Source organism: Paroedura picta, chromosome 13 (genome assembly GCF_049243985.1).
Source record: "Paroedura picta isolate Pp20150507F chromosome 13, Ppicta_v3.0, whole genome shotgun sequence".
NCBI classification, from domain to species: Eukaryota; Metazoa; Chordata; class Lepidosauria; order Squamata; family Gekkonidae; genus Paroedura; species Paroedura picta.
Genome location: NC_135381.1, coordinates 12,167,904 through 12,239,992, shown reverse-complemented (window position 1 = coordinate 12,239,992; position 72,089 = coordinate 12,167,904).

Below are 72,089 nucleotides of genomic sequence, written 5' to 3'. Positions count from 1 at the left end.
CTAACACGCACAGGCAAGTGTGCGCAGAGGTGAATGTGTAAACACACAGAGGGGGACTCCTTTGGGTAATAGTCAAAAGACTAACCCCATGCCCTTTGTTATTACAGGAGGGGGGGCTGACAGAAGGAGAGCTTTTATATTATCTCTATTCCAGGGGTTTGTTGGGGTGGGGGGGACAGCAGAGGAACATGGCCCCCTATGGGCATTCCAGGACCTTTTCCTGATTTTCCAGCTTGATTTTTTTTTAAAGGGGCTCTATTAGCACCCTTTTGCTTGTGGAGCTAACTGTATGGGCTATTTCTACCAGGGATGCTTTATAAAATCCTTCTAATCCCAATTTCTTCCTGAAATTTGGGGGGGGAATGGTCTGTGGGGCTGGGGGAAAGCATCGGATTGCAGCCAACCGGAGTAAAATCAGATCAGCTGTGTCAAGTGGGAGATCATATAATACACATGTATTAATAGGAGTCATTGATGGCAACGCACCTGCAGGTGAATCTCAAAACATATCTTTGTCACCCACACAAACATGTACCTTGGATGACTGACGGACTAGCCCTGGAATCCAGTGGAGTGCTTCCATGCCTCCTGGAAAGCTCACATTTGATAATATGCATAATCTAAAATGATACATGTGCATTGCGGATACCACTGTGCATTCCTAGGCAGAGTTTCTCTGCCCTGCCCAGAGATTTCAAGCAAACCAAGGTGTCTTCATGGAACTGTGTTTCAACACACACTTTGAAGAATCTGCAGAGCTTCCTCCTTGTTGATGGAAATGGGGATCTCTGGTTCAGAGCTGGCTGCCCCAACCCCATTGCTACTGATGACCTTTTGGGGCGTGGTTCAGACATCACATGAAACCATGCTTCATGAGACCATCTAGATCAGGGGTAGTCAAACTGCGGCCCTCCAGATGTCCATGGACTACAATTCCCAGGAGCCCCTGCCAGCATTCTCTGGCAGGGGCTCCTGGGAATTGTAGTCCATGGACATCTGGAGGGCCACAGTTTGACTACCCCTGATCTAGATTCTCTATGAAGTATGGTCAGGATGTATCAAACCAGGATCTGAGACCGAGGGTTAAAGTGGTTTACAAGTCACAGCGAGCCTTAAGGGGGGTTCCTGGTGACATAAATACAGGGCTTAATCCCAGTTTGTTCTTTGCAGTAACTGCAAGGGAGGCCTGGCCCCAAGCCCGGTCTGTACAGGGCATTGAAGGAGCCGAAACCTTAAATACGGCAAGGCAAATAAGTATCTGAATTGTATGCATTTGTTAGTATGTTTATCCCGCTCTTCTCCCCAATGAGAGTGCAGAGAATCTTAAAACATTTTTGTAAGATGTTTTCCCCTCCCCTCAAAACAACCCTGTGAGGTAGGTTCGATTAAGAGACACTGACTGGTCCAAAATCTCCCGTGAGCTTCCCATGGCAGAATGGGAGGGATTTGAACCTGGTTTCTCCCAGATCCTAGTCCAGTGACCTAACCCAGCCTTTTTCAACCTTTTGACCGCAGAGGAGCCCCTGAAATAATTGTTCAGGCTTCGAGGAGCCCTGGAAGTGATGTCAGCTGGCCACACCTCCTGGCCACGCCCCTTAGAAGTGACATGCCACTGGAATGAACATCATTGCCTGTGTTAACTGGCAGGCTTGAGGAGAACTGAGGGAGGGGGAGACAGGAGGTGGATTAAGGTGGGACTAGGCATGCAGACTTGCTCGCACTCCAGCAGGCAAGGTAGCAGCCAGTTCCCTAGCTTGTGGCTGAACCCATTAAGGCAGGAGGGGAAATGCTGGGGACCCCCTCTGGAGCTCCTGTGGAACTTTGGGGGTCCTCTGCCCCCTATTTGGGGATCCCCGATCTAACCGCCACACCACACAGGCTCCCGCAGGCTGAGTGATGGCCTGCAAGATGAATTCTGGCTTCACCAACAGATCCGCGTTACAATAAACCGTGACTTTTGCCTTATGCCCAAACTGAGACCATACGGCCTGGCTCTAGAGCGGTTGTCCGTCCCTCCTTTGGCGCAATCAATCTCTTTGCTGTCAGGAATTTTAAAAGGTATTTGTAGTGTCCCACAGCCCCTGCGTTAAAGAGAGGGAGTGGGGGGGGGAAGGAGAGAAAAAAAAGGAATTAATGTGTCAGGTATTGCATCTACCTTTTCGCTTATTACAGTGCTAAAGCAGTATTAACATTTATGGGAGATGAGGTCTGCTTTGCCAGCGCCCGAGGCCAAGGGTCTAAGCCATCGCCGGAGTTAATAGCAAGGGCTGGTTAGCAAAAGCCTATTATCTCATAAAGTTGGAAACTCATTTGGGCAGGAGCCACCGGCTCTCTTGCCAATCAAGATGCATCTGTGTTCTCTAAACGTATTTACCACCTCATTCCATCCTCTCTCCCTCCTTCCAGCACACACACACAAACGCAGAGAGAGAGAGAGACAGAGAAAGAGACACAGAGACACAGAGAGGAGGGACTTATGCCCAGGTCTGGGGATTCCACATACAGGGATGGTGGCTAGTTCTAGCCTCCCCCATCTTTTAAAGAATTTATGAGATTATATATAACACGCTAAGATAAATGATTTCTGACTTCCTGACTCCAATAGGTATGATCCTTGCAAACCACTTGAGAAAGGGGGCAACTGATACACCCATGAGCTCGTTGGCTGATTGGTAAATGGGGGTAAGTGCAGAAGTATTCTGGGAACTGCAACGTAAGTGAATGTCCGGCAGTCCTCACTCAGCCTCTGAATCTGCTCTATCATGTTAAGCTGAAGGCGCGGAGCAAATGAGAAGTTTTAGGGGCATCTCTCTGCCTAGCCTGATGCCCTCGCTAAGCCTCTGCACCGGCCAATAGTTGGCTTTTCATTTAGCACTCTGGAAAACGTATCTAACCGTTCCAGATGGAAAAGAAAACTATACATTATTTAACACAATGTAATCTCCTCTCCCATATACCTGTCAGCTCTTTGAGATTTAATACAGACATCCTTTTCAATCACGTTGGGTGTCATGGTGAGCAGGAGCCTTCTCACCTGTGGCTCCGAACTTGTGGAACCAGTTGCACGATGAGGTTTGCTGGGTTATTGCCCTCTATCAACAGGCGGTCAGGACTTATTTGCTTAAAGAAAGCCTTTTGCAGCTGATATGTGTTTCCTTTTTCTTGAACACGTGGAGAGGTCTTATACTCAGCCACACTCTTGGTCCTTCTCCCTCAGGATTATTGACTGAGCAGCAGCTCTTCAAGGTCTCAGGCACAGTGAGAACCTCCACGCCTTGACTACCTTGCCTAGGTTCCTTGACCTGGAGGCTGTTCAGAGATTCAGCCCAGCACATAACGTCTGTACGCTCTGACACGGAGTTACAGGCCCCACTAAATAAGACCAGCTGCAAGATAACTCAACTCAGATTTTTTTTTTATGCCTCATTCATTACATGATCAGGAACCTAGGTGGGTTAAAGCAGACCATGCTTGGTGCCCTAAGGTGCCACCAGGTTGCAGCTGACCTGGGGAGCGTTCCGAGTAGACCTGCTTAGACCTGTTCTTCGAAATGTCTTGCCACATTTTTTTAAAAGGCTGTTTGGGGGGAAATTCCTGGGTGAAGTGAATCAGGGTTTGGGATAGGATGGGAAATCACACCCACTGTCCCTACACTGGCTACAGTTTCCCTCCAAACACTAAGCAGGTCCGTGGCACCACCAGCTTCACATACAGTTCAGACATAGCGATACCTGCCTGTTAAAGCATACCTGTGATCCCTTCTTTCCATGTAGCTGCAAGCAAACTTTCCCCTGGGGCTTTTTTTCTTGTTCTTTTAGGGGATCCTGAAGGGCTTTGGGCTTGGGGTAGGCCCCACTCTTCCCCTCTCCCAACAAGGACAAAACTGGTAAAGACAGGAGAGGAATCCACCTGGGCCTTGGAGCAGCTGGTGCCAGGACCCCGAGGCCAACAGACATTTGATCCAGCCAGGCTAGGGTTGGCGAAGCTCCGAGTTTTCTTGGGCTCAGGTTGTTTGTGTGTTTAGCATTTATTTTTCTATTACATTTCTACTCGGCTTTTCAGCCTCTTCCCATGGATTCCCAAAGAGGCTTAAAACGTGTACAAATGCCATTTACAACATAACTTTAAAAGGCGGGAGGTTGGGGGACAAGTGCCTGAGGCTTTTCTACAGGTGAGGGGCTTCTTTTGTGTGTATTTAAACAGAGTTCTTTTATTTTGCAAATGCAGCTATGGGGATTGCCTTATGGAGGAGGAAAGCTCTCTGTGTGTGTGCCGGGGGGGGGGGGGGGGGGGGGGAGGGGGAGATTAACCCTTCCCCTACCCTTTTCTGAATGAAAAGAGCCATCTGGAACTACTCTTAACTCGCACTTTGGAAATTTTGGGGGGGCAAAAGCATCTCATAGTGGCCTTTTCTAGCTAGCAAGAAAATAACATTGGGGTGTGTGTTAGGTATGTGGCCATATCAAGGATCCTATGGAGGGCCGAGCTTGAAGGCCAAGGTAGGATTGAAGCAAGCATGGTCTCAACCAGTGCGCTACAAGGATCCCCGCTGTGGGATCCAGTCGGTGTAGACCAATTATGAAGGATCCAGCCAATGGCGGATGGGCACTGGTGATTCTCTTTGTCTGCTGTGTATATACATTGGGTTTTTGTTGGGGGGCGGGTTTCAGTGCGGTCTTGGTATTTCTAAGTATTCCAGCCCCAATAAAGAGTTTCAAGGATTCCAGTATCTGTGAGACATTGATCCACCAGACCCACAATGGATTTAATCGGGGAGTGGTAAAGTTTCCCTCTTCCCCAATCTCAGCCTAACAGCCTAACAATTATCCTGGATAAAGCAACTACCGCAGCTGTATTTGCAGAAGAAAGGAATGCCCTTTAAAATATGAGGTGCATGTAGGGGAAGGCTTTCTCCATCAAGGTTTCGTGAAGCCCTGGGGTTTCTTGACAGCCCTCAAAAGCTTTTCTGAATGGGAGTTAATTAATTTTCAATATATTTTTAAAAAGTGTTCAACATTTATTGGGTGATAGGGCAATATATGGTCATGTCGACCTGCCCCTCCTACCCAAAATGGCCAATGATGGTCCTGGGAGAGGGGAGAGCTGCATTCAGAACTTCAAAGACCCAGGTGTAGTCTGCACGGGGCTTTTTACCCACTCCCGTTCAAATGAATCCCTACAGTCTACACTGAATTTGATTTCCACTTTGATTTTGGGCGCTTTAATTTTTCTCTCTCTGCAACATGCATGATTGATTCGTGGTGACCCTAACTTCCCCCCCGATATCCTGGAGTGGATATAATCCTCGATATTTGAAATACTGTCATAAGTAAATGTGTAGGCTCCTTTTTGCGAATTAACATGCCTGGGAGCAAAGGAGTCTTCCCTGATTGGCCAGGGCATCAGTTCAAGGGCTTTCTGGTTCCTGGTTGCAAGACTTCCCTTAAAGTGACTGTGCTCCAGAAACCATAACTTCTCTCAGCAGAGATTTGCCTTTTGGATTTATTCCTCCCTCCTCTGCTGTCTCCAATCCTCTCCCCCCCCCCTTGAAAGAAAGAAAGAAGGAAAGAACCTCCTGCTGCGTTTGCCTTCCCTCACCATTCTGAGCTTCCCCAATCATGTGCAGAATACTTTCTGTCTCTGTGGGAGGGAGGGATAGAGGAAGACCTGAATCCAAATCTATCTGAATTCAGCAGGATCCACACTGGAAAAAACAAAATAAGTGCAGAATCATCCCTGGTTATATGGCCTCAGAATGCCCAGCTCTATGCAAAAGAGTTCCGAGATGTTTAAGACTAGAACAGTGGCTCAATGGTAGAGCAGCCGCTTAGCATGCAGAAGGTCCCAGGTTCAATCCTCAGCATCTCCAGCTAAAAGGCTCAGGTGACACATGTTGGGAAGACCCTGGAGAGGCTGTCAGCCAGAGGAGACCATATTGTCCTGAATGGTCGGGCTCAATATAAGGTCGCTTCTTGTGTTTTCTTCCACTGGTCACAGCTATCCGAGATTCCCCCATAGGAAGAAGGCTGAAAGTTAGCGGGGGGGGGGGAGGGGAAAGAGAGATAATTGCTTCTTATGATACTCTAATGACAGGGCTATTTGCAGCAGATTAAACTCCAGTCCATAATGAGGCCTAATAACTTTGCCGTTGTCAGGAAGCAGAGAGCAAAGAGCCCTGTGCCACACGGCAGCTGGAAAGCCAAACTGATCCCGGCCACCCTGGACTCACCCGGTTTGTTTCACTGTGTCCAGCGAACCATGTCAGGGTTGGACCCGTTGGGTGAGAAAAATTCATTGTGTCCCTTTCAGCTACAGAGCTCTACAGCTTGATCTGCTGCTTATATAATTCACATGGGAAGATCTGCCACCTCTCCCTGTACCTTGGCACTTACAAGGACACTAAATCCTAACCTGACTGGACGCTGTTTCCCACAAACACCATTCACTTAGCAGCCATGGAATGCTAATGTATATTTCAACTGATGAAAGGGAAGGGTCTGCATTCATCTTGTACTGCAAAGGCCATGGGAAATTAAAAATATACTTGACTGTGGGAAAAACCCATGCAGGAGTTTGGAGCAGGAGAAGAAGGCCGAATATACGACACATGGGTACTTATCAGGCGACAATCAGAGAATCAGTGTGGTGTAGTGGTTAGAGCAGGGGTGGCCAAACTGGGGCTCTCCAGATGCTCATGGACTACAATTACCATGAGTCCATGCCAGTGTGGTAATTTTAGTCCACGGGCATTTGGAGAGCCACAGTTTGGCCAACCAGGGTTAGAGTGTGCGTAGGACAACAAAGAGCCTCTTGTGGTGCAGGGAGGTAAGGCAGCAGAAATGCAGTCTGAAAGCTCTGCCCATGAGGCTGGGAGTTCAATCCCAGCAGCCGGCTCAAGGTTGACTCAGCCTTCCATCCTTCCGAGGTTGGTAAAATGAGTACCCAGCTTGCTGGGGGGTAAACGGTAATGACTGGGGAAGGGACTGGCAAACCACCCCGTATTGAGTTTGTCTTGAAAACGCTAGAGGGCGTCACCCCAAGGGTCAGACATGACTCGGTGCTTGCACAGGGGATACCTTTACCTTTTTACCTTTACCTTTACCTTTACTTTTACCTTTACCTTTACCTTTACCTTTACCTTTACCTTTACCTTTTAGGACAACAAATGCATTTCTGCTGTCCCCTCCTCTGACAGGGATGAGCCACAGTTCTGGTGCATGACACCAATGGAAGTGTACAGCAGAGGTGAGAGAAGGGGAGTTGGTTTTTCTACCGTACTTTTTATTACCCGAAGGAGACTCAAAGCGACTTACAATTTCCTGCCCTTCCTCTCCTCACAACAGACACCCTATGAGGTAGGTGAGGCTGAGAGAGCTCTGAGAGAACTCTAACTAGCCCAAGGTCACCCAGCAGGCCTCAAAGCAGCTTACAATCACCTTCCCTTCCTCTTCTCATAACAGACACCCTGTGAGGTGGGTAGGGCTGAAAGAGCTCTGAGGGAACTGCTCAGTGAGAACAGCTTCTAACAGGACTGTGGCTACCCCAAGATCGCCCAGCTGGCTGCAGGTGGAGGAGGAGTGCGGGAATCGAACCCGCTTCTCCAGATTAGATGCCACTGAGCATCCCACTACACCAAGCTGGCTCTCAGCATCTAATGGTATCAGGAGAAGGGTTCAATTTGAACTGGACCGCCAGAGATGGAGTGCTTTGAACACAGGCCTGCCATTTTAGGGGGCAGCACTGTGGTCCTTGTGATGGCCAGTGATCCCCTAAAACGAACGGAAAATCCGGTAAAGGTTATCTACGGAAGCCACACATTCCTATGTGAGGCTGGGAGGGGGAGGGGGATGGAGTGAGAGAGAGAGAGAGACAGAGAGAGAGAGAGAGAGAGAGAGAGACAGAGAGAGAGAGAGAGAGAGAGAGAGAGAGAGAGAGAGAGAGAGAGAAATAGGGGGGGGATTAAAAAGAAGGTGGGAGCTTGGTAATTACTGAGTAAGAGGCAGCTCCAAGCGCTAATGGGAGAGTCTGACCTGGGTTAGCCAGTTGTGCCGAGCTGCGAAATTCACCAAGCCGAGAGGAGAGGGCAGAGGGCTCCCTGCCTGGGTTACACTGAAATGTTGGTTTCACAAACAAGACTAAAATTGGATGCAAACATCTAATTAACCTTCTCCCTTATTTTCATATCGAAAGCCGGGAGACACCCGTCAGCGGCACCGGCAAGGGTCTACCACACTTGCACATGGCAGCCGCTGAGCTAGAGATGGTTATGAATCGCTGTTTCCGTCCTCCTTTCAGTTGCCGGCCTTTGGCTCTGTTCATCCCCTGACAGTGCTGGGGACAGCAGGGTCTTCTTTAAGGGCCTCTGGAAGCCCCATTTCTCCTCCCCGCTGCATTTGAACAGGATCAACCGGGAAAGGGGGGTTTTAACATGAGAAGGCAAAAGTCAGGACGATGGGGAAAAAACAGGAAAGGAAGGGAAAAGCTCCCCTGCTTCGTAAAGGGTAATGAAGTTTCGCAAGATTTAATGCCCTCAGCTTTAAAGAGAAAGAGAGAGAGACAGAGAGAGAATTATATAATACCACTTAACATTTACGTAGTGTCTTCAAAGTGCCTCGCGTACATTATCGGATCGTAATCTTAACAACAGCCCTGTAAGGTCAACTAGCATCATTACCCCCTATACTGCAAAGGGGGGGGCTGAGAGAGAGAGAAGCATGGTGTTTCCTGGTGGGTTTGTTGTCGGGGTGGGATTTGAACCCGGGCCTGTCATTCTTTTAGCCCCTGTGTCATACTTGGGCTGCTTCTTTTGTTTTGTTTTTTGGGGGGATGGAGAGATCTGTTCGTAGCTAGAGGACACGGCAGCTGAATGGAACCTCTGTGGTCAGAGGCAGTGTACCCTTGAGAAACCGAGTCCTGGTGGCAAACAGGGAACTCTGATTGTCAACATTCGCTGGTTCATTCACCACCCCACCCCCATTTATATGCCGCTCATAACATAATAATCTTCTAACATTCCATAGCAGGATAAAACCTAATTTAGTTCATTCAAATTAGCAATGAAAAAGCAACAGTTTTAAAAGGGCCGTCTCCTCTTTAGAGAGAGGAGCACTTAAAGTGTGCTCTTTACTGATCGATAGGTGGGTGTTTTGGGTTTCACAGGTTGGGGAGGGAATAAGGGGATTATATAGTGTGTGATTTGCCAAGGCTGGTCCAGCAATTAGAATTCTTTCCCCCTTCAGAACTTTTCAAAACTCTTTGAGACGTGGACCACCAGGGGCAGGAGGGGCTGTCCGATACGTCCGTGCAATTGCGTGGGGGTGCTTGTTTTCGGCTGTTTTCTCAAAAGGGGCTTCTCCAAGCTTAATTTCCAATTCAGGAAAGGTAACTCGGCCTCCACTTCTCTCTCCTTGTGAGCACGAGGAGGCCTGCCATCCCTGAAAACTCCACATGTTTGCACTTCCTCAGGATCTGGAACGGCACCCTTGGATCAGATTTGGGCTGGAATTGTTCCCCTCCTTCACCTTCCTGGCCAAATTTCCCCATCCTGCTACGGTGTCCTCACTTCTGTACAAGTTTCAGGGCCAGTGGGTCTTGCAGGGAGCTTCCCTCGTCCGTTCCCCAGCCTTGTCTCCCTGCTTATCCCCCCCCCCCATTTTCCCTCTCTCTCACCCCAGTTCCCTGTGGGGCATTCAGCCAGCCTGAACGATCCCCAGGCAGTGATGATGAAGATGGATGAGTGATTGATTCTCTCCCCTCTGCCCGCCCCACGCTCCGTACCCTTCTGGCAGAAAATTAAAAGCCTATTTGTTAAAGGGTGAAAGCCCTCAGGTGCAGCCCCCGGCTGGACAATTTGTCTCCATGAAAAGGATGCTATTATGAGAGAGGCTGGAAGCAGGCAGAGGGCTTGGGGGGGGCAATGGGGATTTTGCCAGGAAAGAAGGGGAGAGCTGGGGAAGGCTGCCGGGAGAGACAATGGGGGTAGCGAAAGGTGGCCTGCAATTGGAAAGGCCTTCCTGTCCTGGGCTGTATGTGTGTGTGTGAGTGGGGGGGGGGCAGGGTGCCAATTCTTTCTTGATGAGGCTTGCTATGAAGCAGAAGCGTGGCTAGGCTCTGGTCTCTTTCTGCGGCTGGCTTCCCAGGGACAAATTAGCCATTCGTAGGGATGGGCAGTAGACTCACACCCCCTGCATGTCCAGCACAGCCCAGGCAGGGACTGTGGAACGCCAAAAACGATGCAATGGCACAGGCTGGTCTGAGTCGACGCCAGAAGACAAAACATGACTCCAGCATAATCGTGTAGAATTCTAGGCAGGTTTTCTTCAAAGCTGCACCTGTTAATAATCTGTTGACATGGGGATGCCAGCCTACAGGAGACACTTGGGGATACCCCAGAATTACAGCTCATCTCCAGATTATGGAGGTCAGTTCTCCTGGAGAAAATGGGTGCTCTGGAGCTTCTATGGCAGCCCCTTTCAAGTTTTTTTACTGTTAAGAAACCTCTGAAACATTTTTAATCAAGACCCCCCCCCCCCCGTCAATGGTGTCCCGCTTTACCAATGTTAAAATCTGATCACCTTAATCTAGTCCAGCAGCCTGTTCCTATAGGAACCAAAAAGGTGATATTTGGAAGCTCACAGGCAGGGCATGATGGAAGGAATACCCCATTAAATAGTATTCAGAATTCTACTGCCTGCGAGTATGAAGGTTTCATTTAGTGATTGTGGCTAATAGCCATTGATTGGCTTCTCCATGAATCTGTGCAATTTAAAGAGGTTGGATCTAATGAGGAACACATCTGGTGGTGTGGAGTTCCGGAAGTTAATGCACACATGGACTTTCTTCTTGTCCATCTGGAATGTACCATCCATCAAGTAGGTGGGGTGATCTCAGATGCCAGTGCTTTCAGGGCAAGGCAAAATGGCATCTACCATTTCTACTTCTTGCACCCCAAACAAGGCAAGATAATATTAAAAGCACCACTGGCAGCAGAAAAATCTCATTTAAAATAACCAACTCAAGCATCCTCCCCCGTGAGGATTGCCTGGCACCTCTTTTAGGCAGCAGGCCCAAACATTATTTTTTAAAATACTTTTTTTAATGAAGGGGATTTAATCTTCTAAAATTGCTTTTCACACTCTGGTTCTAGCCTGTTTTGCAAGGATCATGAGAAGCTGCTAAATGCTTTGTGCTGTTTGACATCGCATAGGGGTTTATTATGGCTGAGTTTTTATGGTTCCCTAATTTGAGTCATTTTCATGCTGTTTTTATGATTTTTATCCCGTTTTGCTTTGTGAACTGCCTCAGGCAGGCCTCTGGAGAGGCAGAACTACGAATTTGCCAAACAAAATAATCAAATAAATGCTCAGTGATTTGTTTTGAAAACCTTTAATGGGAAACATTTTAACCTGATGGCGACAGAAGTGAGAGGGGCCTGAAATATATCTTGGGACAGTGATTTACATAAGGCAGGGGTAGTCAACCTGTGGTCCTCCAGATGTCAATGGACTACAATTCCCATGAGCCCTTGCCAGCGTTTGCTGGCAGGGGCTCATGGGAATTGTAGTCCATGGACATCTGGAGGACCACTGGTTGACTACCCCTGACATAAGGTACAAGAGTGCTCTGGTCCCCAGCCTCACTTTCTTCAAAGCACATGCTGCCCTGGAAATATAGCTTTACCATGGCCATTTGTTCATGTGACTTTGAGACATGGTTGCAAAGATATCCGCACTTTCTTGTTGGGCTGTGCAAGATCTGCAGGGTGCACGATTGAGCATAATATGGCGGCCTGCAAGCATAGTTATTTTCAAATTATCTCCTCCAGTGTCCTGAATGGATCAAGAGGAGATGTTCTGCTTTTTGAGTGCAGTTCCTCCCTGTTTGCGTCCAGAGCATCAGCTGTTGAACAAAAGGATGGCTGCAGACAACAGCTAGCTAGATAGTTAGGTCTCTCCTCTCCCCTTTCTATACATGCTTTCAACGTTCCGCAGGGCCTGCAAAACGGAGCTCTTCCGCCAGGTTTATGGTGGAGGCTGAGTGGCAAGGACGATCATAGTCCCCCTATAGGAGCGGTGGCTTGCAAGTCTCATCTGTCCCCTCTTCACCCTTCCCGCCCTCCAGGTATTGCTGGGGGTGTTAGGCATGGGATGATGTTTCCGCCATTTCTTTATTCTATACTGTTTGATATTGTTGTATTTTATGGGTTTTATGTCAGGGGTTTTAATGGGATTTTTAAAGATTTTATCTGACATTTGTAACCCACCATGAGCATTCGGGGAGTGGCGGGAAACAAACAAACAAACAAACAAACAAACAAACAAACAACAAACAAAGTTCTGAATTTAAAAACCCCTATTTTATTCTTTAATCAGTCTGGTGCTTCACACTCTCTGCATAGTCAAACTTTGCCAACATTTCTTTGGTTCAAACAGAGGAGAACTGTAAGATGTTTTTGCCTTCCTGTTCAGGGGCCTTTCCAGATGGAGGGTTTTGTGACAGACAGATGTACCGAATCAGTGGGATTCTCCACACCTGATACCCACAATGCACATGGGAGCTGCGCTGATCTTGTACAGACTGCTGCTAGTCCAAAACAGACAGGCAAGATCAGTACAGGTGGTCCAGCAGCTTACGAAAATGGGCTGATAACAGATGCCAATTCATTCCATAAATAAATGGATTGCACATCTAAATGGAGACTCCATGGATAGAGGCAACATATCTTTGGGTACAAAGACAGGCACAGATAACATGCCTTGCTTTTGATCTCCTGGAGGCACCTTATGGACTGTTGAAGGAAAGAGAATGCTGGAATTGGAATTGGGTCAGGTGAGGTAACGAGTAAACTCTTGAGGGATGCAGGTGTTTGGTGGTGCTCTAGCCTGCAACAAAACTAGCTAAGGTCAGGCTGGAGCAATTTGCATTGCATACCTTCTTTGCACAATCACAGGATATGTGGTAGAACAGTTACTCTTGAGTCCGCCTTAGAAATCAACAAGAGTTTCAGGGCATAAGCTTTTGGGAGTCAAAGCTTCCTTAATCAGACACGAGTAGGGATGGAGATCCCTGAGTCTTTTGTTACGGTCAGAAGGTGGGAGGGGTGATGCACTTGAAAAGAATGCAAAGGTACAGTGCAAAGTTCCTACAGCTCCAGGTGGGTCTTTGATATTTCCTGGAATCACAACTTTGTGGCCTCTCACATCCATGCTACAGCAACAATGTGGGAGACACAGTGGGAAATTACCAACACAACAGAAAAACCTGTGTCTGAAACAGGACAATTTTAAATGTTGATGTAACCTTTAATCGTAACCTTTAATTGTATTGCAGTACAGCCCTGATAAAAGAACATAATACTGTTAGAAAATGAATATATTTTTTTAATTCATTTACTTACAACTAATGAGAACTCAATGTACTTTCTGGTACTTATTCATTTGTACTAAGTCTTCTTTGTTGTGACCACAACTGATGAAAGTTGTCTAGCAGAAACGATGGCTTTGTGCGTCACTACAAGCAAAATAAAATTAAGAAAGACACAGCAAGCAAGTTTGTTTATTGCATTTGAAATTGTCTTGTTTCAGACAGAGTTTTTCTCTATTGTGTTGGTAACCTCATATCCACGTTCAGACCACAGGGATTAGTTCGCCTGGAGGAAAGAGAAGTTTTGGAGAATTGACCCTAAGGCATCACATAGCTGCTGCAATCTTTCCCCTTCCCTAGGCCCCATCCCTGAGTCTCCAGGAATTTTAGCAGTCTCGTCATGTCCCCTGATGGGAGAAGACTGGATGGGGACTGGAGAGACCTTGTGGCGCAGGGTGGTAAGGCAGCCGACATGCTGTCTGAAGCTCTGCCCATGAGGCCGGGAGTTCGAGCCCAGCAGTTGCTCAAGGTCGACTCAGCCTTCCATCCTTCCAAGGTTGGTAAAATGAGTACCCAGCTTGCTGGGGGTAAAACGGTAATAACTGGGGAAGGGAATGGCAAATCACCCTGTATTGAGTCTGCCAAGAAAACGCTAGAGGGCGTCACCCCAAGGGTCAGACATGACTCGGTGCTTGCACAGGGGATACCTTTACCTTTACCTACATGTCAATGGTGCAATGTCACTTGCAAAAAATACGCAGAAGTGATGTCACATTGCCACATGACATCAACATAACACTCTAGGATTTGGAGAAACTCTGTAGTTTTACCTGTCCTTCACTCTTCCCGGTTGCCAACCTCTCTGCCAGTCCAGGAATCTGGCAACCAAGAAACTCACTACCCACAAACCTTGGCCTGATCTGGCTACTTCTTAAAGCAACAGACAGCCATTACACAACTCATCCAACCTCAGTTCTGGCCACTGTGAAACTGAGCCTCATCACAGTGCAAACTTCTCCCAGGAAGAGGTTGCAAGGGAGAGAGAAGGAAGAAAAGTGTAAGATATTGGGGGGGGGGGGAATGATAGGTTGGCAGGAGGGTGGGAAGGAATGGAGGAAGTGGGAAAAGGGGTGGGGCTATAAGGCTGTCAGGAATGGGAAAGAGGAAATAGTACGGGAAGAGGATATAGGGGGATATGAAATGCCCCTACAAGTCCTTGTAGATCCCCACCCATTCATATAATATATTGTACTGATTGACTAATAGATAGAAAATATGTATATGTTATGGGAAAGGGGAAATTGATTTAAAAAATCACAGGTGCAGTTTGCACAAGGGAAAGGTGGAATTGAAACAGCCGTTCTCAGGGCGAAATGAGAAGATTAAGAAATACAAAATCAGTTCTAGTTTAGACAAACAGAATGTATGCAGAGAAATTCTTTTATTTCTTTGAAGGTTCAGAGTTCCTCTTCCAAACAGAGCCTGGAGGCAAATTGCCCTCCAACACTGATACCTTTCCAAGGTATTTTTGCCATTGGACATAGAGGTTACATTTAAACACCCCAGCTAATATCTGTTAATAGGTCATGATTCAGTCAAACCTCTTTAAAAAATCAGGTAGCTGGCCATTAGCATATCATGCGGTAGTAAATCCCACAAGTAGGGTGTAGTCTGCACGGGGCTTTTTACCTATTCCCAGCTTGAATAAATCCCTCCCATCCACACTGAATTTGATTTCCATTTTGATTTCAGCCCCTTTAAATTTTCCCTCTGCAACATGCATGATTGATCCAGAGTGAGCCTACCTTTCCTCTGCAATATCCAGAAGTGGATATAAGCCTCAATATTTGAAAAATTGCCATCAGTAAGTGTGCAGATTTCTGCTTTTTGCGAATTAACTTCCATCTCTGTGCCTCGTAGCAGTCTTCCCTGATTGGCCAGGGCATCAGTTAAAAGATTTGGTTCCCATTTGCAAGGCTTGTCTTAAAGTGACTCCAGAAGTCTTAATTTCTCCCACCAGAGATTTGCCCCTTGTATTTATTCCCCCCTCCTCTGCCATACCCAATCATCTCCCTGATCCCCCGTTCAAGAAAAGAGACTCCTGCTACTCTTGGCTCCCCTCCCCACTCTGAGCTTCCCCAATCAAGTGCAGACCACTTTCTGTCTCAATTGGGGGGAGATAGAGGAAGACCCGAGTTCAAATTGATCTGAATTCAGCAGGATCCACAGCGGAAAAATCAAAGTGTAGAATCAGCCTAGGTGTCATCTGAAGGGATTCTTTATTTGTCATTCCTGAACCTAACATCAGTTGGATTCCTTGGATGAGCTCTAACATTCAGAGTGAGATTCAGTAACCAACAGCTGAGCAGCACCTATTGTCTGGCAGGGGTTCATCCACATCTGAATGAAATTTCAGCACAACCTACTCAGCTTCCCTCTAGGTTTTTCATTATTATTATTATTTATTATTATTATCCTTTCTCCCCAAGCACTATATCTCAAAGTCATTTTGTGAGATGGATTGCCAATTGATTCAGGGGCAGGAAAGAAGGAATTAATGTCTTATGCAATGCAAAATTATGGAATGGTGCACTTCTGTATATCCATTATATCTCAGCCAGATTGCTTTTCTGGTTGTAACCTCCTTGGAACAGGGGCCTGCCTCCTTGCTGTTGCTCTGAAAATATCATACAATTGGATGGGGCCATATAGATGAATTGATGAATACATTTCCTTACACAAATTCATTTTGGGGGGAAAACCTTTACCCGTTTCATTTTAACCCTTTGTGGCTGTGATTAGAGGCACAGGCAAAGTGCTAATAAAAAGGTTGTCAACACCGCAGCGATGACCAGCAGGACGGAGGTGGAAAATCAGATTGGCATGGGGAGAAGACAAAATTATTTCAAGGTGCTTTTGAATATTGTAGACGATTATGAGGTAAAAAGAATTAATCCACCCTCTCCCATCCCTATTTTCTCTTTGCCAGTTCTCCCTCCCATTTCTCCCACCGTTCCTTCCATTATGGGTGAAGATTAATTGCTTGCTTTCCGGGACTTTGGAGGATCTCTCCTCGTCTGATAAGGTGTGAGGGAGACTGACAGAGCCTGCCAAGGATTTCTACCGCTCTGCTCTCTCTGCCTGGGCAGAAACAAATGGATTACAAATGGCACCCATGGTCAGCTTTTGTATGAGGCGTGAAGTAGCACCCACCATTCGCCACCTAAGGCCTGCTGCTGGTTGTCACGGCAACCAAGCCACAACTAAAGTTCTCGGCAGGAGGATGACTATAGCGTCTACTGGATTTGGGATGTGACTCTTCATACCGCTGTTGCTGTCCTAGCATGAATTTAGCATCTGTACTAGACCAGACACTGTACAGATCAATTGCAATTCATTGCTTTAACGTAGCCCAAACTGAAATTCCATTGCAATGCAGCCTCCAATAAATCCTTATGGTTTCTTTCCAAAGGCACCTGGCAATTGTATGCAATTTGGCTGTGTATAAATATAATTTGTGCCTATTCCCCGGACCGCTTGCCACAACCAGCCATCCCTGCAAAACAAGATACCCCCCAGCTTTATGTTTTAAATATATTTATCTATTCCGTAGGAGCTGCACCTATTTTTTCACGATGTGTGCCGCTTGGTGGCCAGTTCAGATCCCTCTTAACTAATCTAGTTCAGATCCTTCTATTCTCATACTGTTTTGGAATTTCTCTCTGTCACTTAATTCTAGCTTAACTCTGAGGATTTCTAATATTATTTCCATAATTTGTTCATGAATACTTTGCTGCATTTTTCCAGTTCATTTGAACCTTTCTGGGTGCATGGGTTGATCCATGAAATATGGCAACAATGTTGAGGTGGTCTGAAATGTTCTTGCATTTGCCCTTGAGCACCAGACTACAGAGATCCATTTCTCTGGAGGAAATGGCAACTTTGGGGGGCAGCCCCCCCCCAAGCATCCTTCTCTTCCCAGACTTCCTTTCCCATACTTTGTCTCCCGGGCACTGCCCACTGATCTCCAAGAATTTCTTAAACTGCAGATGATAATCCTACGTAGGAACGATTGCATAAATGTACTTTTTGTGTCATATTAGACTTGTGCTTTCCTTTGTAGTGATAAATGCTACTTATAAAAAAGAGAGGCAGAAAGACAGAGAGATTATATGTTATATTGGCTAGAACAGCCTTTTTCAACCTTTTGATCATAGAGGAACCGCTGAAATAATTTTTCAGGTTTTGAAGAGCCCTGGAAGTGATGATAGCTGGACACACCTCCCTGCCAGGCCCCCGGAAGTGACATCACAATCCATTTTAACAGGCAGGTTTGAGGAGGACTGAGGGGGGAGAGGCAGGAGGCAGTTTAAATTGGAAGTAGGCATTCAGGCTCCGCCCCATCTCAGAAAATATAAGAAAACTCACACTTGGGAGTAGGGGGAGTAGGGGGAGTAATGGTTCCGTGGCGAAGTCCATTAAGGCAGAGGGGAAAGGCTGTAGACCACCTCCAGAGCTCCTTCTGACCCCTGGGGGCCCATGAACCCCTGGTTAGAATGCTAGACTGGGATCTGTGAGACCCAAGGCTGAATTCCCTACTCTGCCACGGGAGCTTTCTGGGTGAGTTTGGGCCAGTTTCACACTCTCAACTGAACCTATTTTACAGGGGGATTGTGAGGATAAAATGCAAATGATGTAAGCCCCTGTAGGTCCCCATTGAGCGGTGGGGTCAATGAAATAAACTGGATACAAATAATTATGCCAAGACTGCTTTTTCACCATGTTTTATCAATGCAAAATTGTACATTTGAAACACTGGAGGAAAAAAGAGAGACCCATGCACACTGGTGCTTGCACATGCGTACCGCTCAGTATGAAATTCAGAAATGAAAAAATGGAATAATGTGTATAATGCACTGATTCCCCCTTTAGAACCGGAACCGATGATTTGAGATCTGTGGTGAAATCTGGAGGAAGAGAATATGGAAACAGCACTAGTTTAGACCTGCTTCTTTTCTCACTTTTAAACTGTGATTCCTTAAAGGTAAAGGTATCCCCTGTGCAAGCACCGAGTCATGTCTGACCCTTGGGGTGACGCCCTCTAGCGTTTTCTTGGCAGACTCAATATGGGGTGGTTTGCCAGTGCCTTCCCCAGATGATTCCTTAAGAAATTATAATTGATCAGAGGAAACTGCATAAGAACTGAGCTTGTTTGCAAAACTCCCCAGACGTACCTTTTGGACCACACCAGGTTCTATCCAGATCATCCACTGAACCTCTGGATCCTTCTATTCTCATACTGTTTTGGAATTTCTCTCTGTCACTTAATTCTAGCTTAACTCTGAGGAAATGCCTCTGGAACTGCAAAAGCACGGAACACTTCAGAAGCAATCTGCTGAACATCCATGTTGACAAACAAATAAACAGTCCTTCTAAAAATCAACTCCTTGGGAACAGGAGAAAAGAGCGTCCAGCAGCACCTTAAAGACTGACAAAGTTTGTGGTAGGGTATGAGCTTTTGTTGGTCGCTGCTCACTTCTTTAGATAACAGGTGAACAGGAGATGGGCCGAAGTGGACATGAACCAAACCAGGGGGTGTTCAAGCATTCCTAATCCTGGATAATAGCCACTGGTGCTAGATCAAAGGGGAGTATATCATCTGCAAGCTTTGAAGCTTGCATGCAAGTTAATTAAGATTTTTTTTTCTAATCCCAGGTTGTTAAAATAGCTCAGATCCAAGATCTTGCTAGCAGAACTAGTAATGTTTTTATTGCTACCCTTTGCAAGTCTAACAAATGCTCAAAGAGCAGCAGTGGAACACAGGGGGGCAATAAGAGACAGAAAGATGAACTAAGAAGTCTTAACATTTATATAGCACTTAGCCTGCACTAAAATATTTCAGGAACCTTTAAAGTAACACCTGCTTTAAATGGAACATTTAAAGACTGGGGGCAAAAATCAAAGTTTGTCGAAAGTTTAGCCTTCGGTGTTGGTTGAGTTTAGAAGCAGGCATTACTGACTCGTCCGTTATACTTTTAACCATTCTGGTGTAGACCAGGTATTGGACCCATTGTGGCTCATTTGGATTTGGAGCGGAATCACAGAATTCTTCTCCCACAGATTCTTTGACCGCCCTAAGGAAAGCCATGATCTTGAAGCTGTTATCTTGCTTTTCTGTGAAAATGTTGAAAGTATCTTTCTTTGCACAAAGGTTGAGACCAGTGGTGCCTTTAAATCCAACACAGTTGTATTCAAGGTTCAAGCTTCTGCTTGCATATGAAAACTTATAACTAATATTTGGTTGGTCTAAAGGCGCCATTGGACTCACGTTTTGTTTTGTTGCTTCAGACCAACATGGCTACCCACCTGAATTTACCATGCAAGAGTACCCAACTGTTAACAGCTCTGCAAACGGAAAGCAATACAAGACTGAGAGATACCACTGTGTTTCCCTGTGTCTTTCTGTATCTCTTTGTTTGCTTTAAGAACTTAAAGTAAAGGTAAAGGTATCCCCTGTGCAAGCACCGAGTCATGTCTGACCCTTGGGGTGACGCCCTCTAGCGTTTTCATGGCAGACTCAATACGGGGTGGTTTGCCATTCCCTTCCCCAGTCATTACCGTTTTACCCCCCAGCAAGCAAGCTGGGTACTCATTTTATCGACCTCGGAAGGATGGAAGGCTGAGTCAACCTTGAGGCGGCTGCTGGGATTGAACTCCCAGCCTTATGGGCAAAGCTTTCAGACGGCTGCCTTACCACTCTGCGCCACAAGAGGCTCATTACGCTTTAAGAACTTAGATTCCCCAAATTCGAAACTGGTAGTAAAGTGATAAAATCTGCTAAATAGTCAAGGAAGATAAAGTTGCATAAACCAAAGAGTTATGGGTAGTTGGCATGCATTAGAAGTAGCTATGCCTTGAGCCCACCTAGTGAGAAAATTGATGGCATCCTTCTTAAAGACAGACCCCTGAGTGGTGATGAAGGGGGACGGAACGGGCATCTGCCGTACGAGCAATTAAGGGGTTAAAGGGCCACGGTACAGGAAGCTGATTCCCGCTGCATTAGACTACTGGTGAATCTATATCAGTATTATGATGATGATCAGTAGCTCTCTAAGGAGTCCTTACATGTTTCCTGACTTCCTTCTAACTGGCGATAGCCGGGATAGAACTAAGAACCTTCTGTATGCAAAGCCTGTGCTCTATCCCTGAGCTAATCCTGTGCATCTCTTGGTCCGGCTGCAGCCCTTTTCGATAAGGCGTACCAACCCACGCATGCATGACAGTCAGCCCATCTTTGTTATAAGCTTTGGGGGCCTGAGGACAGAATAGCTGAGTCATACCTGGTGGGTTAGAGACAGGGTACCTTGCAATGGGTAGGACATGCACACCTGGACTAGGCTTGTCCAAAGATGCTGACAGTCCAAAGAGAAACAGGAAAGGAGAGAGAGAGAGAAAAACAGAGATTTGAAAATAAAGGGGAAAGAGAGATGCACAGAGGAACTCCCTGCCTGTTTCTCTCCCTTGGTTCCAGCTGCTGTGCCTTTCCAACGTCCTTGACCCTTTTGTGAACGAGGTCAGCGTCTCATCTGTATTGCTCACTACAGAAAGCCAGTGACGGCTCTCAATGCATCACAGTCATGCCGGTGCTTGTGTGTCATTTCAATTCATCTTTCTCCAAACGCTCCTTGTCACAGCCTGAGACTCAAACTGGGGGGGTGGGGGTGGGCGGGAGGGGGTGGCAGAAAAGAGGGAGCAAGCTGGCAGTGGGGCGGGAGGGGGGGGGAGGGAGGGAAGGGTCCAGAAAGAAATAAAAGCAGGGGCACCCCAGGAAACAGACACAGGAGTCGGGAAGATTCTTTGTTCGTTCCAAGTGGCAACGTGGCCTATGGTGCTTAACATTTATGCCAAGTTAATGTGCTAGTTTATCGTTCCTTTGGGAATTCTGTTTTATACCCTCCTTGGTGGGGATCTCAAGTGGCTTGCAGCAACCCCCCCCTCTATTTCCTCCTCCCCAGAGCAGTTCTATGGGGTGTGTTAGGCTGAGCGAGTGTAACTACCCCAAAGCGAATTTTGAGACTGGCAGAGTGGGAATTCAAACCCGGTTATTTTAGATCAGACGTTTCCACCTTTTTTTTATCATTGAGAAACCCCTGAAATATTCTCCAGGCTTTGAGAAACCCCAGAAGTGGAATGATTGTGCAGAATATGGTTGGCCAACATAGCTATGTACATGCTAACCGCTTCCTACCCCCTCCAGGCCCATCATTGGTCATTTGGGGAGGGGGGGGCAGGATGACATGACCATATATGCTCATGGTATCCCCTGTGCAAGCACCAAGTCATGTCTGACCCTTGGGGTGACACCGTCTAGTGTTTTCTTGGCAGACTCAATACAGGCTGGTTTGCCATTCCCTTCCCCAGTCATGGCTACCTGGTTTGCTGGCCGGGGGAACCGTTTCATTTCAGACAAGGAAATTCAGGTTCGTTTCTCCCCGGTTTTGACTGAAGTTAGATAAACCTATATGGATCCCCACTTCCAAGACTATTACAGGCCAGTACGTGCATGTTTGGAAAACGTTATGAGGTCTATTGATCTGACAGTGTTCTGTTTTTTTCTCTCTCTTTAATTTAAAATCCGCGGGGCTGTTTATGGCTTTCTGTAAAAAGTTTCGTGGTCCCAGATTCTTATCTATATGATTAATAAGAGAGTATTTCATGGGGTAGATCAGGGGTAATCAACCTGTGGTCCTCCAGATGTCCATGGACTACAATTCCCATGAGCCCCTGCCAGCAAATGCTGGCAGGGGCTCATGGAAACTGTAGTCCATGAACATCTGGAGGACCACAGGTTGACTACCCCTGGCGTAGATAATACAGAGCTTGATTGACCAATGAGATGTCCCAGCACAAGGTAGCTTCATGTCTACTGGGTTGAGTTTGCCGCCATGATCCCAATTCTCCCTAAACCCATTCATTCTGTACCCAACGAACGCCTGGAGATGGCGACCGACGTGACTGCTGCAGAGCAAAGAAACTCTGCAGACTGGCCAGGGTCCAAAGGGAGTCATTAACTTTAGCGGCAAAGGTTGCCTCTCCATGTATTTGGGCTGCCTTTCAAAGCTGTGTCCTTTTGCCGGGGGGAACCTTCCAAGCTCTGAAAGCGATGAGGGAGTGCTGTCGATGTTCGAGGCAAAGGCCTGGCCCGCTGGCTCCCATCCGCCGCGCCAGAAAGAGCCAGTTGGCAGAGCCCGTGGGCGTCCATTGTCACACGAGTGTCCTGCTGAGAAAGTGTTGTCCTCCGCGGCTGGGTCTTTTCTTTCCATTCCCCACAGAGCTGCGTTTGTTTGTTCGGTTTCCATGTCGCCTCTCTGGAAAAAGTCTCCGAGAGGAACGCGAGCCGGGAGGGCGGCAGCATTCTGCTGGAACACAAATGAACCCGAGCAGGGCCCACTTCAGACTGCGCATTGAATGGGCCTTGCTTTTTCCCCGCAGGGACGACGCTTCCTGGCACTGCTCGCTGGCATCACAAAGGCCTTTGGAAAAAGTGCCCAGTCCTGGGCCCTGAATCTTCAGGGATGCTCGAAAACGCCACCCTCTTGGAAACGTGCATCTTGGCCAAAAGAAAACCCGGGGCAACGTTGGCAAGCAGTCGAGTGGTACCTTAAAGGCTCAGACCTTGATTGCAATGGATAAGTTTGTGAGCCAGGGCCTCTTTTGTCCCACACATAGGATCATAGAGCTGGAAGGGACCTACAGGGCCATCTAGAAGAAGAAGAAGAAGAAGAAGAAGAAGAAGAAGAAGAAGAAGAAGAAGAAGAAGAAGAAGAAGAAGAAGAAGAAGAAGAAGAGTTGGTTCTTATATGCCGCTTTTCCCTATCCAAAGGAGGCTCAAAGCGGCTTACAGTCGCCTTCCCATTCCTCTCCCCACAACAGACACCCTGTGAGGTGGGTGAGGCTGAGAGAGCCCTGATATCACTGCCCGGTCAGAACAGTTTTATCAGTGCTGTGGTGAGCCCAAGGTCCCCCAGCTGGTTGCATGTGGGGGAGTGCAGAATCGAACCTGACATGCCAGATTAGAAGTCCGCACTCCTAACCACTACACCAAACTGGCTCTCTAGTCCAACCCCCTGCGCAATGCAGGAAACTTACAACCATCTGCCTACCCACTTCTAGCCTCAGAATGCGTCGGGCATGAAGGTGTTGTCCTCACCAGGGCTGGCGTCAAGATATCCTGAGGAGGAGCAGCTGCCATGGCCCAGGGGTCCATGGCTGCGAACCCCCACCCCACCTCCCATGCCACGCCTGCATGACCTTCCCCATTTGTTTTCTTACAGTGTTCTGCAATCCATGATCCCAGATGTCCGGCGTCATTAGAGAAAGGCTGAGTGAAACAAAGGTGGAAGGCTTGCTCTGGTCCAGCACCCAAATGCGAGCAAAGGGCTGTTTTTTAAATGCATCTGCACAAAGTTGTTACCTATTTGTCCTCTTTTGGGATTTCCACCCCAAAGAAGCATGTCAGTCCTCAGCGAGGGCCAGAGACTTCTCTGTCCTTGCCCCCACCTGGTGGAACCAGCTCCCTGAAGAGATCAAGGCCCTGCCTGAACTCCCACAATTCTGCAGGGCCTCCAAAAGGGAGCTCCTCCACCAGGCATTTGCCTGAGACCGACCAACCCAATGACATCCACAGGTCCCCCTCTCAGACACCTCCTCCATAGCCTGAACCAGTCTGACCTCTCTGGGGGGTTAACTAAGTTGTTGTTCATGTTATATTATTGTTGATCAAAACCACTGAATTTATGTTACGCTAAAACCAGTGTTGGATTATTGTTGATGTTATTTCTGACTATGTTATACACTTAGGCCGTTCCATGTACTACCCCGCAACATTATATGTAAACTGCCCTGAGCTGTATGGGAAGGGGGTATAAAAATCTAAGAAATAAAAGCAAACAAATAAAATACTATGCTTTGGTCTTTCCCAGACCTGGGTTTTGGATCAGCTTTTTGGAAAGATCACTGTCAAAGGACCTCTTCCTACCATGGAAACAACATTTTTAAGGTCCTGCAGGTACAACAAGTACAAGCACCCCTGAACTAAATCAACACCTTTAATATACAATCTGAGCATCTGTTTGCAGCTGTCAGAGAATAATCCCACCCTTGTGACACCCTCTCCAGTTGTCCTTGTTGAACACCCACAAGTTGTTCAGGTTGCACCTCCCTCCTCCAGCTCTCTTCCAGAAATAAAATCTCCAAGTGCATGTTGGATGTGCCTTGACACTTGCACATGCATGTAAATGCATGCTCCTGGAAGGAAAATGATGCACAGGGAAATAAGGGGGAACAGCCATTAAGCGAGCGAGGAAAAGTAACAAACCAAGGCTTACTCTTAAACGCTGTAACCTCATTGGCAGTGACTGTGCTGTTTCTCTCCCAGGCTCACTTGTTCAGTTAGCAAAGGTTGCTGAATGCATTTGAGTTGCTGTTATGTACAGCCCGTTCTGTTAATAATTCCAGAGGGGAATTTGGCTCTATTAAGCGTTTTATGAAACGTTCTGAAGGTTAAGCAAAAATGGTTAGGGTCAGTTTATTAACGCATCCAGAAGGCGGGGCAGGGCCAGCCACAGCAGAAAAAATGCATGCGGTGTACCACAGATCAAGACGGGCCTTCAGCAGTATGAAATCAGCAGGGCATATTGGCTACAGCATTTGACTAAGATCCGGGTGTCCTGGGTTCAAATCCACATACAGCCTGAAGTTTGCTGAGATCTTAGGACAGCCACTCTCTTTCACCCTGACCTACCTCACAGGGTTTACTGTGAGCAGAACCTAAAGGAAGGCAAAATCTTGAACCCTGCACTGTAGTCCTTGGAAGGAGGGTAAGATTAAAGCACATTAATGGAATAAAGGCAAGGAGATATCAAAAGGGGGGGATGGGTGGGAAGTGTTGTGTTCGTAGTTCTGCTGAGGGCCGAGCTTGAGATCTGAGCCAGGATCTCAACCCTGCACTGTAATCAGCCAATGCACAACTTGATCCCGACTGCTGGATCCAGTCAGTTTCAAATGAAACTGCCCAATAGCATGTGCTGGCAGGGAAGATCTATTGTGCTGCATTGTGTATAAGTTGAGGTCGTTGCTGGGTTTCTCTAGTTCAGTTGTGGTCCAGTTTTGCTTCTCTGTACCATCATGCTGGGGTCGCCATAAAGAACTGAAATGGATTCCCAGTGTCCTGGGCCTCTTCTGCACACAATAGATAATGCACTTTCAGTGCCCTTTAGAAGTAGATTATCCTGTTCTGCACAGGGAAATCCAGCTGCCAAAGCACACTGAAAGTGCATTATCCTATGTGTGCGGAAGGGGCCCTGGTCTCTGGACCCGGAGATCTAACAGCAAGAGCGGAAGAACATCCATGTATTCCATTGGCAAATGTTGAATGATGGTGACCGGCAATCGCAGAACCCTGAAAGTCTTTTCCAGGTTTGCAGTTCCACAATTCTAACACCTGGTTCTCCTTGACCAAGACAATTCCTTCGCTCGGAGCCATTTGAGCTCCCTCCTCTTTCCTCCTTGCTGGGTGCCGGACAGTCCAGGCCCAGCTTCCTTGTCCGATGCATTATCACTCCTGCGAGCAAAACATAAATACACCCCCCCCCCCGCAAGCACGCCCCCCATTTCCACCCCGTGACCCGGAGTCGTGATGAATGCAGTGAGCAGGCCTTTTGTTCCAGTGGCAGAGAATAACAGGTCTTCGATTTCTGGCTCCGGTCATTAGTGCGTTCGCTGACATTCGGCTATATTTAGCCCGTTAAGAATGTCCTTTCTGAAAAGCCTCATGCTGCATCAGAACAGAAGCACCTAGCTGCCCTGTGCATTCTCATGCAAGGAGCCTCCCAATCCCTCGCCGCCCCCACCTTAGCTAGGCTGTCAATATTAGTGATCCGGCTTGGCATTGATTTCTCTCTCTCTCTCTCTCTCTTTCTCACACACACACACACACAAAATGCCTTCAACCTACACATTGCAGGACAAATGCCCATTGCATGAGCCCTTGATAAGAGAAGTTGGTACCCTACAATCTCATTTTTAAATCTTAGATGCTTTGCTCTTGAACACCGGAAATACATAATGAGTGCTTCTGAGTGCATGCAGAGTTCTTTCCTGCTTCACCAATCCCATCACAGGGATGGAAAGACAAGAGGAAGTCCAACGTCCCTTTGCCTCTTGGTGTCCCTCCCTGAAAACAATCAATGGGGGGTGGGGAGAGGGTAGGACCATGGTGCAGGCAGGGGAACTCCAGTATATCCTAAATTCCAAGATGTGCTCTTCCGAGCAGACTACTTGTTTTTTCCTTGCCAAGGTCCATGCTGAGCAAACAGAGCTTTCCCCACAGATGCACAAAGTTGGAACATCTCCCTTTCTTGCATTATGGTGTACAAAAGGCTGCTTTCCGACGGGCACTGAAAATGGAGCTGGTTTAGTACTCATGTCTGGTTTCCTTTGATAATGATGATGTTATCAGTCGTGTCCGACCCTTGACGATTCTATAAGAAAGTCTTTGCCATACGTTTCTGTCACTGACCGCTTCTTTCAGTTGGTTCAGGGTCATCCCTGTATCGGCTTTGATCGTGTCGAGCCAGCGGATCCTTTGGCGACCACGTTTCCTTTTGCCGCTGACCTTGCCGGGCATTAATTATTTTTCTAGTGAGTCTGATCACATGATGCGTCCAAAGTAAGTGAGCTTTAGCCGTGATATCTTCCCTTCTAATACCTTAGTTGGTTTGCTCCTCTCTATAACTGTCTTGTTGGTAACTATGGCTGTCCATGGGATTCGCAGCATTCGTCTCCAACACCATAATTCGAAAGCATCTATTCTCCTCCTGTCTTCTTTCTTCAGGGCCCAGCTTTCGCATGCATAGGTTGTTATGGGGAAGACAACGGCGTTGACTAGCCAGCACTTTTGTATTAAGGCTGATATCCTGACTCTTCCATATTCGGTTCATGCCTAACATTGTGTTCCGGCCCAGTGTTATTCACCTTTTGATTTCACGGCTGCATCCACCACTGTGATTGATCATAGAGCCAAGAAAGATGAAATCATCAATACATTCTGGTTACCTTTAGGAGGAGAAAAAAAAAGCCAGGGGTGGTCCATGATGCGAGGTCCTCCCCTCCATTGGCTGCTCGATAGCAGCTCTGTAACATTTTAAACCTGCAAACTGCAACCCGTTTTAAAGAGCGGCCAGTCGCTGAGTTTCACCTAAAGGGCCAGAGAGGCAGCAAGGCCAATGAGATAAAAAGGAACACTGAAAGATACGTGTTGTTGTTGGAACGCATCGGCCTGTTTTGCCTTGGATCCTCCGTCTAGATTATTTTTTTTTAAACAAATAGATGCTTCTTGTTAAGCACACCGGTGGCCCATATGGCCTTTGCTATCTTCACAACAAAGATTCCTTTTCCCTAACCAAGGAGTCAGAACAGGGACGTGGAAACGAAGGCTTTGCTTTCATCCCTGCCCAAAGGTAACCTGCAGATTACAGAGATGGGAAGGAGGCATTTCTCCAACCAAGGCAGTGCCTCCTTTCAGCTTCTTTGTTAGGGCAAACAAGAAAAGCAAACAATTTTCACAGACCGGATGGGGGTGGATATGGTCCAGAGCCAGATCTGTAGAAGCAGACAAGGGAGTGAGATTTCCTCAATTCCCTGCACAACTGCCCGTCAAGTACATCACTGTTGTGGCTGGAGCCAAAGGCAGGGCCAGTTAGGGGTGGCCCAACTGTGGCTCTCCAGATGTCCATGGACTACAATCCCCATGAGCCCTTGCCAGGCCAATGGGCAGGGGTTCATGGGAACTGTAGTCCATGGACATCTGGAGCGCCGCAGTTGGGCTACCCCTGGCCTAGATTAACCTTTGTCCACTGTAGTGGACTTTAACCTCCTCCAGTGACCATCAGGCTATTCAAGAACAGCTTGTGTAAAAATTGGCTTGTGGGGACATAGCCCTCTGTCAGCAGTGCAGAATCTAATCCATAAATTAACAGGAAGATCTGTCTGGATGTCTTTTAAAGAATGCAAGATGAGCCCTGCCAAATTCAACCCGAGGTCCATCTGGTCCAGCATCCTCTTTCCCAGAGTGGCCGACCAGATGTTGTGTTCCGATGATGGGGCGGGAAGATATCGGGAGTGAGAAATCGAATCTTCAGGTGCTGCTTTGCTTTCATAGGAGCTCCTCTGGCGAAAAAAAAAACGTTCCTTCCCTGATACCCAACATGAGGCTGGAGGTTTTATGTTAAGCAGCCAGGCAGGTACTTCTCACCTGGCCTTACCTGTTGTCCCTGTCTAATTGCTTATCTGCTTGCTAGATACCTCACCCATTGGCTTGCTGCTCAGTCTCCCTTCCGGACATGTTTCATTCCCCCCAAACTGAAGCTCAGGTGTGTGCAGTTGATCATATCACCTGATAAATGTTTAACACATTTTAAAAATATATTAAAAATTAATTAACCCCCACCCATTTGGGAAACCCTTACAGGGCCACCCAGAAACCCCAGGGCTTCACGAAATCCTGCCCTAGAGCAAGGGTGGGTGAACTGTAGCTTTCCAGATGTCCATGGCCTACCATGACCATGAGCCATGGTAGCCCATGGCCAGTTTGCTCATCATGATAACTAATGATAACTCGTGATAACTCATCAGGAGCTCATCAGGAGCTCATGATAACTGTGGAGACTCACAGTTTGGCCACCCCCACTCTGCTCTCTGAACCTGGCCGTGGGCCTGGAGGAGTTATGTTGTGTATGTGGCCAGGCGAACGACCCTATGGAGTTCCAGGCACATGGTCGGAGGTTAGATCAGTCACCGATAGGTTCTAATAGTCAAGCTCTAAAGATCCCCCGCTGAAGGATCCAATCATTTAAAATCATTCGTGGGGGATTCAGCCACATGGTGTGTGGCCACGGCTGATCCCTTTGTCCGTTGTGTTGTGAGGGCTTGCGAGGGCTTGCAAGGGCTTTGTCCGTTGTGTGTATATAAATTGGGGTTGGGGGCAGTGGGAGGGGTTCCTCGGTGTGTTCTTGGTACACCTTGAGTCATGTTCCAGCCCCAAGAAAGAGCTGCAGCCACCCCAGCGCACGTGGTCCTTGACTCACAGGATCCACCTGTCTAATAGGTTACAAGCAGGTCCCAAACGCCACCTCTCGCCTCCTCCCCAGTTCAGTTCTTCTCGCGCAGGGGGCGCCGCCAAGAACGCGCAGCGCGATTCAGAACCCGAATCGCAGCGATGGTCAGCATCAGAATCGCAGCGCTTCAGAATCCGAATCGCAACGCGACTCAGAATCCGGATCGCAGCGCGATTCGTCTGGTCGGGACAAAAGCGGCTTCTTTTTTTTAAAGGTTTAAAAATACAAATAAATCCACGCGGCGGGGGGAACATTCGGGCGCCCCCCGCCTCCACGCCCGCTTCGGTCAAACGGAAAGAAACGCCCCCCACCCCCACCCCGGCCGAGGCGCCCCCCCCCCCCCCCGCTGCAAGCCATCCGGCCTTGCGAGGGCTTCTCCCACTCCCGCGCCTCATGCATATTGAACAGCATCTGCTCGGGAGGCGATAAAGCCCACCAATCCTTGACAAATATGGCCTAATCTTTTCAATTTCGGGGCGCAAATATTCCTTCGGAGTCCTGTTTGTCACCTAGATTAATGGCCGCGGGTCCCGTAATCCATCGGCGCGGATTCAAGTGGCGGCCCCCGGGCGGGGGGGATGCCGGGGCCCATCGGCTGCAGAGATTACTCGCCCCGGGTCTCCCCCGCCGCGTGGCTCGCCTGGGCCAGACCCCTCCCCTCCCCTCCCCTCCCCGCCAGCCCCGGCCGAGGCATCATTTGGCACCCCCGGAGGGGAGGGGAGGCGAAGAAAGAGGCTGGGGGGGGGGGAGAAGGAAAAAAAAATACTAAAATTGCCTTTTCCGTCCCCGCCTTTGTTTCATCCGGGGGTCGTGGATGCGCGCCCCTCTTTTTCCCCTTCTGTGGCTTCCTCCTTGTCGCTAGCACACGTGGACCTGCGCATCCCCCGCTCGGACCCCTTAGGCCAGGGGTGGTCAAACTGCGGCCCTCCAGATGTCCATGGACTACAATTCCCATGAGCCCCTGCCAGCGTTTGCTGGCAGGGGCTCATGGGAATTGTAGTCCATGGACATCTGGAGGGCCACAGTTTGACCACCCCTGCCTTAGACTGTTTCTGAGTGTGCCTTATCTGGATGGAAGCTTTCTAAGCACCTTGTTAGGGAGGGCTGCGTGGGTGCAAAAGCCCCCTGCCAGGTAGAGTGGCCAGCTCTGGGTTGGGGGAAGACCTGGAGACTTTGGGGGTGGAGCCGGGAGTAGGTGGGATTTGAGGCCAGGAAGGACCTCAGGGGAGGATAATGATACGGAGTCCACCTTCTAAGGCAGCCCCCCCCCCCAATCTCTGTCACCTGGGAGTGATCATATTTCCCAGGGATCTCTAAGTCCCATTTGGGGTCTGGTATCCCTACTTGCAGGTGTACGTAGGTCTCTCGGACAACATCCCTGCAAGGTAGAGGAGGTGGGGGGAGATTGGCATTGGGTCGCAAAGGGATAAATCCTAAACCAGTTTAGTCAGAACTGGGTCTTATGTTCTCTGGTGGAGCTCAGTGCCAAGAAAATGTAGTTAGGACAGCAGCTATACAGCACCGTCTTGTTCTCCAAACTCCTCACCATCTTTGTTGCCCTCCCCTGGACACGCTCCAGTTTGTCTACATCCCTCTTCAACTGGGGTGCCCAAAATGGAACACAGGACTCCAAGTGAGGCTGAACCAGAGAAGAGCAAAGGGCACCATCACCTCCCGTGATCTGGACACGATACTCCGTTTGATACAGCCCAAAATCCCATTTGCCCTTTTAGCCACTGAATCACACTGCGGATTCATGTTCAATGTATGGTCTACTAAGACTCCTAGGTCTTTTTTGCACATACTACTGCCAAGAAAAGTCTCCCAAGAGAAGCTGGAAAAGTGTGGGAAGATTAGTGAGTACATGGTCATTGGCTGTCATAGGCCACCCCTCTCTTTCACCATCCCTTGCTGGTGGGCCAGATTCTAACACGGAGATGCCATATTGCAAGGAGCAGGCTTACAACCATCCTTGAAGATCTGGTTAGGTCCTCTTAAAAGTGGATCAGTCTTAGCAGCAATTTTCTGTTTTTTCTTTATTAATGGCCTGTCCAAAATTAAAAGCCATGGCATACCACGTTCCCAGTCCAGAGGAAGTCAGCCAGTCCAGAACTACATCCTGGGAAAAAACTTTGTCTGGTTTCAGGACCTCTACTGCATGCCCTAAATCAAATCATAAATATGAGCTTTTACAGGAGTGCCAGATCACTGCCGGGGATGGATCTAGCAAAAAATATCAATTGATGGTCCACATTTTAATACTTAATCAATTAATTATTCAATGTTTGGTATTGATTAATAGATTCATACCTCCCTTCCAATCACACCCACCGGAATTATGTCAGAGTGGAACATCACGAGCATTTAGAGGTGAGCTGAATTTTGCTTTCAAGGAACATTTTTGGCAGTGCTAGATCGAGTCTGCACGGGGCTTTTTATTCACTCCCACCCTGAACAAATCCTTCCCCTCTGCACTGAATTCGATTTCCATTTTGATTTGGGGGCTCTTTAAATTTCCCCCCTGCAACATGCATGATGGATTGGTGGTGACCCTACCTTTCCCCCAAAAAACACCACCAGTATAACTGTAGATTTCTGCTTTTTGCAAATTAACTTTCTGCACTGTACCTCCAACACTGATATAGCAAGCAGTCTTCCCTGATTGGCCAGGGCGTCAGTTCAAAGACTTCCTGGCTCCCGGTTGCAAGGCTTCCCTCCCTGTTTTAAAGTGACTGCGATCCAGAAGCCCACACTTCTCTCAGCAGAGATTTGCTTCATTCTCTGAGAGGCTGCTGCTGGCTCAGGAGTCAAAAGAAAAGGAATAAAACACTAACACTGAGCTGGTCTTTCAGTGCAGCATTGCAAAAGCCCCATGAAAAGAAACCATCATTGGGGTGGAAGGGGGAGAGAGAGAAAGCCCCTTCCTGGTCAGCATCCCCAGACCCCCTTCCTTTTTGCAAATAACCTGGACACCTTCCCCCCTCCCCAGCAGGCTGGTGGCCCCCTCCCCTGTCCCCCCTCTCCTCCCCCTGCTCCCCAGACCCTTCTCAGCCACAGCACAATTTCCTGCCCAACAGCTCTGTCCCAATTTGACAAACAACAGGTGATTTGGCTAATGAGGAATAAATGAGATCCACCGGATGAGAAAAGGGGAACAGCAGCTGGTGTGAGGGCTGGATGTGCAGGTTTTATTAAAATAATAGATGGCCACATGGTTGGGATTTGAGGGCTCCGTTTGAGAACTCCCTTCTCTGCAGACCCCCCATGCCCCCCCCGCCCTCGATCAAGCACCCGCCTCCCTCTCTCTCTCCCCACATCCCTTCGCTGAAACATTTTCCAATCAGCAAATTACTGGCTGGAGAGGCCGAGAAGATCCCAAGCCATGCATAGCAAATGCAGCCCCCTCGGTATGGATGATGCTGTGTGTGTTTTTGCGCGGGTGGCTGAGGAAGGAAGGAGAAGGCCCAGCGGGTGGAAAAAGGAGATTCTGAACCAAAGGGCTCTAGGGCAGCCAGGGGTCTTCCACCATATAGACCCACAATCATAACATTGGAAGAAGAAAGCTCTAGTCGCTGGCTTCTACTGTAATAAAATGATGTTGGCCTTTCACGGGTTCCTGTTTGGTTTGGTGTTTCTGCAAAGGATGATTATCTCCGTCCCTCTGGAATCTGAAATTCCCTTAAAACACACACACACACACAAACACAAGTTTTTCCAGACTTTTGAACATGGTTGGGCAATGTGGGGGACATGTGAATGACAATCCCTAGAAACAGGGCCATTTAATGGATATTGCTTGATTGGGGAGAGCTTTCCTTTTCCGGGAAACAGATGTGTGTTGGTAGAGTAAAGAACCCAATGAAGTGCCTCCTGATTAAAGAGTAGATGAAAGTTTAGGAATTAATATACTTGATAGTGTGGAGTAGAGATAGAGGTAGGTCCCTAAGCACAACTCTAGCTGAGAGAGACAGAGAGAGACAGAGACAGAGACTAAATTGTGGTTTCTGAGAAGAAGCAGAAACTTGCCCCTAAGGGTAGCAGTCTGGAGACAGACAAGGAATGACGCTTAACAGGAGAGAATATCTTGACCTCACTATCCTACATAATGATCTTCTTGTTTCCCCTTTTAGGGTCTTTCCTCCTTCTTCTCTGTACACCTGTTCCAACAGTGTAGGGCTGAGGATGGATGGATGTTGGAGGCTCAGTTACCTTTATGGACCTTTGATACTAATAGACCCAAATTATATGGCTTAAAATACAAAATATAAAGTATATAAAATATAAGAATTAGATAGTGGGCTGAAGATTTTGTTTGTATCCCTGGAAAAAAAACCAATCTGTACACCGCCCGTGGCGCCGCGGGCGCCACGGACTATATAAAGGAGTAAGGGGTTGTGGGGAGGAGTTAGGGCGGGACCAGTCCGGGATAAAAACTTGGAGGGGTCCAATCAGGAGCCGCAAAGCAGCTCCTGATTAGACCCCTCCGAGTGCCACTCGAGGGCCAAGTGGCCAATTGGGAGGTGCGCATAGCGCACCTCCCTATTGGCCACTTGGCCCGCCCTGGACTCGCTGCCCACATCCACCATTTCCCCACTTGCTGCCGAGCTGGACGCATCTCCAGCAGGAGCTGCGCCTCCTCCTCTCGCCAGCGGGCCGCCTTGCCGCCCGCTGACACACTTGCCTGCCGCCTACCAGCCGCCGCTTTCACTTGCCACGCTGGCCCAGTGCCAGCCGCACTGCCGCCAGAGCCGCAAAGCGCCACCTGACGCCTCAGCCCGCCGCAGAACCCACCGCCGCCGCCCGGTGGGAATGAGCCGCCCGGTGGGAATCGCCCCCAGAAGCTGTCGCCGCCGCGTGAGCCCTGGGAGCCGCCCGGCAGCCTCACTCCTGTCGCCAGGGCGGGAATCGTCTGCAAAAGCCGCCGCCGCCCCAGCCGCAGGAGCCGCCCAGCGCCCTCGCTCACTTACACAGGCCGGGAATCGGCCCCACAAGCCGCCGTTGCCGCCGCCCGAGCCCCGGGGGACGCCCACCAGCCTTGCTCCCTTCACCAGCCTGGGAATCGGCCCCAGAAGCCGCCGCAGCAGCCAGAGGCCCAGGAGCCGCCCGGCAGCCACAGCCAGAACACCTACCGGCTCCTCAATGACCTCCAGCAGCCCCAGCTCAACGCCAGGCTCCTGGTAAGTGATCTGGGCCCAGTGGCGCCGCTACCAGGGCCTCCCTGCCACGACAGGCTAGCGCCCATTGTATTTAAGACATACAATGGGCTTTTTTACTAGTTCAGAAATAAGTTTACTTAGGAAGTAATATACGAAAACGAGGTTTTTATACCTAGGAACTCATTCTGAACAAAGCTTTTTGCCCTCGCCAGCTTGGAAATTTCTTTCTGTTTATTCTCCTAGAGATAGTGGCAGAGCCCTCCCCTCCATGACTTTCAAGACTCTTGCCTGGAGTGGGAAGGAATCCACCTCTCCAGACTAGGAAATCAAATCTGAATTTGACCCAAAGAGCTGATTCCATTTGAAGGTATTAATTGATGTAGAACACAGGTGACCAAACTGTGGCTTTCCAGATGTCCATGGACTACAATTCCCATGATCCTCCACCAGCACGTGCTGGCAGGGGCTCATGGGAATTATAGTCCATGGACATCTGGAGAGTCACGGTTTGGCCACCCCTGATGCAGAGAGCCTGGAGTGAAATCAAAGCCATGTCTTTCTTTCTGCTGTCATTAAGCTTAGCTTTCAATTGCAAGCATCTAGATTCTAGACCTTATTTTTGTGGGCAGAGTTTAAATAGGCAAGGAGGTCAAGGAATAAGTTAGTTTTATTCAGGGGAGAAACAAATTTGGAAGGAAGAGAAGAGATGGACAGGCCTGTCTGACTAACTGCTGTTCTTCTGGAGGCAATGGGGAGGAAGTGCACTCAAAGGGACAGGAAGTCTTCAACTGAGCCAATCGGGGCACAGGAAATAAGCGAGTGTATTAGGTCAGAGCAATCTTTCTCAACCAGGGTTTTCTTGACAACCCTGAAACGGTTTTCCAAATTGGTAGGAATTAATTAATCTTTAATATATATATATATATATATTTAAATTTGTTAAATATTTAGCAGGTAATATGACTATATACGGTCATGTTGACCTGCCCTCCCCCTCGCAAAAGGCCAGCGATGGGCCTGGAGGGGGTGGGAGGGGAGGGGAGGGGCCATGGTTGGGCATGTCCACAGCTTTGCTTCCCAGCCTTATTCTGCACAATTGCAGTCATCATCATCAATTACATTTCTATACTGGCCTCCCAGAATGGCTCAGGGCGGTGTACGTAACACGAGTAAGAATTAACAATGAAGAGAGTGGAGGGGAAAGTATCATTTCAAATCATCCAGTCTCACAAAGTTTCCTGCAAGGAGAGGGATGGGGTCTTCACCTCTCTCTCAGGAATGAGAACCATCACTGTCCTTTTAAAAAAGTTAAGAATGAGAGGATACATTAGTACAGGGGTAGTCAACCTGTGGTCCTCCAGATGTCCATGGACTACAATTCCCATGAGCCCCTGCCAGCAGTTGCTAGTTATGGGAGGAGGACCACAGGTTGACTACCCCTGCATTAGTAGACCATACCAACTTTTTTTTTGACACACATGGAAATGCACTCTTGATGTAGAATTAGGCAAAAGCTGAGAACGGTGGCCTCAGATAATACGTATTTTAACAGGGGTAGTCAAACTGCGGCCCTCCAGATGTCTATGGACTACAATTCGCTGGCAATGGTTCATGGGAATTGTAGTTCACGGGCATCTAGATGAACTTGTGGGTTTCCAGATGTCCATGGACTCCAATTCCCATGAGCAAAATTATAGGCCACAGACATCTGGAAAGCCACAGGTTGGCCACTCCTGGCCTAGACTGCCTCATAAGGTTGCTGTGAGAATAATATGAACCACAGATGTTCTCTTCTTGGAATCTGGGTGGGATAAAAATGGAATGGATTTCATACGTTCCTGAAAGGAAGAAAAAGAAATCCTTAGAGATCGTGGATCACTTCAAGGGAACGGCAACAAAAATGGCAGCAGGAAGGGAGGAGAGAAAAAATGGTTGGGAAAAGTTAGTTGACTTGAAACCTCACCAGAATGAGGCTCATTGGGAGAAAGTTTCGAGTCGAGTGTGGCAGAAATTAGAAAAAAACAACACCCTGTTCTCCATCTCCAGTGTGTTTCAGGGGTCAACCCACCTCCCCCTGCCGTGCCTGTTCTAAAGTCCTTCCGTTTCATTATCATTCTGTCAAGCAATTAAATGTAGTATTATCTTATTTATTTTGGCTTGCCTCCTTGCTGGTCCCCTGCTGTAAATTAAATGATTGCTGAGTTAGATTAACAGAAAGCATATGTGGAAATTACCTTTTAATTTCTTAATTACATTGCGCTCACCTGCCGCTCAACCCGCCCGTATGCAAGAGTGTGATGTTAATTTCCATTGATACATTATCTTCATTCGACAAATTAGGTTCCCGAGAAAGAGAGAGCATGGAGGAATTCATCGCTTCCTTTATCATGGGGGAACTGATGGGGCTTTCCTTCGATCTGTGCCTAGAAGGGAGACCCTACAGAGGGTCAAGGAGGATATTCGATTGAACACAGTCAGGCGGTGCCTTGACACGGGTGGTCTTGTTCCCCCCAAAGGTGACTGTTTCGTACATTTTGATTTCACTGCTGCCATAAGGAGCTCAGAAACTGTCCACATGGCTTCCCCTTGTCCTATTGTGTTCACAAAATGACCACCGCTTAGGTGGAGAAAAAGGATGGGGCTCAACGCTAGCCAATGAAGTGGGACCTGGACCCAGGCACAGCAACTAAACCACACTGCTGGACTTTGCACCAATAGATCCTGCAAGAATCAAAACCATGGTTTCATAGGCATAGACTTTTTGTAGACCCTGAGAGTCCGCTTGGTGTAGTGGTTAAGAGTAGCGGCCTCTAATCTGGAGAACCGGGTTTGATTCCACCCTCCTCCACATGAAGCCAGCTGCGTGGCCTTAGGTCAGTCACAGTTCTCTCAGAGCTCTCTCAGTCACACCTACCACATAGGGCAGGGGTAGTCAAACTGCGGCCCTCCAGATGTCCATGGACTACAATTCCCAGGAGCCCCTGCCAGCGAATGCTGGCAGGGGTTCCTGGGAATTGTAGTCCATGGACATCTGGAGGGCCGCAGTTTGACTACCCCTGACATAGGGTGTCTGTTGTGGGGAAAGGAGGGGTAGACGATTGTAAGACACTTTGACATTAGGGGATGCTAATGTAGAGATTGGTTACCACTTGATCCCCGAATATCGATTGGAATTGGAAGCATTGTGGTCCTTGAAAATTAATCGGTATAAATACATTATTTCAAGTGCACATTGTTACATGAACGACAAGTCTAATCGAAGGATTCAGAGATACTGAAGAAGACGAATTGCAATGCTGGAAAAGATTTATATAATCCGGGACTCGTTTTGACTCTGGCACATTCCTAATAAATATTACAGAACTTTAGCAATCATAAGGATGGCCTTTTCAGCTTCTCTTTGCGATGTTCAGGAGCAAGGCAGAGAAATGGATTTACTCTTGAATCTTTGTTGCCCTTTTTGTTAAGGTCTTCTACGGACATCTGCATCTTCTAACCTCTCGGCACTGTTTTTTATGGCGTTTTCCATTTTGCTGCTTTGATTGTTTTATGATTACATTGCTGCTGACGTGTGTCATCATTCTGCCCTTCTGCATTTATCTGCAGGCTCCAAAGGGACTCAGTGGATCTCCCCTCCTGCCACATCCATGGGGAAGAAGAGATAGGAAAGCTGGAATTCCCCCGAAGTAGCTTAACCATCTTTTAGAAACCGACTCTCAATATTGTTAGGTTGCTCTGTCCATGAAGCAAATGCTCGTGGCGTCTTACAGATTAAAATGTAAATTATCGCATCTGTAATACGCCCCGAGATCAACAATACGTACAGCAAAATATACAGTAAGGCAGGAGATTAAAAGCAGCAGGTAAAACAGTTTGGATGAGCGCAGTGGATAAAAAGAGCAGATAAATAACAAGGTTGCTCAAACTCTTCAAGGCAATTCCAGAGCAGTAGGCAAACAGCAGCTAAAACGTTATAGGACATGCTCTATGAGCAGATATAATGGAAGGCTGCATATGTTGCTGGAGGGAATGAGTCACTTTGGGTGAACAACAGGGATTTACCTGCCATCTGATGGATAGCAGATCGGGTGCCAGCCAAACCACCCTAGGGAGGGCATCCCCATAGCTGGGCACCACCACAAAGAAGACCCTGTTTCTAGTAGCCACATGCCTTACAGGGTGTCGAGGGCACACATATTACAGCTTTTGGCCCTAGAGGACGGGCAGACACACAGGAGAACATTCTTTTAAATCAGGGGTAGTCAACCTGTGGTCCTCCAGATGTTCATGGACTACAATTCCCATGAGCCCCTGCCAGCAAACGCTGGCAGGGGCTCATGGGTGTTGTAGTCCACGAACATCTGGAGGACCACAGGTTGACTACCCCTGTTTTAAATAGCTGTATCCCTTTGGCTCTATATGTTTCCCTGTGTGGGCAATCTTCCTGCAGGAAACAGGATTGCAATCATGAAAACAAGATGGTGGGAAGGGAGTACCTTTATTACCCTAATTTGTATCCCATTCTTCTTCCAACTGTATTTGGTTGTGACACAGATGTAACAGAATTGATTTTTGCTATATATTCCCTGTCATGTAAGAAGTTCATAGTCTGACGTAGGGTGCTTGCACTCGAAAGCCCACGCCTTGAATAAATCTTTGTTGGTCTTAAAGGCGCTCCTGGACTCTGATTTTAACGTGGAGTTTGTTTCCATGAAAGGCGGCTCCCTCCCAGCCCATTGCTGCTGCCGGGGCGCTGGCCAGGGTGCTGAATACTCTATCACGGCCTTGAAGCTGTCCCAAAGAAAGCCCAGCGTCCGGCCAGCCGGGTCGTTCCACTTTTGCAACGGGAATCTGTGCAAACTGCCTAACACTTCCCAGTCCCTCGACAATCCCTTACCATCACGGGGCTGTCTGCTCAGCATGTGAGCTCAGCACAGCAGGGCTGGCCAAACTGTGGCTCTCCGGATGTCCATGGAGGGCTACAATTTGGACACCCCTGGTCTAGAGCAATTCCACACGTCTCATCTGGGCTGAAATGACGTGCCTCATCCCCAAACTGATGCTCCTGTCTGGACACACCTCCAGTTGCTGAGAGCTATGCTGAACATGAGAAGGCTTCAGCACGGTGGGAGGTGCCCCAAGTGAGGCTCTTCCCCATGTCACATTCAAAAGAGTAATGCTGGCATGTGGAGGACCTGCAGTGCGGGCCACTATGCCCAGGCTTCTCATTTGACTTCTTGCCCAGACTAGGGACCCTGCTAAAATCCCCCTTCCCGATCCATCTCTTATTGTAGCACAGAGTCCTTGAGCAACTCTGCTGTATAAGCCCCAGACTGGCAGATTGGTGGGGGGCATCTGCTCATGCATCTCATTTGACTTTGACAGTGCTGCAGTTCTTGCATTGCACAGGTATAAGGTGAGATGGCCTAGATGTCTGTGTGCATTTTACGCCTTACCTCCAAACAAAAATACAACTCTGTGCAACTGCATTTGTATGTATCTGGCATCCCAGTTTCAACTTGGCTTTCACTTCTGTCTCTCTTGACTGTCAATGTTGGGATGGTACTCTTATAGAAAGGAACCTGACTTATTGCTTACTGTAATTCTTTAAAGCATCACAGGCCAGAAGTTGCTGTGCTTGTGCCAGCGGCTGCCATCACTGTGCCAGATATGATGTAACACCACTGCAGCACATGAGCCAAGGTTTTAATGCTGCCAGAGGTAGGTGTGTGACACTCCTACAAGACATATGGGGGCACTGGAAAGAGAGAAGAGACTTAAGGAGGCCCAGGGAAGCCGAACCAGTGAAAGCCAAGACTAATAGGTGGATGCATGGAGAGGAGCAGTAGATCTTCAAAGAGGGTGGCCAATTGCCCAAAGAAGGGAGGACATGCACTTCACCATCTCCGATGACAGTCTGCATGCCAGACAGTTTCTAGCTCCAATGAACCCCCTAGAACCTGCTTCATGTAGTGGTTAAGAGTGACAGATCTAGACAACTGGGTTAGACTCCTCACTCCTCCATGTGCAGCCAGCTGGATGACCTTGGGTCAATCATAGTTCTCCTAGAGCTCTCTATCTATCTACCTATCTGAGTGTCTGTTGTGAGAAGAGGAAGGATCGGCGATTGTGAATTACTTGGGACTTCCTCTTCCTCTTCTTGTTCTTCTTGTTCTTCTTGTTCTTCTTGTTCTTCTTCTTGTTCTTCTTCTTCTTCTTCTTCCTCCTCCTCCTCCTCCTCCTCCTCCTCCTCCTCCTCTTATTATAATTCTATATTCTGAGTCTGAGTAAGGAACTACAGACAGGAATGACAGAACTACAGACTCAGGTGTCTGACTGACTTGAGACAAGGGGTGGTGATGGCAGGGTTGTGCCTTCTGAAATCTTTATTAGGGACACTCTTGGTGGTGGAATGTATTAAGTCACAGTTGACTTATGGCAGTCCCCAAAGGTTTTCAAGGCAACAGATGAACCAAGACGGTCTCCATTTCCTGCCTCTGAGAGAGGCTCTTACATTCCTGTTGGTGCTATTGATTTATTAACAAAACGGGTATCCCGCGTATAGTATAAAATTACATTTTAAGCCAATTGCAATCCGCCCACCTAAGCACACATCATTAAAAAAATTTAAAAAACCAAGTTAAAATATGCATAAGACATAAAGACAGCCATTAAAACACTGGTTTGGAAGAAGGGGTTACCGAGGGAATGCCAAATGAAACAAACAAACAAAAAAAGCCCACTGGTGGAAAATTTCCTTGGGAAGAGAGTTCCAGAGCTTGGATGCCAATGCAAAAAAGGCCCTCTTCCATGTTGTTACCCTCCTAATGTCTGAAGATGGGGATCCCAAGCATTCAAAGATGACCATGTGGTCAGGTAGGTTCATAATGGAGTAGGCGCTCCTGTTAGACTTAAAGAATGTCTAGTTGTTTGGGCAGGCAACCAAGGAGAGCCAGTTTGGTGTAGTGGTTAAGAGTGCGGACTTCTAATCTGGCATGTCAGGTTCGATTCTGCGCTCCCCCAAATGCAGCCAGCTGGGTGACCTTGGGCTCGCCACGGCACTGATAAAACTGTTCTGACCGAGCAGTGATATCAGGGCTCTCTCAGCCTCACCCACCTCACAGGGTGTCTGTTGTGGGGAGAGGAAAGGGAAGGTGACTGTAAGCTGCTTTGAGCCTCCTTCGGGTAGAGAAAAGCGGCATATAAGAACCAACTCTTCTTCTTCTTCTTCAAATACCTTGCATGACTATACTCGATTGAAGACATGGCTATTTTTATTCCTTTCTCCTCCTCCTCCCATAACTATCTATTGTGGAGGTTGTCCCTGACATATCTTAGGTTTTTATGTACCCAGCTCTTCCCCCCCCCCCAGTAGACTTCCTTGCTATTTCTGAGCTGGCATTAAAACTCCCCAATGACTCAACAGAACTGGGGCACGAGATAGAGCCGAGGAAAGCTTATATCTGAAGTGAGAGGAGGGAAGGGGAAGCGGAGTACATTTGCGTAAAACACCCTTGGCGTAATTAAGTGGCCTTCGTCTTCTTCTTCTTCCTTTTTTTTTATTATGATTATGATTTAAAAATCCGCACTGTCTCTCATTCACAGCGGGGAGTCACATTTTACTTTAATTGCCTGTGTTTGAATCAATTTAGTTTCAATTATCACTTTCTTATAGGTGTTACTGAGAGGCTGGGCCTGCCTCCGGCAGCCTGGTTTGCATCGCTCCCCGTTCTTTCTCCTAGAAATCCGGCATGTCCAGGCAGGGCCCAGTTCTCCCCAGGCAGGCCGGTCAAAGCCAGTCTTCTGTTCCTCAGCTCCGGGAAATGTCTGTAAGGCTTCCACCACCCGCGGGATGACAGATGGAGTGAAGATAAGATAGGGAAAGAGGCACGTCATTTGCTTGTTGCAATGGAAGATCATACTAGAGGTTGAGGCAACATGGCATTGTCATAGATGGCATGCATGAGCTATGGTGTTTCAGGTTCACTGAGATCCCAGGTTAGGCTAAAAGGTTATGGTGGGCCCAAGGACACCAAGTGAATTTCCTAGTGGAGCGGGACTTCAAATCCAGAGCTTAATTTTAATTGCTGGTGGTGTCGGTGTCCGAGATCAGGGGTAGTCAACCTGTGGTCCTCCAGATGTTCATGGACTACAATTCCCAGGAGCCCCTTCCCACTGGGGGAGGATGGGGGGAGGGGTAGGACGGTCATCTCCAGATTGGGAGATTCCTAGCAGATTGGGGAGGATGGGGAGCTCAGTGGAGTATCCGGCCAATGAGCCTCCCCCCTCCAAAGCATGTGCTCTCTCCTGGAGAACTGATGTCCATAGACCAGAGCAGGGGTAGTCAACCTGTGGTCCACCAGATGTTCATGGACTACAATTCTCAAACGCTGGCAGGGGCTCATGGGAATTGTAGTCCATGGACATCTGGAGGACCACAGGTTGACTACCCCTGGTCTTGAGGCAAACTATAATTCTGGGAGATCCCCAGGTCCCATATGGAGGCTGGCATCCATGCTAAGCTGAAGAAGGATGGAAGGAGGGATCGGGACAAAGACAAGAGGGGGCTGGCTCAGGTGTTTTGCAAGAGAGGTGCAGGCATAAGGGGAAGGGGTAGACCGGTTTACCATGGCCACAGGGCAGATGAAGAACAGCCTGCCCCTCTGGAAGGGAATGTCAGCAAGCCTTGGCTCTGGCTTGGGAGGAGATGGGTGGGGATGAGGGTTGAGGGGAGAGGCCAGATTCCCCGTCCCTGCTCCTCCCAGGTGGCCTTGGCCTGCTTCTTCTCCCGCAACCCCGGCAAGCCGGCGGTGTCTCCGACCCCCTCAAAAGCTCCGCACCCAACGCTGATTAGATCGCTGTCGCTGGGGACCCCGGAGGTTAATTGCCAGTCTCTTTGTGTTCCGCCCGGCGAGGAGCCCCAGCATGGTTTGAGGCTGGATTATTCTCGGGCTTTGAGCACAGCCGTGTCTTGTCTCGGCCGGCCAAAGAGGAGTGCTTAACAAGTATTAAGAGACACAAATAATTCTCCCTTTCTCCCCGGCCTTTTCTTTTCACTCTTTCTCTTTCCTTGTAAATCCTGCTTAGCACAGCTGAATAGGCCAATGGCTTCACACTGCACCTTTATTCAGGGCCAAAGTGGCTGTGGATTACCTCCTCTCCCCCCACGCCCCGCCCTCATGTTTTCTTGCTCAGCATTTGTTCTCGGAAGAAGGGAGTAAGGGCAGCTTAGAGGGGGGCCGGGAGGGTGGGGTTCCCCATTTAAGGGGATCTCGGCCTATTCAGGGCAACTTGTCCGGAGCTGGGCATCCTTTGTTGGCCTGCCATTCTTCAAATGATTTCTTCACTCCAGTAAAAGCACTTTAATTCCTTTTTAGATACCGAGAATCCGTCCACCTCCTGTTTGGCCCCCCCTCGTCCACCCCCTGCCACCTTCCACACCCCTCGTTCACTTTCTCAGCTCCTTTAGCGAAAGTCTTCCTCCAAACCACCAACAAAGACACCGCCAGGAAGAAAGAAAGAAAGAAAGAAAGAAAGAAAAAGAAAGAAAGAGAAAGAGAAAGAAAGAAAGAAAGAAAGAAAGAAAGAAAGAAAGAAAGAAAGAAAGAAAGAAAGAAAGAAAGAAAGAGAAAAGTAAGCTGGGGGGGCGAAGGGTCATATCTTCTGGATGTGTCAGGCAGAAAAATGAAGTGAGGGAGAGAGAATAAGGTCATACAGACTCTACCCATGAACGTCCATAATGCTGAGAATGAAATAAGCTTCTGAATTATACAGAACTCTTCTTCACAGCTGTAGCTGTGTAGTGGTCATAATAAATTCTTGGGGGATGAACATGGAACTCTTTCAGCTCCTAGGGTTGTTTTAACCAATCATTGTGAGAATACGTTTTAAGCCCGGAGCCGCGAGTGTCATTGAATGTGGCTGAGAAAGCAGGAGAGAGACAGTTTTAATTAAATCAGATGTACATTTTTAGAAGGATTTGTGGGCTAGAAGAAGGTAACAAGAAAGGGGATCTCCCCCCCTTCCCTATTTTAAACTGGTGACCTTTTATTAATTTCTGTAAGTAGTACTACATGTTCACTTTAAATAAGCTCTGAAACTTTACAATACTTTGATAGTGTTTGGTATTACTCATGCTTCAATATGTTATTTTCATTGTAGTTTATCTTGTTCAGGCCATTTGAATTTCTTGTGCTTTGCCAAATTACTTTCTCACAGTCCTTTGACTTCCTCCTGTATATTTACTGGAAACAATAAAATACGTTTCTTTTTTTTTTTAAGTCAATCATTCAGTTTTGTCAATGCAGAGTTTTCATTTGATTGGTACATGCTGGAAAAGCAAACCTGATTTAATTCACGCTTTGAGGGGGAATAGCTTGAAACAAAGGAATATAGGAGTTTCAGCAGGGTGTCCGTATGCGAGAGAGAGAGAGAGCAAGAAAGTATATTGGATAATTACCCACACAAATAGGGACATCCACTGTCATGGTGGGCACTAAGGGGGAAAGCAGGAAACTGTCTCACAATGAACAGAACACTCTAGGAAGCCCAAAAGACCACTGAGAGGAGGACACTGGAGGAAGAGGACAATCATTGAGTATGTCAGTAATGATACTCTTCTTTGGAAGAATGTTAGCTTCTTTTTTTTAAAGCACAAAGGCAAATTTCTAACCGGGGTGGTTGTAAGAATTTAAAAAATATATATATACTGCATTTCATACCCTCCCTTTTCCCCCCACGGGGATGAAAAGCGATTACAAAAATACATATATAATTTAAATAAACGAACAAAATACAAGCAAAATAAAAGGTACATTAGACATACTTGGCTAGTCTTGAGTTGGTCCCTTAGGGCAGCCTGTCTCAACTTTTTAACCATTGAGAGACCCTTAAAACATTCATCAGGCTTCGAGAAACCCCAGAAACGGCATGATCGTACAGAATATGGTCGGGAAGCAGAGCTGTGGACATGCCCACCAGGGACCCCTCCAGGCCCATCATTGGCCATTTTGGGAAGGAGGGGGCGGCGGATCCACATGACCACATATGCCTATGGTCATACCACCTGCTAAATGTTTAACAAAATTTAATAAAATACATTAAAAATTAATTAACTCCCACCCATTTTGGAAACTCTTCCGGGCCCATCAAGAAACCGCATGGTTTCCTGAAACCCTGGTTGAGAAAGCCTGCCTTAGGGCCACCGGCTTGCATTCCTACCCACGTCCAGGATTGACGTACCTGCAATGGGACCGTGGAGACATTCAGCCTGGATCTTACAACCCGCTGGTGACCATCCTCCCACAATTCCTTTCTGCCATGAGCTCTGCTTGAAAGGGGGCATGCAGGACCTACTGCAGTGTCAGGTCTAGGAGGCGGTGGGTCAAAAAGATCCCCTGTGGTTCTTGGAAGAGCTTCAGTTTCCCCCCATCCTGAGTAGCAGAGAACAGAATGAATGAATGATACAGAAAACCATTGAGAAACCCCGGGGTTTCATGAAACGCCCTGCCGAGAAATCCTGCTTTGCAAAAAGAATGCCAAGGACTCACAGCAACCAGGGTTTGGGCTGCAGAAGCATTGTGGTTTATTAAGCAGCATGTCAATCGTCAGTAATCTTACAGGGTCTGTTTTCACTTATGCAAGAGGCCTTGCTTATGCTGGCGGTTTGTGGCTCTTCTGCTCTGGCTGATGACCCCATTTTACTCTTTCTGCAGAAAAGGTTGCTGACCCCTGCCATGGGCCAAGCTCAAAGTGGCATATAAATCAAGTTCAAAACATCATTTCTCACCCTAGTTTGAAAAACTTTGGCTAACAGAGGTAGTAGTTAGTAGCTGAACAAAACCTTATTTGTTGCAGGGCATTGGACACATGCTTGATTTGCTTTATAATAATCATTGCATGCCCCACAACCTTCATATGCATCGAGCTCATGCGCTCAAATGGTATGAGATCATTAACATTACTGTTAATTGTAATGTGTTTTATGTGATGGGTGTTTTTGTCTTGTCAAAAATTGTGAAAAAATAAATTAACAGGGGCAGGTTTAGAAGAAGAGGAAGAAGAAGGGTTGGTTCTTATACGCCACTTTACTCTCCCTGATGGAGTCTCAAAGTGGCTTACAATCACCTTCCCTTTCCTCTCCCCACAACAGACACCCTGTGAGGGAGATGAGGCTGAGAGAGCCCTGATATTACTGAAGAACAATTGGTTCTTTTATGCTGCTTTTCTCTCCCCAATGGAGTCTCAAAGTGGTTTACATTCGCCTTCCCTTTCCTCTCCCCACAACAGACACCCTGTGAGGGTGGTGAGGCTGAAAGAGCCCTGAGATCACTGCTCGATCATTGCAGCTTTATCAGTGCCGTAGCGAGCCCAAGGTCACCCAGCTGGCTGCATGTGGGGGAGTGCAGAATCAAACCCGGCTCGCCAGATTAGAAGTCCACACTCTTAACCACTACATGAAACTGGCTCTCCACCTTTAAGAAGGAAATTGCTGTTTGTTGGTCGGTAGCAGTGCTGAGCCAAACAGCTAGATCACATGCAGAGCTATGCCTGTCTCTGCCTGCTAACTTTACTTAGATGAGGTGTGCCATTCTGTTCCACATAATATAACTCTGGTAAAGGCTTGGAGGAAGACCGTGTCTCGTGGCTTAAGTGCCACTCAGCGCTTAACACCCACTCAGGGTGTCTGTCCCACCCCTGAGTGCCTCCTTCTCCAACTGGCTTGCCTGTCTGTCCAGCGGCCAGCCAATTGCCTTCCCTCCCCCATCCCTGACCACCCCCTCCTCCTTCCACTTCCCTCTGAGGCTCGGAGGCTGCAGATCCCTGCCGCGTGAGAGCTGCCCCTGCTGGTGAGTTCCCTAACAACTGCCTGCAGCCTTTCCAGGTCCTGGGAGGAGGGAAACGCCATCTGCAGAATTCTTCCACCCCCCTTCTCAGTCTAGCACCTGTAGTATTCTTGAATGCAATGGGCTTGGCCCCTAGTCTAAGACATTTCTATTTTACAGGCCTTCGAGAGGATGAACCATTTATCCTGGGAACCTGTTCAGATGTGAGGTTTAAAAATGAGTTTTATTCCTGTGTGGTTTTATTATGTGCAGCCAGTATTCTCTTGTAAACGGCTTTGTGTAGAAAAGTGGAATATATACATCGTTTTTCAAAATCGATAATAACATCAAAAATTGTATTGTGTGTGTTTTTAAAAACTTGTTTTATTGGATTTTTTTTTGCGGGGGGGGGGGGGAAGGGAATTGCTGTTATAAGCCACTGTGTAGGCCACAACTGGCTGGGAAAAAGGATTAGGAGGAAAAGGATAAGCAAAAAAAAAGAAAGAAAGAAAGAAAGAAAGAAAGAAAGAAAGAAAGAAAGAAAAAGACAAGAAAAGACACTCTCAAAGGATCCTAGAGGTTGAAAGTGGTCTTTTGTCTTTCCTAAATGCCTGTGAAGTAGTATTTAATTTATTTACATCCCACATTGAAGAAAGACCAGAAGTGGCCAACAAAGAAATATTATATACAGATGTGTACAATTGGGTTCTGGATTTGTTATTTCCTCTGATACAGACTCAATACCTGTTAATGCAGTGGTCCCCAACCTTTTTATCACCGGGGACCACTCAACGCCGGGGACCACTCACCGGGGACCACTCAACGCCAGGGATCACTCACCGGGGACCACTCAATGCCTTTTACTGAGGCCCGGTGGGGGGGAGGGTAGTTTACTCCTCTACTCTCAACCACTGCCCTAACGCTCTCTGATTGCTATGGTAATGTTTAAACATCCCTTCAAAATAAGATACAGACATGCCACAACAATGAAGTGTGTTGTAAAGGGCTGGGGGGGGATGAAGTAAAGGGCCGGGGGGGGGAAGAAGGCGTCCTTCGGGGCCCACCTCCAATTAGTCGAAGGACCACATGTGGTCCGCAGCCCACAGGTTGGGGATCGCTATGTTAATGGACAGACCAGATCTATCAAAAGGATCTGAGACTCTATGATGTGGAATGGCTGGGTGCTCATAGTGTCCAAAAAGGTGGCTGTGGGTCAGGTAGACGTAGGGAATGGACTTCCTCCTCTATCTTCCACTCTTTCTGGTCACTGATGAAACCGGCCAAATAATTCAACTCTAGTCACCCTTTAAAAAAGGAGTTTATGCAAGGACCGAAGTTGTGCCAGAATATAGAAGATGTGCATTTGAATGAACCTCCCATTGGAAGCAATGCCATGCAGAGAGATGACTCAATGCTCATTTTGATAGATACCAGATTCCTCATTGTGGTTCCTGACTCAGTAAGTAAACATGCAGGAAGTGTCCTTCGAACCATGAATGCATGCTTATGCGTGCAGCTCTAAGACGGGTTGACTCAGTCATTGCTTCTAAATCAAAACAGATAATTTTTATAAAACCATGCCTTGATTTAAATTCAGTGGAGCCAGTAGGATTGCCTGGGCCAATTCTTGAGATTTGGGGAGGGTGCTTGTGGAGATTTGGAGAGGGCCTTCACCTGGAATCTCTGATAAATTGCACAGTCCGCTCTCTAAATCCTCTGTTTCCTCCAGGGGAACTGATCTCTGCAGTCTTGAGATCAGTTGTAAGCCCAGGAGAAGTTGAATTCCTGCCTGGAGGTTGGCCACCCTAAGACCAAGTGAGGCCCAGAACAAAGGGCGTTTGGGAGCTAGATCCAGACCCTAGTTGGCCATCTACAGTGTAGACTATTTGTAGCCTTGTCTCCAGAGCATTTGGCGAGCGTACTCCAGATCAATTGGTAATACTTTGTCATCCTCCCAAATGAGAAAGTTTCCCAGCTTGCTGGATTTTCAGATACCATAGAAGGGTTTGGGGAGCCCCTTTCTTTCCCCCCACTTCTCCCGTCCTATATAATTAAGTCTAGCCTGAATCTCTTCCCGTCCGTCTTCTAGCGCGTTGTTTGAGATCTTTAATGAGCTCGGAGACTTTAATGACTCCATAAAATATTCAATAAGTACTGCTTACTTTGGATGATTTCCTTCAGAACTCGGTCTCACCTCCCTTCCGACTCATCAGCAGCTGCTCCCTGCTCTCGGCTCCCCTCTCCGGCTGCCGTTATCTTGCTTCTCAGGAAGATCTGCTGTGATGACAGGCTCAGATGTTGAGGAATTGGGGTGGGGGCGGGGGGGGGGGAGGGGGAAGGATGTTTGACTACAAATAAAAGCCTGTGTGGTTAAGGCCCATCCCAGGCCTCCTCCCAATCTGGCACTGTTTGCTCTGCAAACAGTGCTAATTCAGCCGAGGTCCCTCCCTTGGATTCAGGCAGTGGCTGCAGCCCTTGCCTTGCCATCCCCAAAGCCCAGGCTCCCAGACCTGTCACTCATGGCTGGAGATTCCTCTTGCCCTCATAGGCTCTTGTGGAAAGGCTGGATGTAGAGTCGAATGGAACACAGTCGAGCCGACGCAGAGTTTTCAAGCAACTTAAGCCAATGTGGAAGTAGACGATGTGGGCACCCCTTCGATTTGCCAGACTGAGACTCTTGGAGTGGGGCCCTGGCAGTGTCATAGAATCATAGAATCATAGAGTTGGAAGGGGCCATACAGGCCATCTAGTCCAACCCCCTGCTCAGCGCAGGATTAGCAGGATTAGTGTCATGGAGTGGGGCCCAGTGATATCCCCCTTACAGAAGCTCTCTGAGTTCCGCAGGGCCTGCAAAACGAAGCTCTTCCACCAAGCGCTTGTCTGAGGTTGGGTGGTGGCCCAGGGGCTAAGATTGGGCCCCTCCCCCTAAGGGCAGAGGCCTGGATTCCCAGATTGATCTATCCTATGTCCAATTATCCGTCTGCCAGTCTTCCAACCAGCAGCCTGTATGGGTACAGTTTTTATACCGCTGTCTTTGTAAATGGGCATTGTGGCGCAGAGTAGTAAGGCAGCCGTCTGAAAGCTTTGCCCATGAGGCTGGGAGTTCAATCCCAGCAGCCGGCTCAAGGTTGACTCAGCCTTCCATCCTTCCGAGGTCGGTAAAATGAGTACCCAGGTTGCTTGCTGGGGGGTAAACGGTCATGACTGGGGAAGGCACTGGCAAACCACCCTGTATTGAGTCTGCCATGAAAACGCTAGAGGGCGTCACCCCAAGGGTCAGACATGACTCGGTGCTTGCACATGGGATAATTTTACCTTTACCTTTAGTGGGGAATTTTAAATGGTGTTCATGTATCGATTTGTATTTGTAATGTTGTAAACCACCGCAAGCCAGTTCTCCAAGACTGTCGGTCATATAAATCTAATAAATAATAATAATAATACAGAGCCAGCATGGTGTAGGGCAGCCTTTCTTGCCTTTTTCTTTTCTTTTACCATTGAGAACCGCCTGAAACATTCTTCAGGCTTCGAGAAACCCCAGAAGTGGTGCGATCCTGCAGAATAGGGTTGGGAAGCAGAGCTGTGGACACGCCCCCCTGAGGCCCCTCCTCTATCCGACCCCTCCGGGCCCATCATTGGCCATTTGGGAGGAGGGTTGACATGGCCATACATGACCATATCACCTGATAAATGAATTAACTCTCACTCATTGGGGAAACCTTTCAGGGCCATGAAGAAACCAGAAACCCTGGTTGAGAAAGCCTGGTTTAGCGATTAAGAGCAGCAGCTTCTAATCTGGACAAACGGGTTTGATTCCGCACTCCTCTTCCTCATGCAGCCAGCTGGGTGACCTTGGGCTCGTCACAGTTCTCCCAGAGCTCTTTCAGCCCCACCTACCGCACAGGGTGTCCACTGAGGAGAGAGGAAGGGTAGGCAATTGTCAGCCCCAAACAGCTCTTCATCTTACATACAGATATCAACGGTAGTGCTTTCAGGGACCGCTAGGAATCATCACCGATCTAGGAAGGATTACAGAAGGGCTGGAGGCAACTTTGGCTGGAAAGGAGGTCCTTCCACAGAGGCGACCCCAAACTGGAAGATAACTTTTATGTTGCACAAAGAATAAAGAGTCCTAGGTCAGAGCCAGAATGCAGGGTGATGGAAGAGAGAATTTGGAACTTCGAGCGAGCTCTCCGGAAGGTACTTATCCCTGTATCACCTTGAAACTTGATCCCCGGAACTTGTTCATACGTCACCCCCCCTCCTTTTTTTTCTAACACAGCTTTTTCCCGTCTGAGCAGATGGGTGCCCCCGAGAGTCTTTGGCCCACGGTTGATTTCTTGGCCGGATTCAATTGCTATGTCATTCATCTGCCACCATCCTTGCCTCGCTGCCGTTGTTTCCCCCCCCCCCCAGCCTTCTGTCACAGTCTTTGGGGTTCTCAGGCTCCGGACCCGTTTGGAGAAGCCAGGAGCGGCCCCCTCTGGAGACTGTGGCTGCACAGTCCACAGGAAGGCCTTCCTGGGACAGCTGGGTTGTTCATGGCAGAGGGAGGGAGGGAAGGGCAAAGAGGTGGGGGGGAAGGCCGGCCGAGGGGATGGGGTTCCCTGCGTGTGTGCGTGTGTGCGTGAGCGGGGGAGCATGCGTGTGTGTCAGAGCCCATAAATCAAGCCCCACGGCCCGGCCATTTAACACACTCTTCTCCTTCGAGTTGTCAGTGAAACCGTTAATTAATTAGCTAATCCCACAATGAAGTGGATTCTAAATGGATCCCCCCCCTCCCTTCCCCCCATTGAGGTAATTACCGCTGAGGGAGCTTTAGTAGAGAGTAATTTTCCAGCAGGGGCTACCTCAAACGGCTCTGGGAGAGGAATAGACGGGAGCATCAAGCCAGCCTCGGCATCTCCCACAAAGACCGGGCGATGCCAGGCTCTGAGAGCAGGCTGAGCACTCACACACCCACCCCGGGTTAGATCCACGGGTTCGGAGACCAGGACAAGCCAGCTCTTTAGTGGCTCAAGCAAAACACACTGAGTTCTGAGTTCCCTAACCTCACCCCGTATATACAGGTCTGGAACAAGAGGTCCTCGGAGGAATCACATGCACAGCACCCAGTCCACGCACATTTTGGGGATGCAGCTTGGCATAGGTAGGACGTTCGAGGCTTGTGATGAATGGGCAGCCTTTTAATTCTGGAAGGACAAGCAAATTCCTCACGCCAAGGGGTGCTTTGGTGTCCTATTTGTGCGGAGGGAGAGGATGGGCTGAGGCCAGCTCTGGCCTGGGCATGTTTATACTGCTTTAAGCTGTGTATTGCCTCAGACTTCTCTATGGTCTAGAACAGGGGTAGTCAAACTGCGGCCCTCCAGATGTCCATGGACTACAATTCCCAGGAGCCCCTGCCAGCGTTTGCTGGCAGGGGCTCCTGGGAATTGTAGTCCATGGACATCTGGAGGGCCGCAGTTTGACTACCCCTGTTCTAGAAAGAGGATTGCCAGCTCTGGATGAGGAAATGCCTGGAGATGCTGGGGGTGGGGCCAGGGCTGGACAGGGCAGGGTTTGGGAACGTAGGCAGATTGTGAGTGGGTGGGCAGAAGGGATTGGGTCTCAGCTTGGCTCTTGGGGTACTTTCTTGCATGCCCAGGGAAATGCCAATTGCCACTTTGGGAATCTGAAACCAGTTTCTTCCAGGCAAGACTGGTTTGGGGAGGGCATCATCTGGGCATGGAATTGGGGGCCCTGTGGGTGGGCAGGTCGTTCTGGATTTCCTGCATTCTGCAGGGGGTTGATTTCCTCCAGGGGAACAGAACTCTATTATCTGAAGATCAGTTGTAATAGCAGATCACCAGCTGTCAACTGGAGATTGGCAACAGGGAGGCCTCGACTTTAAGCTGATGAGGATAGGGACATGCTAGGAGGGGCCATCATGAGTCAAGGTGGAGCAGTGAAAATCTGAACCCATGGCCAGGCTGGTGCCAGCCATATTCCGCCCGTTTCAGTCTGACTGATTTTGAAGGGAAGAGACTTATTTTTTAAATTTTATGCCCCTTGAAATGGATGCAGTCCAGAAGCTGGGTTGTACCCATCATTTTAAAACCAGCCCTATCCCAGAGTATTAAATAATATGAACCAAATTATATTTTATGCTGTTCTGGTGAGAGAGATTCTCATTCCATTGTTTTATCCTTCCTTCCTTCCTTCCTTCCTTCCTTCCTTCCTTCCTTCCTTCCTTCCTTCCTTCCTTCCTTCCTTCCTTCCTTCCTTCCTTCCTTCCTTCCTTCCTTCCTTCCATTGTTTTATCCTTCCTTCCTTCCTTCCTTCCTTCCTTCCTTCCTTCCTTCCTTCCTTCCTTCCTTCCTTCATCCACCCACCCACCCACCCACCCACCCACCCACCCACCACCACCACCACCACCACCACCACCACCACCATCATCATCATCATCATCATCATCATCATCATCATCATCATCATCATCTAATTTCGATACCATTGTCCCAGCGAACTGGCTCAGGGTGGTGTACAATGTCACATACAACATGTCTAGTAAATCTCAACTAAATTTAGTGGTCAAAGCACTGGGTGCAAGCCTTATTTATTACAACCACCCCAAAAGAAAGAAACCAGAGACTTTCCTTTAAAATGAAAACAGGACATTTTGGGGTGGGATGAGGTTCTTTGACTACTGACTCCTGCGGCCATCCCTAGCCGTTCCTATAGTGAAATTAAGGAGATTGGTCTCGATCCATCCCTTTGTGGAACTGTCCCCAAAACAACCCTCATTGTGGTCTATACGATATGCTGGTGAAAGAATGTAGAAGGATGCTTTTTTAATAAGAACAATCTTCTCTCTTCTCCCTCCCTCCCTCCCTCCCTCCCTCCCTCTCTCTCTCTCTCTCTCTCTCTTTCTCTCTGCAGCCCAGGTAAAAGAGAACACACTGCCCTTAAACAATCAGTTCAGTGCTCCGCCTGTAAAGACTTCTACAAGGGATACTCCATCCTGCGGAGTGCGTGTACACTGCCTGCACATAAAAGAACTCTGGAGAGCCTAAGAGAGCACTGTTCCCCCCATCCCCCTCACCCACACAAGCACCCTAGTCTACGCAAAGGCAATGCGCAGAGGTACCCCGAAGAATGGGAAGCCAGTGAAAATCGCAAGGCTCTTTTCTATCATCCAGGAGAGCTTCTGTGCTCCACTGTACAGCCCTTGAAAATCCAGTTTAAACAAAGAAAAGACAGAAAAGAAAAACATCCCATGAGCTTCTGGCGTTCTGCAGGGCCTGCAAAACAGCTCTTTCGCCAGGTCTATGGTTGAGACCTGAGTTGGGAGGAAGATTGGTTTGCCCCCCCCCCCTCGGTATTAAGCAGTGGTTAGGCCATTGCGATGTTTGGCCCCTCCTTCCACTGCCTGCTAGAGGCTGGTTGGGGGGTTGGGAGTTCAATGAATTACTGCCATGTTGTTCCAGTTGTGCTATGATTTTGTTGTCCTGTTTTTAATGAGGTTTTACTGGGGGGTTTATTGGACATTTTGTAGCCTGCCACGAGCCAGTCTTTGAGAACCCCAGAAGTGGTGCCATTGTGCAGAATATGGTTGGGAACCACAGCTACGTACACGCCCACCTTGGGCCCCTCCCCTTCCTGCCCCTTCCAGGCCCATCATTGGTCATTGGGGGGGGGTCAACATGATCATATCACCCAATAGATGTTTAACAATTTTTTTAAAAAAATATAAAATTAATTAACTCCCACCCTGACATGGCCATTAAACCAAAGGGTACCACACCAGAATTTGACAAGGACTCTTCCCCCAGGCAAGGAGGCTCAGATGATCTAGATAACTTCCAGATGGAGTTGGGATGTGATCGCAAATATCTCAGGCTAGTCGGTTGTGTGTGTATGCAAATCAGAAGCACACACAACACAACGTGCTTCTCTTGCAGTCCTGGGACAAAGCATGGGGAGATGTGAGAAAGAAGTGAAGAACTGTGTAGGCACATGGTTGGCATTGCCCATACAAGGGAAGACACAACAGTGTGTGTGTGTGGGGGAAGGGAAACTGCATCCAAAAGGAAATACTACTTTGCATAGAGCAGGGGTAGTCAAACTGTGGCCCTCTCGAGCGAACGCTGGCATGGGGCTCATGGGAATTGTAGTCCCTGGACATCTGGAGGGCCACAGTTTGACTATCCCTGGCATAGAGAGTGATTGAAGTGCGGGATTCATTGCCAGAAGATGTTGTGAGGGCCACAGGAATAAACAGCTTCAAAAGGGGATTAGCTGGATTCATGGAGGGTAGGACTATCAGAGGCTACTAGCCATAGTGACTGAAAGGAACTTCCACATTCAGAGGCACTAAGCCTTTGGATCCCGGAGCCAGGAGGCAACATCAGGGGAAGGCCTTTTGTTGGCCATCGAGAGGAGCTAGTTGGCCATTTTGTGACACTGGATGGTAGACTATTGGTCTGATCAGACTGGGCCCTTAAATTCTTATGTTCTCGATTTCATATTTTCTTTTCCTCGGAGGAGTTATACTTTTGTTGTGTTCACATTTTCAAAATGATTTTGAATCACGGTTATTTTCATCCCGCTCCCCAGGGCTCAAGGCATGCTGCTGTGGCTGCATTGGTACAATCAGATATCTGACTGGTCGTTGGTGTTCTGCAATTTGAGATCTAGCCAAGTTCTAGGGAGCTGCAGATGTACCTTTGCAGAATTCTTGCTGTTTCAAGCAACACTGTCTTCTGGAGCTGAGCTGGCATTATTTGCTCAATGCCCAGAATGTTCAAGTATTTCTTGAAACTTTTAGGCACTACTCCAAAGTCTCTAATGACCACTGGCACAATGGTAACCATTTCCTCCCAAAGATGCTCTAATTCTATTAGAAAGTCTTGATATTTAATGATCTTCCCCTGTTCTTTCTTTTCTGTTCCTTTGTCTCCTGAGACAGCAGTGTCTCTGATCCAAACTCCAGTCCTCTTTTTTTTTTACTATTGAGATAGCATGGGTTTATCTGTTTGTAATTGGAAGTCCCCCCCCAATCATTGTTTCAACATTCTCCATGATCTTGTCTTGTTTGTGCTCCCATGAATTTCTGGCGGATGGTGAGCCATACTTCTTGCAAAGATTACTGTGTGACATAGCCGCAACTCTCTCACGACGTTCTTTATAGTTAGGCTGAGTCATTTTACCGCAGGCACTGACCATGTGGTTGACTGTTTCATCCTTTCCGTGGTTATCACTGTTTTTCCGAGTCCTGGCTTTCACACTGTTTGCTTTGAGCAGGGGTAGTCAATCTGTGGTCCTCTAGATGTCCATGGACTACAAACCCCTGGCTTTGAGTGTCTCCTCTTGTTCAATTGCAATGAATTCCTTTTGTTTCTTTCTACAAGTGCCCATTCTTCTTATTTTGTTAGCATTAATAGTAACAATAATATTGACTTCAATGAACTTAGGAAGATGTAACTCTGGTTAGGACTGTACCGCAATGCATCGATCCATTATATCAGGGCACAAATAAAAGGACTGAAGAAAAATATATTGGGGAGGGGGTTTCTCCCAAATCTCAGGGCAGGCCATTGGTGCATATGAATACCAGCTCTGGTTTGGGTTTCTTAAATACCAACGAGCACTCCATTATGGTAACAGAAGCATCTTTCCTTAGCACAAGCTGCCTCCCCCAGGTGCAAAAGATTCTTCCTCCAGTGGTAAAACCACTTGCAATGGTGAGGAAGGTTCCTGGTGCTGGAAAAGGGCACCACTATAAAGCCCCTCCCCGCAAACTATCTACCCCTGGAAGGGCACCAATGAAGATCCCACCCATCATTTTGGCTATTTTTAATCGTCTTAACTGGCTTTAAACTTTATTGTATTGCTATATTTTTACATGTTGTGCATCTCCCCGAGACAGAATGAATGAATGAATGAATATTAGCAGAGTGGACCCACATCGTCCAGCCCAGTAACTCAAGTTGAACAGGATCTCGTGTATATTTGAGTGGAAAACTCAATTTGGTTTTATTGACAGACTAGTCAAACACCAACAAATCAAACCCAGAATCAAACCCAGCTTGCCAGATTGGAAGTCTGCACTCTTAACCACTAAACCAAGCTGGAGAGAAAAGGGATCAGGGAACAGCTCCCAGGTTAAGACAAGGGGGGGCATCCTATTCAAGGTGATAACAAAGTTAGGGTGATGTAGCCCCCCCCCCCAATGTCCAGGCATGCTGACTCTCTCACTCTAACAAGAGGTCACCGAATTTCATGACTCCAGCAGATTCTAACAGATTCTCATGATTCTAGCAGAATGTTTTGTTGGTCATTTTCGCAGAGTTCAGAAGGGAATTCTGGCGGTTTTTCCCTTGACCATAATAATGAGCTTAAAGTTGACATTACCATTGAGGCATAGCTGTGCATACAGATGGAGTAAAAAGGCTGTAGAATAAGAAGGGAAAGAGAGAGGAAGCCAGCAAAGAAAACAAGAAGGATTAAAATGCTCACAATGGTTATGTAAGAGGCATACACCTGGGCCTGTAGGGACCAGCCTAGCATTTAGCATACCCCCAGGCTTCCGTTGATAGAAAAACCTGAAGATTATACTGGCCTAGGTCAGAGACGAAATCAGGGCTTCCAGCTGCTAATCAACCGATTGTGCTGTTTGGAGGAGGAAAGTGTGGTGTGCCTCCTTCCATTAATTTATACCAAATTCATATCAACATAAACATTTTCAGCAGACAACCTGCAGATTTTTAGAAGTATTAAAAATGACATTATTCCACGGGGGGGGGGGGGAATTGCAAATTTTCACACCTTTCCCTTAGGTGAAAATTTGTCAGTTTCACAGCCAAATTATATTTTTAAAAGGTGCCGGAACATCAGTAATCCCCGTCCCACACCTGTCTACATCACCTTTTATTTTCATTATTAGAATGAAAAGGGGGGAGGGGAGGAGGATGGAATAAAGCCATACATTAGATTTGTCCCTTCTCATTAACAGGACTCAGTGGCAGCATTTTTAACCTGATTGCCCAACCCCTGTGACACTGGTTAGGTGCCATGAAATAAAACCTGGGCCGTTTCCGCACTGGGAACTTCACTGCCCCATCTCCAGTGCAGGAGCACAGATCTGGGGTGGACGAGGTATACCAGGCCAAATGTTCTCCTGTTCAGGAGCTTAAAAAGGCTGGGCAACCTGCCCCGGCTCAAACTCCAGCCTGAAGCCCGTCATGGAGCCTCTGGTGCAGAAATGGTCCTGGTTCCCACATGTAAGGGAACGAGGAGGCTGAGAACTGACACAGAAATAGTCTGTACTACTTAACTGAAAGGGGTGGATCGTATTTTGGAATGCTCCTGTATGTTAAAAGCTCCCTGAAAACAGAATGCAAGCTTTCCCCCCATTTGCATTGGATTTTTCATGCAAAGGACCATCCCAGGTGGAAATCCCACACCTGTAGCCTTGCATGATATGGTCCATTCCAGCCTTTCAGGAACTTTGCACACATGTGCAGGTACTTCTTGTATGTATCTATGGAAGAAAAACAAAACAAAGCACATTCACTTTTCAAATGAAACCGGAGACTAGTATATCAACAAATGGGGCATTTGAAGAAGAAGAAGATTTGGTTTTCATACCCTGCTTTTCACTACCCTAAGGAGTCTCAAAGCGGCTTACAATCCTCTTCCTTTCCTCTCCTCACAGCAGGAACCCTGTGATGTAGGTGCGGTTGAGAGAGCTCTGACAGGGCTGCTCTCTGAGAACAGGACTATATACCGAGCCCAAGGTCACCCAGCTGGCTGCATGTGGAGGAGCGGGGAGTCAAACCTGGCTTTCCAGATTAGAACTCACCACCAAAGTTGGGGTGGGAGAGAAGAAGACATGACAGGAGAATATGGCGGGTAGGAGGGAGATGCTGCTTGTTCTCCTTGCCCCACAGCTCTTTGCGCCTCCCTCCTCCTGCCCTTTCAAGAGAGGAAACACCTGTTGGGAGAAAAGCCTCAAGTAGGGAAGGATTCCGCACACCCACTCCCTTCTCCGCATGCAGCGGTTTCTACCCCACTTGCATTGTTATAGCTGTTCAGCAGTGACCAGCTTCCAAAGTTGTGGATTTGTGCCTCAGCATATAATTTGTTCCTAATGACTGAATGGATGGGGATTGATAGAATCAGAATCTGATTGATCACCGCCCCATATCCTTCCTCTCCGGGCTGTAAAATACCTGCATTCTTCCCTTCCATCTCCCTCCTCTCTTTTTTTCTCCCTCCTTGTTCTTCCTGGATGCTGCTTCTTCCTAGTCACCCTTTAGACAAATGACAGCTCAGGGGGAGATCACAGAACACTCCTTGTTCAAAGGGCCTTTGGTAACTAGGCTGGGAAAAGTCGTTGGCCAGGGCTTTGGGGAGCCACCGACCAGTCTGAGCAGATGCTTCTGGGCTGGTGGTAGAAAGTGCGGTGAAGGTGCATTCAGTTTATGGCAACTGTGTAGGGCCGGCTTTCTCAACCAGGGTTTCGTGAGACCTCCTTGTTCATAGACAGTCTACTACATTTGCTTCTGAAGAAGAAAAGTTGGTTCTTATATGCTGCTTTTCTCTACCAGGAGTCTCAAAGCGGCTTACAATATCCTTCCCTTTCCTCTCTCCACAACAGACACCCTGTGAGGTGGGTGAGGCTGAGAGAGCCCTGATATTTTTGCTTTGTCAAAACAGCTTTACCAGCGCCCAAGGTTACCCAGCTGGCTGCATGTCGGGGAGTGCAGAATCAAACCCAGCTTGCCAGATTAGAAGTCCGCACTCCTAACCACTACACCAAGCTGGCTGCTGGTGGTGGTGAGGCTATCACCTCCATTCCTTAGATGAGATGCTGGTCTAGATGGATCCTTGACCCTATGCAGCAAAACTATGCACATTTTTGGGAGGCAGTTGTCAAGTTCTGAGAAGACAGGGTTCAAATCCCAATTCAGCCATGAAGCTCACTGAGAGATTTGGGGTAGTTTAGTATCATTTTGTCTAATTTAACCCCTAAGGTTGTTGTGAGTAAGAAACACACAAGAGGGGTGGGCGGGGGAGGGGCGTGTATGTTGTCCTAAACTTCTTAGAAGAAGAACAGCATTTAAAAAACATGCTAGTGTATATATGCAAGAGCCTCTTGTGGCGCAGAGTGGTAAGGCAGCAGTCATGCAGTCTGAAAGCTCTGCCCATGAGGCTAGGAGTTCAATCCCAGCAGCCGGCTCAAGGTCGACTCAGCCTTCTATCCTTCCGAGGTTGGTAAAATGAGTACCCAGCTTGCTGCTGGGGGGTAAATGGTAATGACTGGGGAAGGCACTGGCAAACCACCCCGTATTGAGTCTGCCATGAAAACGCTAGAGGGCGTCACCCCAAGGGTCAGACATGACTCGGTGCTTGCACAGGGGATACCTTTCCCTTTACCTTTAGTGTATATATAGTAAGGGGTGTTGTATGAACCAGCTTCTTGCAACCCGAATGCCACTGAACATGTACAGAGGACTTTTTTCAAGCTGGAAAGAACTGCAATCCACACAGGCATCTGGGATGAAGCATTACGCTTCCAGGTCCGTTGGGCCAACGCCCTGTCAGTCCACACACCTAGTCCAGCGTCTTGCAATAGCACAGGTGCAGCGCCGAGGTAGGCTGCCATCCCAGCGGATCCTGGTTTCGGCCACCCGGTGTCTGGACATACGAGGCAGCGAGAGGGTTAATGGAAAAATAAATTTTATACCAGCAATAAAGAAATAATCACCCCCCCTCTCCTTCCTGCCACCCCCCCCCAACACACACACACGCGCACACACACACACACATGTACTCAGGTTGCTTTTTTAGATGATTTCTAAATAGAGCCGACTGATCGCATCTGGGAGCGGAATGGAACAGATTTCATTTTTCACACGCGACACAATGGCGCCGCTGACAAAAGAGGAAGGCGGCCCATTGTTTGGCTCTGCCTTCCTCACGTCCTACCTCTGTGCCGTGAATTAACCCCCTTCACCTCGGCCATTGTCACTTACACCACTTCTGAGGCGGCAAACAAAGGCGGAAGAAAGCCCTCTCCGTGTATGCGGCGGGAGGAGGGGAGGGGGAGAGCAGGTTGAGATAAGTTTGGGTCCAGAGCGAGCGTCTGTCATTTTTCCCTCCGTCCCTGTATGTGGCTGTCTCCTTGGGCCTCGCCTGTCAGTCCCCAACAAAGGGGGAACTATCGCTCCATGCAGCTATTGCTCATACGGCACCGCGGAGCCAAAAACAGCCCAATCTGTCTTTCCTGCACCGGGCCCACGTACTCCTCGCGAGCTCTTTACAGCCACGAAGCCCTGGCTGACAAGTCAGGGTGTCTCCCGACCCCTCCTTTCCCCCTCGTGGGCCTTAAGGTGAGCATAGCCTCCGTCCCTCCCTGTGCATGCCGGGGAATCCTGCCTTTCCATCTTGTCTTGGGGGGTTCCACACAGCACGGCAGAGATGAGCCACGGAGAGACGAATCCTTGCATCCACCGCCTCTGACTGAAAGAGACACCCAAATGACAGAGCAGGCAGACTTGAAGCGTCGCCTCGGCTGCCTATTACATTCAGGACACTTTAGCTGCAAAAGCACACTGGAAGTGCATTAATTTCAAGCGGCAAAAGCACATTCAAAGTGCATTATCCGATATGTGCGGAATCAGCTCCGGTCAATTCGAGATGCTGCTGTTTTTTTTATAAGTCCATGATCTTCTGCCAAGGGTGCCCAGTCCCCTATCAACCTACCCACAGAGGAGGCAGCCCTTCCTAGACTCCTTTGCCTTAAATGGCCTTTCGATAATATTGTGGTGCAGGGCCTTTTTAGTAGAGGGCCCCTGCTTAGGGAACTCTTTACTCTGGAAGCCTTCAAAGGCCAGCTTCCCTTGGGTTGTCCAAAGATTTCTCAAGATGGTTTTGTGCAGGAGAGCCTTTGAAGCAACAAGCGAAGCGTTATCCAGATTTGAGTAACTGCTGCCCTTTGTATTTTCAAAGAGAGCATTTCTTCTTGGTCCCAGAATGCCTTGCTATAACCTGATAACTTGTGGCATCTGAGACTGCTAAGTTTTAAACTGGTCCTTCTGGCCATTCCTTTTATAATCAGTTTGATCTGAAGGTGTTTATCAGGTGGTGTTCTCTAGTTCCACCCCAGGTAAAGCTCAGCTGACCATTTCTGCACATGTTAAAGCAGTGGTTCTCAGCTTGGGGGTTGGAACCCCTTTGGGGGTCTAATGACGCTTTCACAGGGGTCACGGCAGGGCAAGCAGCTTGGCACAGCCTAACACCGCAGTAGGAGTTGGGGGGGGGGGAGGATCAGATCTAATACCCCAGGGCTTCCACCCGGCCTCAACCAAATGCCTGGCGGAAGAGTTCTGTTTTGCAGGCCCTGCGGAACTCCTGACAGGGCTCGCAGCTTGTCCAGGAGCTCATTCCACCAGGTAGGGGCCAGGACTGAAAAGGCCCTGGCCCTGGTCAATGTTGTGGCATTATGTAGCGCCGTTCCTGCGTGCCACAGTCTCATGATCCTATTACCAGCAACTTCAATTGCACCCCCCGCAGTCTGCAAACTCCTTTAGATCGCCAATTTAGGCATGTTAGTCTTCACCTTGGGCTGACTGGCACATTTTTCTTTCTCCCTATCTCTCTCTCTCTGAGTACACAGCGTGAAGAAACGTTCTGCTTTGCTCTAAAGCTTGCACACGACATTCTCGTTTTTAAAATGCTGCTGTAAGTGCATAGATCTTATAGCTGCTGTGCCCCTGATGAATATCCCATTTACGCCACTCTGAGCCACTAGAAAAGGTCAAAAAATTCATGAAATCCTACCTTATAGTACATTCTCTCTCATTACTGCCAGGATACATCACTTGGTATATGCAAGATTAACTTACGGGAGTGTCCGGCATTCTGCAGGGCCTGCAGGACGGAGCTCTTCCACCAGGTCTAGGTTAAGGCCAGGGTATGGAAGATCAGATGGGCCCCCACTGGGCCAGGTCATTGCCGTTGGTGATTGCTGGCATGCATAGTTGCCTTACGGCGCACCGAAAAGCAGCCTGTTGTTGTTACGGAGATAGGAGGATAGGTTTTTGCCACCGGGGTATATAATTTTAATGGGATGTGATAGTTGTGTGTTTTATGTGGGGTTTTTACTGTGTAACCTGCCGTGAGACAGCTTGCCGACAGCAGCAGGAAATAACGACAACAACAACTTCAGTAGGAGCAGGGCCTTTTCAGCAATTGCCCTCAATTTGAATTGTCGTTCTCAGGAAGGTTTGTAAAAATTTTTCTCCTGTGCGTTTCTTATAAGGCTTTCAGGAGTGCCAAAGTGCCTGTTCTTGTTTCCGAGTGGGACCGATGCTTTAGGAATGTCCTATTGTTCCACGCTGCACGGCTGTGAGAGGTACATTTTGTGCACGTTCCGTGGGCTGCAGCTTTCAGCTCCTTCACAGCTCCTGAAGCACACAGGTGTATGAAAACAGGCTTGTAAAAAAGCAGTCTTAAGGTGAGTGTTCGCCGTTTGTGTTGAGATTCTTTTCTATGCTCTTTTAAACTATGCGCAGCAGAATTCATTATGTATCAATAATACAACCTGCAAAAAGAAACTCCTTTGGGTGGGACAGCGTTTGATCGATGGGGCAAGGGCAACACAGGAGAAAAAGATCTGTTTTTTTCCCCCCTATCCCGCTTTTCACTACCTGAAAGAGGCTCAGACCAGCTGACAATCACCTTCCCTTCCTCTCCCCACAAAAGGCACCCTGTGAGGTGGGTGAGGCTGAGAGAGCCCTGAGATTACTGAAGGAGAAGAAGAGTTGGTTCTTATATGTCGCTTTTCTCTACCCGAGGGAGTCTCAAAGTGGCTTACATTCACCTTCCCTTCCTCTCCCCACAACAGGCACCCTGTGAGGGAGGTGAGGCTGAGAGAGCCCTGATATTACTGCTCGGTCAGAACAGCTCTATCAGGAGTCTCAACGTGACTTACAATCGCCTTCCTTTCCTCTCCCCACAACAGACACCCTGTGAGGTAGGTGGGCCTGAGAAAGCTCTAAGAGAACTGCCATTGACCCAAGGTCATCCAGCTGACTGCATGTGTAGGAGGAATGGGGAATCGGAGCTGGTTCTCCAGATTAGAGGTTACCGCTCTTTACCGCTATACCGTGTAACAAGAGGAGGAACAACAGGATGAAAATAAGGTGAAGGAACCAAAAGTTATGGCAGGCAGTAAATGCTCCAAGTCTAGAATTGAATGCTCCTAGGAAAGGGGAATCAAGGCCTTGTGGAAGGCAGGCCAGAGGAGGCCAACCAAACTCTAAAGAAACAGAACAGGGTGAATTGTCTCCTTCCTTTGTGGTATATGATATGTTTTAAGGAGAGAGTTAAGTTTTATCAATGTGCAAGTGTGCCCAGGCAACAGAATAGCACAAAAAGATGAGACTGTAGGATACATGTGAATTGATTTATTCATGGGCTAAAACAGCCGTTTCCTGCACTTCCCCCAAGAGACAAACAAACAGTCGGTGTAGTAGGATGAATGTTCAGATAAAAACAAATAAGTGTGACCACTTGGTCGTACAAAGACAGAAGGACCTTGGCCATGGCAATTATACAGCCCTATATTCTATTGCACGCTGTTCTAATTTTGCAATCTACTTTCCCCATTCTGGTGTGCCACGCCCCAGGCGATTTTATTGCCTTGGACAGTTTTTTGTTTGGATTTCCCTTTCAGTGCTGTATTTGGACCACGTTGTTCATTGGAGGCCTTTGTTGTTCCTTTGAATTGCTTTTCGAATTTTGGAATCCGCCTGGAGCCTCAGTGAGCCTCCTCTTGGCTCCATTAGAATCGGCTCAGGATTTTCAAGCGTTCTCAGTGAGTATTCAGGGGAAAGTCGGCCTTTTTTTGGAAACACTTCACTTGGATTGTATCATTTTGCCCAGGGGTAGTCAAACTGCGGCCGTCCAGATGTCCATGGACTACAATTCCCAGGAGCCCTTGCCAGCATTCGCTGGCGAATGCTGGCAAGGGCTCCTGGGAATTGTAGTCCATGGACATCTGGAGGGCCGCAGTTTGACTACCCCTGGTTTTGCCTGTCGGGTGGCATGTTCCTGTATTGGTCCCTGGGAATGTCGAATGGCCCTTTCTCCTGCACCCAACCCACAGCACCAGTTTGGGTGCAGAGCATCTTAGAAATGCAGCAGCCCTCCCTGAAATAAAAATACCCAGGGGTGATAGGATTGCCAGACTCGGGGGGAGGGGGGGCAGAGATCTCCAGACGACAAAGATCAGTCCTCACCAGAAAAAAAATGCTTGCTTGGGAGGGTGAACTCTGTAACATCACCTCTTGCTAATGTTCCTCCTCTCCCCAAATTCCTACATCCTCAAGTTCCATCCCTAAATCACGAATTTCCCAACCTGGTGTTGGCCGCCCTACAGACGAGAAAAGATTTTCAAAGGGGATGAGGGACAAGCGTCTTCCCTGGCGAGAATAGAACCCAGAAATGCGATTGACCCAAAGAGTGTACATCTTTGTCAGTGGTCCGGTAGAAAACACCCATGACCAGGGGTAGTCAAACTGCGACCCTCCAGATGTCCATGGACTACAATTCCCAGGAGTCCCCTGCCAGCGTTCGCTGGCAGGGGCTTCTGGGAATTGTGGTCCATGGACATCTGGAGGGCCGCAGTTTGACTACCCCTGCCCATGACAATGCCACTGAGAATTCGGCGCACAATTAGGGATGCCAACCTCCAGGGGGAGGCTGGAGCTTTCTTGGGATCACCACTGATCTCTGGGCAAGGAGAGATCAGTTCCCGTGGAGCAAAGGGCCCCTTTGGAAGGTGAGCTCTATGGCTTCATAGCCCATAGAAGTCCTGTCCCTCCCCAAATCTCACCAGAGGTTTCACCCTCCCAAATCTCCAGCTATTTCCCATCAGGTAGCTGGCAACCCTAACCAAAGAACGTAGGAGCCTTCAAAAGAACCTGCCTCCCTGAATATCTTGATATGATCTCTCATTTGATATTTGTAGGTGTTTTTTTTTAAAAATCATAACCCACTTTGGAAACTGGTTTTGGGCGGAACAGTGGGGCGGAAATGCAGTTTTAAAATTTCATCCGCAACAAAGGGTCTGCACCAAAGTCCTCCTGATTGCTTAGGGGCTCCCTTGACCAGGAGGGAGGTAAAAACAGGAGCCAGGGGGCTTGTGGCCTATCAGTAGGACCCCATGGTTGCTCCCCATCAAACCGAGGCCGCAGGGGGACATACCTCGCGGCAGTGTCCCTTTAAACGGTGGGAAACCGAACGCCCAGCCGGAGCCTGCAGAAGGTTAGATAAGACAGCACAAACAACATCTGATTTCCACCCCCTCCTCCCTCGGCCACCCCCACCTTTTAATCTTTCCCTCTTTTTTTTATTATCTTCTTATGGCTTTTGAATTATCTTCACAGATACTACATTAATATAGTCAGGGCAGGTAAGGTCATTCTGAGACACACTTGCTCATATTTATGTATATTTGCCAAAAGAGATAAATGGGGGGAACAGATGGAGAATGAGAGGGGGAGAAGGTGTGTGTGTGTGTGTGTGTATGGGGGGGGGGTAGGGCTGAATAAGGGAAGACAAGCCCCTGGCCGGCATGAGAACTGAGTCCTACAGGCCTTGGGGAGAGGCTAGGTGGACCAGTGTCTCTGCTGCAGGATTCTACAGCTTTTAGAATAATCACCTCCCCCACCCCATATACTTTGTGAAGCAAGGTTTGGAAGTCTCTGGGGAGTGATTAATGCTTTTCCTTGGGGGGGGGGTGATTATTTTAAAAGCTGTAGGGTCCTGCATTAGAGACAACGGTCCATCTAGCTGTGAGCGCTATTTTATCTTCATCAAGGTCATAGCCTCAGCGGGTGGGGAGCTAGAAGAGTCAGGGAGATTCCAATCCATTTAGGGATGCCAGACTCCAGGTGGGGCCTGGGGATCCCCTGGAATTATAGCTCATCTCCAGGCCACGGAGATCCGTTCCCCTGGAGAAAATGGCTGCTTTGCATAGAGGTCCCTCCCCCTTCCAGATCCCACCCACTTATGGCTTCACCCCCAAAGTCTTCAGGTATTTCCCAACCAAGACCTGGCAACCCAAATTTTCCTGCATTTTCACTTTTCCTTTAATTTTTTATTTTTAAAAGAGAAGGCGCTAGTCCCTTTGGTTTTTGGAAATGGACAGGAAAGCATGCAGGTGTAATTCTACCCAGCGGCCCAGCAAAGCATAAATGGCTTCCTGCCCTCTAAAGTTTTCGTTAATGAGTACAAAAAGGAGTACCTAATGGAGGATGCACACTTCTTTTGGAATGATACCAGGTGACATTTATTTTTTATAGCATTGAAGACTCACGTTCGGTATAACCTGGATTTAGTTCTGGTATTTTTGCATCGACTCTACACCGCCCCACCTTTCACTGAAAGATCTCTGCTGATGGGGTGTGTGTGTGTGTGTGTGGGGGGGGGTTTCACTGTAAATATTTGGTGTTTTATTTTTATGATTTCATCTAGGTTTGTATAACATGGAAGAGGGGAACTGCGGGTCCTGCGGGAGCTTTCAGTGTTCCGTATCTGCAAAATCAAGCTCTTCTGCCAGGTCTACGGTTGAGGTCTGGCGGCCAGGAAGATCAAGGCCCCCCATAGGAGGGGCGGTAGCAAAGTCTACCTGCACCCTCTTGGCCCTTCCCCTCTAGATGAAGAAGATTTGGGAGTTTAGGTCCAGGAGGAGGGTTTTTTTTGCGACCCCGGCATCTTGGTTTTATGGGGTTGCTTACATTGTATGTGTATTGGTTTTTATATCGGGTTTAATGGGTTGTATTAGGGTTTTTATGCAAATGTTGTAACCCTCCTGGAGCCTTCGGGGGGAGGCGGGCAATAAATAATAAATAATAAATAATAAATAATAAATAATAAATAATAAATAATAAATAATAAATAATAAATAATAAATAATAAATAATAAATAATAAATAATAAATAATAAATAATAAATAATAAATAATAAATAATAAATAATAAATAATAAACAATAAACAATAAACAATAAACAATAAACAATAAACAATAAATAATAAATAATAAATAATAAATAATAAATAATAAATAACAAATAACAAATAACAAATAACAAATAACAAATAACAAATAGTGTGTGCAGATGGTGGCTGTCCCTCAGGAATGGTAAGTTTGCCAACTTCAGGTTGGGAAATTCCAGGAGATTTGGGGGGATGGAGCCTGGGGAGGGGAGGGACTTCAGTGGGGTGCATTACCATACTCTCCTCCTTTCAGAGCAGCCATGTTCTCCAGGGTGAACTGAGACGTGTACAGCATGGCTGCTGCTGTGCTGGACTACCGGATGAGCAGTAAGGCGGGACAAATTCCTGGTGCGGAAACGGTTTGATTTCTGTCACTTGGAGATCAGTTGTAATTAGGTTTGTGCACTTTGGCCACCAAAGCAGTCGTTTGAGACCAAAGTGGTTAACACGGTGGTGTGAGGGGGAGAGGCAGAGCTCTGTGCCAGCGTGTGGGCGCCGGCTGGTGCGGCACCACTGGCGCCACCCCTCCTCCCCACTCCTCCTTCCCGAAGCGCAAAAGCCTAGTTGTAATTCCAGGAGATCTCTAGTTTCCACTGGGAAATTGGCAACCCTGAGGGCGGAGTTGCCTGGTCAGGAGTGGTTTAAGGATTCATATTTCTGATCCTGTTCAGTAGTTCATATTGGGTTTTCCTGATTCATAATAAAGCAGGGGTTTTTGGAAGCTGCTTTGGTTTGGACATATCTGAATGTCCACCCATAGAGGCATCCCATGTCTGAAACTGGAAAATGAAGCTTAGATCTCATGCATACACGTCAGATAACTAATGCCCCTATATCCCATTCACGTATACCACTATGCACCTGTCAAATGGTGCATGGGGAAACCAGCTTAAAGCATGCACCACTCCTTTGCACCCTGCAATAGTCCCTCTTTACCAGGGAGAGTCCATATTTTCCAGTGAGCCTCACATTGTTCCCGTTTATGCCATTGGGGAATGCCTTTTAAACAATATTTGCAATGTGAATTGTCAGCGTTCTTTAGGGTTTAGCTCCCTCACCAGGGTGTTTGGAATTTAAATTTCTGACCGGGGGACTGAATACATCTTATCTCCTGCACACATGCATGTAAACACATGCGCATGAACACTGAGGCACCCCGTCGAGCACAGCCTGTCATTTTGCATAGAGGCGATGCTTGTTTTGTACTGTTGATAACAGATTGTGGGACAATTATGTCTTGCCGGCATATCTTTAACATAAAGAACAGATACCTCCTTGTCTTTTGAGATGGTGCGGGACAGGCTGTTGCAGAGCAAATGAAGACAGCATGCCGAAGGCAGATGAGCACTGGGATAGGGGGGAGGGCTTGGGGAGGGGATCCAATCAGGGATTTTATGAGCGGGTCCCTGTTTTTGTCTGTGAAATGGTGAAGGGTTTGCTACTTTCTAAACGGGCACAAGCAAGTTTCCACTTGCCTGCTTTGGGTATCCGAAAAAAGCTCAGATTCCCAACTGCTCCATGGAGTGAGCTGGTTCTTCTCCAACTAGGGATGTATGAAGGTTTGTACTTTCATTGTAACCTTCCTTCCTTCCTTCCTTCCTTCCTTCCTTCCTTCCTTCCTTCCTTCCTTCCTTCCTTCCTTCCTTCCTTCCTTCCTCTTTCTTTCTTTCTTTCTTTCTTTCTTTCTTTCTTTCTTTCTTTCTTTCTTTCTTTCTTTCTTTCTTTCTTTCTTTCTTTCTTTCTTTCTTTCTTTCTTTCTTTCTTTCTTTCCAACCCTCCCTCCCTCCCTCTGTCCCTCCCTCCATTTTCCTTCCATTGTTCCTTTGTTCCTCCCTCCTTCCGTTTTCGTTCCTTCATTCCCATAAAAATACTATTAAATATTGAGCAAGCATTCTGAGTTAGGGGAAGGTGACATATGGTCTTCTCAGATCTCAGAAACAAAGTAAGATCAGTACTTGGAATGGAGACCAGTAAGGAACAGGACTGGTTTTAGGATTCATGGCTACATGTGTCTAGAGATGACATAATTCAAAGGAAGGGGAGACGTACTGGAGACCTGTAAAGCTTCCAGCAGCCCTGGTCCCAACCACAGGCCTGGAGGAAGAGTGCCATTTTAGAACTGTCCAGTTGTCTCACCCTGTCTTTTTACCCAGAAGGCCAGCAAAACATTCATTTCAATACTCAATCCCTATGAAAGACTGTATGGTCTGTCGAGATTAGAGGGATGAAAAGAGCTGCTTTTGAATCCCCAACGGGCCACGATGACCTTGGGCCACTCACTATCTCCTACCTCCCAGGGCCGCTCCGAGGATGAACTGCAGGGAAGATGCTGCTCTGAACCCCTTGAAGACAAAGGAAGATAAAAATGTGCCTGCTAGATGCCTTTCCCCCAAAACTGAAAGTGTGCTTCTGGTTTAGAGAAGATTCTGACTCTGCTTAGCACTGTACCAGTCCTCTTTGGAGCTACTTCTGGCTTTCCCCTTAATTCCCATTGCATTTTCCGCTTTATTCTTCCAACTCTTCCATGCTCACTTGCCTGAAAGTATCTTATTTCCCTTAACAATTCTCTCTCGTTGCCTGTTTTGCTAGGACATCTTCGTCCCAACATTCTACCTCTAGTCCTTCCAATCCCTGATCTTTCTCAAAGCCTTTAGCTCAAATCTTTCAGAGTCAAGTGACCTGTGATTTTGGGGATGCCTTCCCAGATCCATACCTGTGCACATGAGGACACCCACGTTTCTCTCACCCAGCAGCCAACTTTCATGGCAGAGTGGGGATCTGAACGTGGGTCTTCCAGTTCCTTAGTCTGACAATTTTACCCAGGCTTTCTCAATGAGGGTTTCATCAAACCCTGGCATTTCTTGACAGCCTTGAAGGGTTTCCTGAATCGGTGGGAGTTAATTAATTGTTAATATATTTTTTAAATATGTTAAACGTTTATTGGATGACATGACCCTATATGGTCATGAAGACCCCCCCACCTCCAAATCACCAATGATAAACCTGGAGCGGGTGGGAAGGGCATGTCTTTGAGCATGTCCACACCTGTGGGCACGTCCACAGCTATGCTTCCCATATTCTGCATGATTGCACCACTTGGGGGGTTTCTCGAAGCCCGAAGAACATTTCAGGGGGTTTGCAATGGGTAAAAACATTGAGAAAGGCTGCACTAACCACTACACCATGGTGTTTTAGAGGGAAAGCTGAGCTGGGAGAATGGAATTCACTTGGGTCAGGTACAGAAATATAAGAAAGAAAGAAAAATGACTCGAGCCAGTCTTCTGTGCATGAACATCACTGCACCCCTTTGGAAGTGCCTTGCAGTAGATTTCAAACCCTCCATGAACAGGCCTCATTGTCCCGGCAAGAGCCATGCCAAAAATAACACAGGTAGGTCAGCACCCGATCAGTTCTGCACATTCCCTTGGTCTACAGGCCTCGTGCTAAAAGAACAGGGGAATTCCCCATCCTGTTTATTTGCTCATATTCTTTGCTACCTTACCTGGAAGGCTCCAAACTGGA